Raw genomic sequence first — 71,535 nt, forward strand, 5'->3', positions numbered from 1 at the left:
CATAGCCTATTTGTCCTCATGACTGTGTTTTTTTCTTCTCAGAGGATGCGCCCGGGACCCTGGAGACTGTTTCGTGCAGGAGGTTTGAGCAGGGAGAGATCACTCACTGTCCTGACCCCTGGGTCATTAACCCGGGTCTGCAGGGTTCCTGGGAGCAGCCACCCTCCAGCACGCCACCTGGAAGCCTACGAAAAACTGCTTACCTAGGACTGACGAAGTCCAGACCCAGTTTGAGGCTCCTATTGGCAGAGTCCCAGAGCAGCTAATCGGCCCCCGGGACCTCCTTAAACCAGCAGCAGGAAGAAGAAGCTGTCTGAACAGCCGAGATCCTCCCCGGCTCTGGACCGTGTGTTGGCTGTTCCTGCTCCCACTCCCCAGGCTTGATTTTCTGGCATCTGGACTCAGGGTGACTCACCTGACTTGAGATTCTGAACACAATTTGGTCTTTTGCTTCTGCTCTTCCAGTGTCCTGACCCAGCTGACTCTCGACTCCTGTCTTGTGAGTGTGGACTCTGCCCCTGACCACTAGGTCTGGCTGCCCATGACCCGGCCATGACAATGACTTTTCTACAATTCCTCCAATGCCCTTTTCTGCTCTCCAGCTCTGCTCTCCCAGCAAGACACACCGATGCCTTGGCTCCCAGAGTCCTGCTTACCTGCTAGTCAAGGGCTCATGGGGAGTGCTTGTCTTGCCCCCTCCCCCATCACAGCTGCTTGTCCTCGGGGACTCTCCCTAGCGCAGAGGAGAATCCGTCCTGGCAGCAATTCAGGAAGTCACAGAAGGGACGGTCTGCTCAGCTCCCTCTGCAATGCCACTGCCCGAGAGCATTACGAGTGGGTGCCCAGTGACTGTGCCGGCAGCTCCTTGAGAGACTCCTGGGGGCCGGGTAGTCGTGTTTCACGATGACCGCAGGAAGCCATGCAAAGAGTGCAGCATTGAGAAGACTCTCCTGCTGTCCCAAAGGGTTTCTGTTCTCCTGCACGGTCAGACCATGGGGCCAGGCTGCAGAATGGGGAAGAGCTGTTTGGTGACGAGTCCAAGGATTCACCATACAGGTGGCAGCAGCTGCAGATCCTGGAGTCCCTGTGGTCGGGTTACCATGTGTCCGGAGTTTCCCGGACATGTCCGGCTTTTTGTGTTTTAAATTGCCCTCAGGGAGGAATTGGTAAAACTCTCCAAAGGGCCGGGATTTCCCTCCCAATGCAGCACTCTGGGGGCGGAGGGGGAGCTGCGCACTCTGTGGGGGAGCACGGCACTGTGTCTGGCTCCGCACCCCAGACACACTGCTCTGAGCAGCAGGGTACGGGGGCCGGGGGGGCTGGAGAAGGGGCATGGGGTCCCAAGGGACAGTCAGTGGACAGGGAGCAGGAGGGGTTGGATGGATGAGGGGTTCTGGAGGGAGCCTGTCAGGGGGTGGGCATATGAAGAGGGGTCGGGGGAGTCAAGGGACAGGGAGCGGGGGGGTTGGACAGGGCGGAGGTATGCGGGGGAGTCAGGGTCAGGGAGCAGGGGGATTGGATGGGTTGGGGGTTCTGCGGGGGCAGTAAGGGGACAGGGAGTGGTTGGATGGGTGTGGGAGAGCCAGGGGTCTGTCAGGGGGTGGGAGTGCGGATAGGGGGAAGGGCACTCAGGGGACAGGTAGGGGCTGGAGTTCTAGGGGGGCAGTTAGGGTGGAGGGGTCTAAGGAGGGGGCAGTTGGAGACAGGGAGAAGGAAGGCTTAGATAGAGGGCAGGGTCCTGGGAGGGGGCGATCAGGGGACAAGGAGCAGGGGGGGTTGGATGGGTTGGCGGTTCTGTGGGGGGCAGTCAGGGGGCAGGAAGTGGGAGGGAGTAGATAGGTGGCAGGGCTACCACTCCCCCCCCACCCTCAGAGTGTCCTCTTTTTTGAAAGTTCAAATATGGTAACCCTACCCTATGGGCCCAGCCTCCACTCCTGAGAGTTCAGGCGAACATCCCCCTGTTCTCAGGGAGTCTTTGGCTTTGGCGGCTGGGCCTGCCTGCCGAGACAGAGGACTCAGTGTTTCCATTAGGCTGCTCAGTTGCCAATGCAGCCACCCAAAGACGTGAAGAATGGAAGCGAAAGAGCAAAGCTGGACCCTCCGCTGATCTCCTGCAATCAAGTGAGCCCAGCCTGGGAGAGATAGAGAAAGCTCCAAGGTGGCTGGTGGCTGCAGGGAGCCAGGGGAGGAGAAATAAATAGTTCATGATGAATCCTACGGGCTTTGTCTTGTGTGGTGAAGGGTTTCAAATGGGTCTAGTTACTATCACATTCAACTTTACAATCACTGTGTCTGATTGAAGGGCAGGTCTAGAAAGGGCAGAGGTCACTCAAGGAGCTTCAAGTCTCAGATTCTGTCCCTACTGCCTGCTTTGACCAGCTGATCTCAACCCAACAGCTCCCTCAGGTGGTCGCAGTGGTGAGCTCTTTCCCTCTTTTTCTGGTTTTACCGCCGGCATGGGGACAGGATACATGTGGCCAAGGCAATGGAGAGGCATGGGGGTCACTTGCAGAGGCATGCAGAGAACTTGCAGAGTTGCCTGTTCATGCAGTTCCTATGGGGGAAGCACGGTAGGGTACCGTGCACTCCGGGGCACCATTTCCAATTTTGGTGGTGGCAGGGAGGATAATTTCACCCTGATTCCAGGGGCTACTTAGGCACGTGAAAACTCTACTGTTTTGACAGATAACTTAGCAATGAGCTGACAGGAACTCTTGCCAGACTGCTTTCCGGGGAAGACAGCTATAAGAATGGATCCAGGAAATGGTTCTGTAGCTCTAAACTGTTTGGACACTTTCAGGGAACATTCCCGATGCAAGACTGAGATCCCCAAAGTTATCCTGGGTAACCCTGAGAGACTTATGGAAAACTAGCAGATCCCACATCTCTGCTGTCACTTTGCACTGACAAACTCGGACTGTCCGAACCTGTTCATGTATTTTACCTGCTTTAACCTCTCAAGAACTTTCACATATAAAAGAAAGAAAATTAAATAAACGACATAGTTACACCGATATAGGGCTGTAGCGTAAACCCGACCTCAGAGTTGTCCCATTGAAATGGAATTATTCACAGCAGTAATTAAAGTTAAACATGAACGTAAGTGTTTCCAGGCCCAAGATTAAGGCCACAGGTTATGAGAGGTGCAGATGCAAGAAGAGAAGAGCTGTGCAAAAACTGAAATGCCACTTGGAACCTGGCCCAAACAATGCATCATGAAAAATAAACTCATCTTGTTATACAGTAACAGAGCTGGTTCAAAAAGGTTTTACACTGACAATGCAACCTTTGAACTAAAAATGCCACTTTGGATTACATTGATCATTTGAAAAAAGTTACCTCTTTAAAAAAAACATTTTGGATTTCTCTGCCCACTTGAGAGAGAATGTGAAGTTTTTCCCACCAAAATGAAACAAAAATTTGATCATTAAAAACATTTCCAAATAAGTTTGAAGAATATGGGGGGGGAGAGTGGTTTCTTCTTCAACTTTCATGAACCTCTCCACCCTCGCTATGTCTGTCTGTATGTACATGAATGATAAATATGTCCGCTACTGAAACTTTTACAAACAACGGCTCTCATCAGGAGCACTGAGGTCACATTACGCAGAGAAACACCCAGGCCTGCAGGGTTCACATTCTCCAAGACAAAAACCGCCCCAAGACGGGAATGTCACACACAACACAGTGTGACTGGCCCGGGTTGGTTCCGTGCATGTTTTGCTGTTGCTGGCAAATTGTGCTGTTTTAAGGTGGGGGGGGAGTTATATTTGAAATGAGTTCTTCATCCTCTCCCACTCTCATCTAGGGGTCCCGGAACAGGGGAGACCAGGGCCCACCACTTTTTACTGGCCATAAGTGTGAGTGACTGGATGATGGGGGAGAGAAGGGAGTGAGCGGGGGCAGTGTTTTGGGGGCAAAGGGGCGGCATGAAGTGGGAGCTCAGGGAAAAAGGCGGTGTGAGGGGGGGCCTCAGGGAAAGGAGCGGTTTGAGGGGGCAGGACCTCGAGGAGAAGGGGTGGCACAGGGGCTGGGCCACAGTTTGGGTGCCAGCAGCCCCCCCCACACACACTTTTAGGAAGCTTTTGCCCATCCTGCCCTCATCCCAAATTAATTTGTTGCAGTAAGAAAACTTTGAGCAACAAGGAGACTTAGAGACGCACAATATAACTGCCAAAATCCTCACCTGCCCCTCGAGCTGGGCAAACAGAATTTTTTGGTAGCTGGCAATTCCAAAAAAGAGTTGGAAAAAAACCGGTTTCAGGTTGAACAAAACTAACATTTTTCCAAATTTTTGATGAACCAAAAAGCTTTAAAAAAAAACAAAACAAAACAAAAAGACCCAGGAACATTTCAAGGGTTGTAACTTTTTGAATCTTTAAAATAAAATTGAAGGACATTTTTAAACAAAAAAATGTTTCAAACTGAAAAATCTAAATGGTTTGTTTGGAAAGCGTCTAAACGAAATGCTTCGACTTTTTAAGAACTGTGGGGAGGGTCTGGACGTGAACAATTCAGCAGACCGGATACGAATTCGCAAACAGGTCTCCTTCCCCATTATCCAGGACTGAGTTTCGATTCCTGTTTCTGGTTCCCTGGGCCTGGTCCCCGTCCCTGTCACACACTGCGGGGAGCTCAGATTCCTGGGAATCCTGCCGACTTCCAGGCTGCGGGGAGGGATGAGTCAGCAGCTTCCTGAAGACGAGTCGCGAGTAGGCAAACACTTTCCCTCTACCTTTCCAAAACCCACATCGGTACAGTAAGACTAGCACCCCCACCGCTGCCACCACTCCATGCACCAGGAGACGATTCCAGGACACTGGCTCTGAAACAAAAGAGAGAGAAAGGCCCCATGACTAAGGGACTTCGTTAAATCATCCCACTGCTGCCATGAGGATCCCAGAAGATGAAGACATTCCTGGGATACAGGAAGAGCTGAGTTGGGTCGTGTGCACATGGGCACCACTCAGAACAGCGGGAATGAGATCTCCAGGCTCATTATCCCCATCGGCCAACCTGACGGAGGGAGAAAGGTGAGCCCGGCAAAGCAGCCCCGTTACAGAGTCTGGGAACCGTGATTTTTAAGATGCTCCAGGATGGGGTCCCTCAGCTCTTAAGGTTAGAGGGAACGGTTAGGATCATCTCCTCCAGCGTCTTCTGAAGCCTGGGGAAAGGCTAGCCGTGGTGGGAAGGGTGGGGTTTGAAGATGTATCCATGAAAATGGGGGGTGGGGTCGCTAGCACATTGCTGACAGGTGAGGGGCACGATTGGTTTCTTTGCCTTGAGGAGGGGTCTCAGCTTTTAAAAGTTTTGGGAAGAATAATTTAGTCTGAGCCCTGGCATAACCCAGGCCAGAGAACGTCGCCTACTGATTCCTGCACCCACTCCAGTGATTTATGACACTGACTTGGCATTGAGAAGGATTTTATCATAGGCTTAAATCCAGTTGCAGAAGGGAAAGGGCATTAGAAGCTGAAAGACCCCAGAAATGGCTCTGGTTTTCTACTCAAAATAACCACCCGGGGCTGATTTTCCCCAGCCCAGCGCCTTGCAGTCATGCACCCACCACCTAGTGAATTTGGTGTGCAGGCAGGCTCCCAAATCCAGACAGTGGCACTTCACATCCACTTTGCCCTGGCATCAGGGACTGCCCTGAGCGCCCATCCTGCAAACACTTACGCACCTGAGCCCTCCCACTGCGATCCAAGGCTACTCCTATGGATGGAGTTAAACACGTGGCTAAAGCATTTGCAGAGGTTCCAGAGAGCTGAGGCTCCATGTAAAAGGAACATTACTTCAGTTATTCCAATCTTGGGTTTATGAGATGCTCCTGCTCGCCCCCTCCCTTCACAGCTGAGTCTCCCACCCAGTGGAATTCTCCAAGGAACTTCCCACTCTGAGACCCTAGACACTGTGTCCAGCGCTAGCTGTCCCTCTGGCCCAATCCCATGCTTCAGGACATATCTGAATGCCACGGAGGTCAGTAATGAATTCCCCACCTGCATTTACAGCATGGTAAAACTAGCCATGTATGTTACAGCGGTTCTTGCTTTTCCTGGAAGCATCAGATATTGTCCCCTGGGCTGGACCAGACAGGACAGCAGCCTGAAATGCCCTACGGCATTGGCTTGAACTCAGACTGACCCTGTGGAAAACAGGCTACAGCTCCCTTTAAAAAAAAATAAAAATAAAAAATTAATTCATAAGGAAGACTAGAGGTAAAATTCCCAAGTCCACTTAAGTCACTTTGGTGCTTTTGAAAATTGTGCCCTCTAAACTCAGCCCCGATCCCTGTAGCGGCCACTCCTGTAAGCTGTCAAGTTCTGGCCCATTCCTGTAAGTTTGCGTTTGTGGCGTTTTTAATACAAGCCGCATTACATGCCACAAAGAACCCTGGGTGGTAAATTTTGAAATACAACAAGAACAACAGGAAGAGGAAAAATATGCTCCAGACATGCAAGTTGATCAAGTTCGTGTTGTCATAGGAAACTTAACTTGTGTGTCCGAACCGCACAACATTACTGCTGCACTCATATTGGTTTTGCATCTCATTATTTTTAAATAGCAAAGAGAAAAAAATAATGGGCTTAATAACGGTGCCATCTGGGCTTTGAGTTTTACCAACTCTTCACAGCAGAAGAAAGATTGGCGTTCTCCATTGCCTTATGCCTGGGTCTGAATTCTCAGCAGTGCCAAGTTTTCACTTGGCTCAGCAGAGAGGGATGAGAAAAGGGGGCTTGAAGTCACCCTTTTGTTCCCCCAAGATTTGGCTGGCTGGTGCCTGAAATAGCACCTGACATAAAACGTAGAGCACCGTTGAGGCTGCTCTAAGTTACACTGGCTGTCGTGGCAGCAGTTCTGAGCCAGCATTATGCACCACACTCTCTTTGCTACCACACCAAGTCCCCAGACTAAAGATTGGGAGGAGGCAGGTGACATAGGGAGACACACCAGCTTTGTGCAACCGAAGAATTTCTAAGCTGCCCCTTATGGGCAGTTGGCATGAGGCCCAGGATCAAACTCCTTGTGCCGTGATGGGTGGGTGAGGGAAGAGTTCTGGGCCCCAATTCAGCCATACCCTGATCCTGGTGTGTGTCATTTACACTAGTGTCTGCAGTTCTTTTGGTATTTCATGCTCACTTTGCATCAGTGTAAAGGTGACACAAACAAAGTGCAAGGCAACAGAGAGTCCAGCCCCCGCCCTCCCCCCACACTGATCGCTTTAACTAGAAGTTTCAATTGCAACCAAAATTGTGGAGAGATTTAAAAAAAAAACAACCCAGAATCACAGGAGCTCTGGTAATCAAGTGATCCATCCCCTGTCACCCATTCCCAGCTTCTTGAAAATATAGACTAGGGAAACCATCCCTGCCCATGCTAGCTAATAGCAGTTGAGGGACCTGTCCTCCATGAAATTATCTAGTTCTTTTTTGAACCCTGTTATAGTCTTGGCCTTCACAACATCCTCTGGCAAGGAGTTCCACAGGTTGACTCTCCATTGTGTGAAGAAATACTTCCTTTTGTTTCTTTTAAACCCGCTGCCTCTTAATTTCATTGGGTGACCCCTGGTTCTTGTGTTATGAGAAAGAGTAAACAACACTTCCTGATTTACTTTCTCCACATCAGTCATGATTTTTTACACCTCTATCTTATCCCCCATTAGTCATCTCTTTTCCAAGGTGAAAAGTCCCAGTCTTATTAATCTCTCCTCACACAGAAGCTGCTCCACGTCCCTCATCATTTTTCTCACCCTTTTCTGTAGTAATGGAGGCAGCGAGGCCTAGAGCGCTGGACTCGGAGTCCCGTTGCTGTGGGAAGTGTCTGTACTAAAGGGCTGCAGCAGCTATCTAGACAAATTGGAGGATTGGGCCAAAAGAAATCTGATGAGGTTCAATAAGGATAAGTGCAGGGTCCTGCACTTAGGACGGAAGAACCCAATGCACAGCTACAGACTAGGGACCGAATGGCTAGGCAGCAGTTCTGCGGAAAAGGACCTAGGGGTGACAGTGGACGAGAAGCTGGATATGAGTCAGCAGTGTGCCCTTGTTGCCAAGAAGGCCAATGGCATTTTGGGATGTATAAGTAGGGGCATAGCCAGCAGATCGAGGGACGTGATCGTTCCCCTCTATTCGACATTGGTGAGGCCTCATCTGGAGTACTGTGTCCAGTTTTGGGCCCCACACTTCAAGAAGGATATGGATAAATTGGAGAGAGTCCAGCGAAGGGCAACAAAAATGATTAGGGGACTGGAACACATGAGTTATGAGGAGAGGCTGAGGGAGCTGGGATTGTTTAGCCTGCAGAAGAGAAGAATGAGGGGGGATTTGATAGCTGCTTTCAACTACCTGAAAGGGGGTTCCAAAGAGGATGGCTCTAGACTGTTCTCAATGGTAGCAGATGACAGAACGAGGAGTAATGGTCTCAAGTTGCAGTGGGGGAGGTTTAGATTGGATATTAGGAAAAACTTTTTCACTAAGAGGGTGGTGAAACACTGGAATGCGTTACCTAGGGAGGTGGTAGAATCTCCTTCCTTAGAGGTTTTTAAGGTCAGGCTTGACAAAGCCCTGGCTGGGATGATTTAACTGGAAATTGGTCCTGCTTTGAGCAGGGGGTTGGACTAGATGACCTTCGGGGTCCCTTCCAACCCTGATATTCTATGATTCTATGATTCTATCGTGTTTTAAGTGCAGACAGAGCCTGAGCCGTAAAGCAGGTTCCTTCCCACCTCCTCCCTTTGCAGAAAACACCCCTCGGCTTCAACATCGACAGAATCCTCATGCAAAGCGATTTCTTCTCCAGGCCGTCTACAAGCCTCTCTCCTTGCAACTTGAAGAAAACTGAATGGTTGACAAACAGGGCCTCAGAGACCTGATCTGCTACATGCCCCGCCTACCCGTGACAGGCACCCATAACTAGCTTTCAAGCTCCTTCCCCTCTCTCCCTGCACGGGCACAGTGTGATCTGCTTGGCGTCTGAGTCTCACACCGGCTGAGCAGCAGGCAAACCTAGAATCAAAGTGGTTCATAACGTGGTCATTTGATCTCCCCCAAAGGGCTGGGGGTCGCCCTGCACTCTGCTGGAGAACTCTCAGCCATCTAAAAAAAGAACAGGAGGACTTGTGGCACCTCAGAGACTAATAAATTTATCTGAGCATAAGCTTTCCTGAGCTACAGCTCACTTCATCGGATGCATTTAAAACCCTGCTGCAGTGATCTGAGCAGCCTTGGCTGTATGGAAAGCAGATCAACTTTAGCTGGTTGGGGGTTTTGTTAGGGGGAGGAGGGGATCTCAGAAATCCCTTGTCCAAATGGCCCTGTGCCCCCCCCCCCCCCCCGAGGCACACAAACTGTCAAGGCTCCAAGTCAGCGGGTGGATTTCAGAGCAGGCAGGAGATCGGTGCTTTAGGCAGAGAGCTGGCGCTTTGCTAGAATAAAATCTCTTCAGCTGCCCTCCAGTAAGATCCCGTCCTTCAGCGCCTCGTCCCCAGTGCTTGCTTGGGACCCCAAGTGAGGGTCAGCCCCAGACCCCCCCCCACACGGCGGGCTGAGACACACGGCGCTGCTGGGACGGCAGTTCAGAGGGGGCGTTAGGACACTTTGGCCCATCAGTTAAAAGACAAAGAAACGAAGTCTGCCCTGGGGACCAACGGAGACGTCTTCTCTCACTGCAGAGAAAAATCACTTCCCCTTCCACCCCAAAACGATCCGCGCTCGTGATTTGCTGCCCAGCAGCAGAGCTCTTGTCTCGGGAGGCAACTTCAGCTCCTGCAGGTTACCCGCCTATTTTGCCCCCCTTAACCCTCCTTCCATCTGGTCCGCGCACAGCCCCCTCCCCAATAGACCCCGCGCGACTCCCTCCCCCATCTGGTCAGCAGACAGCCCCCACCCCAATAGACCCCGCCCCATCCCCTCCCCAATACCCCCACCTGATCAGCGCACAGCGCCCTCCCCAATAGACCCCACCTGCCCCCGCTCCCATCTGGTCAGTGCACAGCCCACTCCCCAATAACCCCACCCAAACCTCCTCCCCCATCTGGTCAGCACACAGCCCCCTCCCCAATAGACCCCGCGTTCCCCAGTGTGATCGATGCACCCACCCAACTCTTCTCCCCCCCGAACCCGGCACCTCCCTGCTCGCCCTCTCCCCGATCCGTGCACAACACCAGCCCCTCCTCACCTGCTGGAGGAGACCCCCAGCCCCCAATCGCTCCGTGGGCAGCCGGCGCCTGGAGCCCGGCTCGCAGCTCGCCCAGGCCAATGTCCCCTGGAGCCAGAGCCCCCCCCCCCCGCCCGGGGAGCGGGCTCAGAGTGACCCCGGTGGGCAGGCAGAGGGAGCAGCGAGGGGACGGGCTGCCCCGCTGGGAGCCGCCAGGCTCGGGGAGAGGGTCCCGCGGCTGCAGCCCCGCTCAGCTGGGCAGGTCAGCAACACGGAAGGGAAACACACCCAGCTGTCTGCCACCAGGGAGCTTCTTTTCCATGGGTCCAGATGATGAAGATGTCAACAATATAGCGTAAGTAGAGTAGGGGCATTAGGGGATGAGAGCTGAGGAAGCGTTGTTCTAAGTCAGCCATAAAAATGTTGGCATACTGTGGGGCCATGCGGGTACCCATAGCAGTGCTGCTGATTTGAAGGTATACATTGTCCCAAATGTGAAAGAGTTATGGGTGAGGACAAAGTCACAAAGTTCAGCCAGCATGTTTGCCGTGATATTATCGGGGATACTGTTCCTGATGGCTTGTAGTCCATCTTTGTGTGGAATGTTGGTGTTGAGAGCTTCTACATCCATAGTGGCCAGGATGGTGTTTTCAGGAAGATCACCGATGGATTGTAGTTTCCTCAGGAAGTCAGTGGTGTCTGGAAGATAGCTGGGAGTGCTGGTAGCATAGGGCCTGAGGAGGGAGTCTACATAGCCAGACAATCTCGCTGTCAGGGTGCCAATGCTTGAGATGATGGGGCGCCCAGGATTTCCAGGTTTAAGGATCTTGGGTAGCAGATAGAATACCCCAGGTCGGGGTTCCAGGGGTGTGTCTGTGCTGATTTGTTCTTGTGCTTTTTCAGGGAGCTTCTTGAGCAAATGCTGTAGTTTCTTTTGGTAACCCTCAGTGGGATCAGAGGGTAATGGCTTGTAGAAAGTGGTGTTGGAGAGCTGCCAAGCAGCCTCTTGTTCATATTCCGACCTATTCATGATGACAACAGCACCTCCTTTGTCAGCCTTTTTGATTATGATGTCTGAGCTGTTTCTGAGGCTGTGGATGGCGTTGTGTTCTGCACGGCTGAGGTTATGGGGCAAGGGATGCTGCTTTTCCACTATTTCAGCCCATGCACGTCTGTAGAAGTCCAGTCTGTTGTTTCAACCTTCAGGAGGAGTTCACCTAGAATCCTTCTTTTTGTAGTGTTGGTAGCAAGGTCTCTGTGGGTTAGTATGTTGTTCAGAGGTGTTTTGGAAATATTCCTTGAGTGGGAGACGTTGAAAATAGGATTCTAGGTCACCACAGAATTGTATCGTGGGGGTGGAGGGGCAGAAGGAGAGGCCCCGAGATAGGACAGATTCTTCTGCTGGGCTAAGACTATAGTTGGATAGATTAACAATATTGCCGGGTGGATTAAGGGAACCACTGTTGTGGCCCCTTGTGGCATGTAGTAGTTTAGAGAGTTTAGTGTCCTTTTTCTTTTGTAGAGAAGCAAAGTGTGTGTTGTAAATGGCTTGTCTAGTTTTTGTAAAGTCCAGCCATGAGGAAGTTTGTGTGGAAGGTTGGTTTTTTATGAGAGTATCCAGCTTTGAGAGCTCATTCTTAATCTTTCCCTGTTTGCTGTAGAGGATGTTGATCAGGTGGTTCCGCAGTTTCTTTGAGAGCGTGTGGCACAGGCTGTCAGCATAGTCTGTGTGGTATGTAGGTTGTAATGGAGTTTTTACCTTCAGTCCTTTTGGTATGATGTCCATCTGTTTGCATTTGGAAAGGAAGATGATGTCTGTCTGTATCTGTATGAGTTTTTTCATGAAGTTGATAGATTTCCACTCCATACGGCTAAATTCAGTGCCTTGCACCATGACAGGTTTCAGAGTAGCAGCCGTGTTAGTCTGTATTTGCAAAAAGAAAAGGAGTACTTGTGCACCTTGTTTGATGCAATAGAGAAGGGGGAGCCGGGTTAAATGGAGGCGGGGCTGAGGGCAGGGGGCATGTGCATCGGCCGCTGTCGTGAGGAAATCGGGCACTGGCGTTTCAGCTGTGGCTGAGGTCGTGCTGTGGCTGTGAACTCACCCGGCGGGATGCGGCTGCAAGCCGGCCTGGCTGGTGCGCGGGACCTCACCTCCTTCCCCACGGCTGCGCCGCTGGGCGCTATTCCTGTGGGTGAGACGCTCCCGGTCCCAGGGGTCCCTGAAAGAGCCACCCAGGGCTTGGGAGGGAGGGTGGGTGCTGCTGGCTGCTCCGCGGTGGCTCGCTCTCTGCGCGGCGGGGTTTGCGGGCTGGTTACAGTCACAGCCGGGCTGGGGCGAGGGGGCACAGTGGGCCCGAATGGGGCGGTGGCCGGGAGGGGAAGGGCTCGGGGCTGGGGACTGAATGGGGGTCGGGGCTCCAAATAGGGAGAGTGGGGCTGGAATGGGGGCGGAGCTCGGGCGGGTGTCTAGGAACCGCATGGGGGTGGGGCTCCAAATGGGGGGCTCGGGCGGTGGCTGGGGACCGCATGGGGAGGGCAGCGCTGTGGCAGGGGCCGGTTCTTGGCCGAAGGGAGGTGGATTCTGGGCCAAAAGGGGGCGATTCGGGGGGCGGGCCCCGGGCCGAAGGGCGGGGGGGGGTTGAGAGCCCCCCCGGGAAGGGAAAGGAAGGGTCGGGCAGAGGAGCGCAGGACACTGGTTCAAGTCCCGCCCTGCCAGGAGGGGGCTGGGCCAGGGACAGGGCTGTTTCGAGCCCCAGCCCCGTCCCCTTATGATATCCCTACTCACACTTACTTCTAGGAGGATTGTGTGTGTGAGGAGGGTCTTCTCCCCCACCCCCCAGCTGGGTGCCTGTCACTGGTGGGCGGGGCCTGTAGGAGATCAAGTCTCTGCGGCCCTGGGGGCGGAGGGGCCGATAGGAGTTAAGGGGTTTTAATCATCATGGCACCACCTCTGGCATACTGCATACTGGGCAGGCAACGAGAAACCACAAATGGCCTCCCCCACCCCTGACCTCTCCTGCTTGGTCTGTCTCGGGTTCAGATCGTCTGGAGCAGGGACGGGGAGCCAGGGCCAGGACCTCTGCCTCGGCTTTGCTGCTGCCAAATCGGACCCACTCAGACCGAGAGGAGCCGACCCCAGCCCAGCACCTGCAGCAGCGTCTGTGGCCTGAGTGTCGCTGAGAGGGACAATGGGGCCAGCAGCTGGGTTGCTGAGAGCGAAGAGCCGCTGTAGGAGTTGTGTGTTAATGGCAATGGACACCTGGAGCCTGGAGGGAACCCAGGTAATGGGGCATCTCTGCCTGGGGGCAGGCTGGAGAGAGACACTGAGACTGCCTGGAGTGCTGGAAGGGGGCGTGGCCCTCCCACTTTTTGTCACTGGCCCCGCCCCTCCCCCTCCTCTTCCCCCTGAGGTCCCCCCACCCCACCTCTGGCTGGCAGCTGCAGTGCAGACAGTTGCAGGGAGCTGTGGATGACCCTCCACTTGCCTGGGGTGGGGGGCCGAGAGCAGCCCTGGTCCGTATCCCTCCCCGCAGGCTCCCTGCCCAGAGCAGGGGGAGGGTCTGTACTTCCCCACAGCTGCTGCTCTTACCTTGGCCCTGCTGCTGCTCTGAGGCCCTGCTACCCAGCCAGAGCCGGATCTTGGTAACAGCCCCAGGGTAGCTCTAGGGAGCCATGGACCCTCCATATGCCCTTGGTGGGGGGGTCTGCCTGACCCTCTTGGCTCCCCTCCCAGAGTGTCTGACGGAAGGAGCAATCAACAGAACGGTGCATGTTCCAGGGCAGCTCCAGCCCCGGTGCTGTCAGTGAGATGTGTCCTCCCAGCCCTGCCTGACGGGTCTGTCTGTTTCAGACCCTCCTTGGAACTGCAAGAAAAGTCCAACCCCTAGAGTTGTGGTTGCACTGACAGTTGTATCGTCTCCTTTGATCGCTGCCATCATTGCTCTGGCAGGTGAGTTCCCGGCTTCCGCCCCGCTCCCTTCCCCTCCATCTACGATCTCCGTGCATCCCATTCCCCCGTGACCTACCACGGTCCCTCTCTCCTCCCGGCCTGTCCGGCTTCTGCCCCTTGGACAGAGGATTCCTGGGGGATGTTCCTCCCCGACCCTCCTCCTGCTCCCTCCCAGACTCCTGCACCTGGGCACTCTCTGTGTCGGGACGATTTGACTGACATTAGCCCCCCCAGCCCATCTCTGAGCACTTTGGACCCAAGTCGCCTTTGCCATGCGCCATGAAACAGTCCCTGACCGGGGTGTCCAATGGGACAGGGTGCAGCGCATCCCTGAGCCCTTTGCCTTCCCTGTGTTGCTCTGAGGTTACCAGCTTGGCCTTCCTGGATCTTCAGGTCACGCCTGTGGCCGGGCGGCAGGTGCTGCCGTGTTATTGAAATGAGCCGTAGAAGTCAGTCGAGACCCCTCCACCAGCGCAGTGTGGAAACCCCCCAATCGCTGAGCTTGGCCATGAAGGGTCCCTTAGCACCATTCACTCCCCCGGGCTGCACAGACAGCGTGTGCTTGTGCAGAGGGCGTCTGTTTGCGGTGAACATGAACCCTGCTGTATCCCCCCGTCGTCTGGCGCAGGGCGTGCTGGAGACTGTCGGGGATGGGATTTCTCTACTGCCCTGGGATCTGATCACTGGGCCCCAGGAGGGTTTAGCAGCTGGCAGAGGGGATTGAATCCAGGTCCGTCTGCATTAGGAATCCTCTGTGCCGATGTCATGACATCCGTGCAGTTGAATTGGTGCAAACCGCTAAAGCAGACGCACTGCACTGGTGCACAAAGGAGCTTGCCTTGGTGCAGTTTGCTGCAGGAAGTTACCAGAGCGAGCCGCACTGCTCCAGCGCATCTCCAGGAGGTGCTTGCCCGGATGTCACTGCAACACTGTGATTATACTGGTGCAGATTGCTCTGATATAGATGGGCCCTGAATCCCAGCTCCCTGCTGTAATGGCAGGCTGTTGAAATGGGCAGCATTGGCTCTCACTGTGTAAGGTGGGAATCTGTGAGCTTAGGGTTGGTTACACACCTGCAGGTGCAGGGAGCTCTGCAGAACATGTGGCATCTGAGCTGTAGATGGATGGTGGAGACAGCCTGTGCCATCAACTGTTAGTCACTGACTTCTCTGCTCAGTTCAGTAGGGCAGGGGTGTGGGCTACCGTGCACTGGACAGTTAAATCTACAGGGTCAGACATGCCTTGTGTGTGAGTGAACACATGCTCATTTTCTGATCACCGCTGCCACGTTTCCTAAGTCTTCCCGACTTAGAGTGCCTGTTCCTTTTAAATAGTACCATGCCGGCAGAGCTGAGCTACATCGGTGTGGTTTTCTTTGAAGTCGCAAAGTGTATTCTTTCGCTAAGAACATAAGAACGGCCTTACTGGGTCAGAGCAAAGGTCCATCCAGCCCAGTATCCTGTCTGCCGACAGTGGCCAATGCCAGGCGCCCCAGAGGGAGTGAACCTAACAGGCAATGATCAAGTGATCTCTCTCCCGCCATCCATCTCCACCCTCTGACAAACAGAGGCTAGGCACACCATTCCTTACCCATTCTGGCTAATAGCCATTAATGGACTTAACTTCCATGAATTTATCCAGTTCCCTTTTAAACCCTAGCCTTCACAACCTCGCCTTCACAACCTCCCCAGGCAAGGAGTTCCAGAGGTTGACTGTGCGCTGTGTGAAGGAGAACTTCCTTTTATTTGTTTTAAACCTGGTGCCCATTAATTTCATTTGGTGGCCCCTAGTTCTTGTGTTATGGGAACAAGTAAATAGCTTTTCCTTAGTCACTTTCTCCGCACCACTCATGATTTTATAGACCTCTAACCACTGTGTTTACATCTCATGTTATTGTAGCTCTGTAAGTGGCTATGGGCCATCTCACTGCGTGGTGTTTGGGTAGGTTGCGATTGTTCATGGGGGTGGGGGGGAGAGGTGAAAGAGTTATAAATGTGACTGGGTATCAGAAAGTATTTCAAATAATCTAGTGCCAGAAAATGACCTTGAATGTGACAGCAGGTGGCTCCTCTGGGACCTTCTGCTAAGAAAAGCAAAACAGAAAGAAAAATGAACACTTCAGCACCAGGGGGAAAGGCAGTTTACTGTGTTTCTGAAGCCATCTGATTCCATTTCTGAGCAAGTTGCAGTGTGAGAGAGAAATTCATCAAATTGAAATGTATGTCGTGCAACATCCATACTGCACTTGTGCAAGGGAAGTTGAACAAAATTATCACGGTGAGTTTCAGAGGCGCAAGCTGTTAAATGATGCAAAAACCAAGCTGAAAAGACAACAGTAACGGCTCAGATTTTGTTGTTACTGTTATCATTATTATTACTGGGCTAGGTTGATTGGGTTTTTTTGTCTGTGAAAGAAATTTTGGACATATTGGCAGATACCTTCTTTCATTATTATTTGGACTTCTATTATGTAAAGGATTTTTAAATTTAGTTCAGAATTGTTGTAATGCAGTCCACCTTTGACCAAAAAGGCAAAAGAACAACAAAAAAGACAAGACTGCGCAAAGCACTGGTTTGTTCTGTGTTTAGGTCCAGTAAAGATAAGACACAACTGTACCTTATATTTATTATTGAGTCTGCAAAAAATCCCTATGTAAATATGCACATGTAATTTATTTGTTTGTTTTTCCTACAGTTAGTTAAGTATTGTCAGAGCCGCATGCTGAGGCTGCCAAAAATTTGTGAGAACCCCGGCTCTAGAAAGTGTGAGGATTTTGTTTTCTATGTAACCATTACTTTCCAGTATTTATTCACTCTCGCTTGCATCTCTGTTCTTTGATAATAAACTCATTCCTGTTTTCTGTATATCTAAGTGCTGTGTTCTCAATAGAGTGGTTGGCCTGAATTGAATCTTACAAGCTGCTGTGGACCGCGCCTCTGGGGTTAGAGTCACAGTTCTGCATGTGCTCCGTGGAACGGGCTGAACACTCCAGAGGGACGCTCAGAGGCTTTGGGGGTGTCTATCGCTAACCTGTACACAGAGAGCGAGGCCTGCAGGGGGCTGGAAGGTCGGGCTTGCGCTGCCAGGAGTGGTGAATTAGCCTCTTAAGTCCCCTTGTGAATCCAGCCCTACCGTTCATTGGGACAAGTCCTCAGCTCCCTGAAGCTGTCCCGTTACCCAGGTCGCACGGTGCAGGTTTCCTCTCACCCATCAGACTTCGTTTTTAAAGGAAAGCTGAGATGCAGGAGATCAAGGTGGCACTTCCAATGAACAAGTACCAGGTCACCCACCCCATGGGATTCAGCCTCGTATGGTCCTTGCTCCAGACCCCCAACTCTGTGGGTCTCAAGCAGGGTTACACGTATCCCTGGGGTACACAGAGCTCTTCCGAGGAGTAGGTCAACTCATCTAGATATTGGCCTAGTTTTACAACGGGCTACATAAAAAGCACTAGCGAAGTCAGTGCAAACTAAAATTTCAGACAGACACTGACTTGTTTACACTGTTCTATATGCAATACACTGACATGTAAGTACAATACTTATTTCCAATGGATTTATTTTATAATTGAATGGTACAAATGAGAGTCAGCCATTTTTCAGCAATAGTGGCTGTGGCAACATTTGTATTTTCATGTCGGATTTTCAAAGCAAGTCATTTTTAAGCCACGTAAAACTTGGGGTACGCAAGAGAAATCAGACTCCTGAAAGGGGTGCAGTGGTCTGGAAAGGTTGAGAGCCACTGCCCTAACTCATCTCACAGCCTGGGACGTCTTCTCGACTGACGCTCCGCAGGAAAGCTAGAGATGAAAGACAACACCAGAGCCCAGCTTCCCAGTACAGGGAGGGGGAGGAAAGACTCACCCCGGCCTTTCCTTGTTACAGGGACCCACAGTGACACGGACTCTCTCTCACTCTGCAGCTTCTCAGGCTCTGCAGATGGGAACAGCTACGGGTGGATAAAAGGCAGCCAGGTTCTGTCTGAGACGTGTGCCGCGGAGCTCAAATGGATCTACCAGAAAGAAGCGGCCATGATATAAACAGCGCAACTGAGGATCCACATTTGTGTATCTGTAATGTGAATTACCTCCCTGTGAAGACTCCTGGGTAGGGCCCTACCAAATTCACCCATCCAGTTTGGTAAATTTCACGATCATGAGATTTTTAAAAGTCTTTTAAATTTTACAGTTTTAGCTATTTCAATCTGAAATGTCACCCTGTTGTAATTGTGTGGATCCCATCCCAGAAGAGAGTCATGGGGGGTCTCAAGGCTATTGGGGGAGGGGTGTCACGGTATTGTGACCCTGACTTCGGCACTGCTCCTGGCAGTGGTGCTACCTTCAGAGCTGGGCTCCCGGCCGGCGGCCACGGAGCTTTCTGCTGCTGGGGGAGGTTCCTGGAGGTGGCTCTGATCTGGCCCTGGGAGCAGCCCATGCAGGGGACGAGGTCCTGTTCCTCCCCAGCCCAGCCCGAACTTGCAGCTAGTTCCTGGCACTCGATAGGAGCCCCTGCCCGGGACGCTCCCAGCCCTGCCCCTCCCCCGTTCCAGGGTCCAGCCCTGCCACTAGGATAGTCCACTAGGATGCTGGCAGGGGGGTAAGCCTTGGGCAACAGGGTCAAAAGTGGCAGAGAAATAAGCCACTGGGCGTTTCTTTTCTCCGTGCATCTGAGTGAGAACTCCAAGTGCACACCTAGATTGTACGAGGCAGAAAAGGGTAAAAGGCTTAGAATAGTCAGGCAGCCCTAAGGCAGGGGCAGAAGCCAAACCCTGTTTGAGGGAAACAAAGACTATCCTAGCTCTGTATCTAGTTAATGTTCACCTGAATTTCCCCCAAATCGAGCATTTGATTCTTGACAATGTTTCATACAGAGAAACTCCAGGCAGGGAGTGAGAGTCCTATGATGAGCACATTTCCAATGCCCACCCTGGTAGCTTACTAGCTCTCTCCATTGCTTTCTATGCCATTGTGTAATGTCCTACAAGGCTTCCTCAGGGCTTCAAGGTTTCCTTCTTGAAACTTGAAACTTGATCAGGTAACAGGCCCCTGATCTGATTACCCAAAACCCCCAACCAGAACCTACCTACCTGCCTACTTACTTATTTTTTAATGAATTAACCCTGAAATTCTCACCATGCTGTATCTTTGGTCTGGGTTTGTTGCTAGAAGGAGCTTCTCAGTAATATGAAGATGGAATAAAAACATACCAGATTGATGACAAAGTTCAAACATGTTGGCCTTGTCTTGACACAGAATGTAATATGGGGTGATTATTTCTTCCCTGCATGGGGAGCAATGTTTAAATGTTTATGGCAATGCCATAAAATTATGAAAAAGGTACCAAGTGGTAATATTGCACAAAATTACCCCCTCCACACAAAAAATTAATAGTAAATTATAAAAATACTGTAAAGGCACATCTGTCTCCAACATGTGTCTTAACCACAAAATACAGGTTGTGTGTCAATGCTCATAAAAATTAAAAAAAACTTACACATATAAAAAAATTGGGATCCCTTTAGTTTCCAGGAAACGCAAACCCATAAAAAAAGGTTAACACTTTCATAAACATGCACAAAATGTAGGTATCAACAAAATCACATTATTTAAAAAAAATGCCCAACATGTAAAAATTGAGCTCCCTATGGAAGACTCCAGCAGAAACCATCCCTCTACTAATAATCAAGCCATAAAAGACCCATTCAATCCCTAACACTCTTAAGAAAGTATAACTATATTTGTAACTTGTGCAGAGGTCTGTATAAAGTTTCTGTATGCTTGGGTAATTATAACTTTAATAAAACTTATAAAATAAAATAAACCTTGCATTGGTAAATGTATGTGTGGTCACTACCTTTGGTCTTTGTGTTCCTAAAAACTCTAAATCTAAAGCAAGTAGCAAAGGTAACTTTCACTGTGTTAAGCTTAAAACTGTAGCTGCCAGAGCCGAACCCACGGTGGTGTAATACCACATTGCAAAATTCACTTTAAATAAAATTAAAGGCTACCCCCTGATAGCTGCAGCCCTCAATACCAGCTCCAGCACCACCTTCAGCACCATCCCCACTGCCTGCAGACCGACTTCCATGCTACCACGTCCAGCAGCCACTGGAAAACTCTGGGGTTGGGTGGGCTCTGAGCAATGCATGGAGTGAAATGGGCAGATGTACCATGTGCATTCCACCCCCATAAAACAGCATTCAATAAGATCAACATTTTGACTAGGGGGAAGGAGAACTGGAGGTGCCCTTCTGACTTCCAGTTCCACTATTAGTGAGCCCATGGAGCTTGGACTTTAGCTATTGGTCCCCTTTTGCACAGGAAGAAAAGGAGGACTTGTGGCACCTTAGAGACTAACCAAATTTACTTGAGCATAAGCTTTCGTGAGCTACAGCTCACTTCATCAGATGCTCATGCTCCAATAAATTGGTTAGTCTCTAAGGTGCCACAAGGACTCCTTTTCTTTTTGCAAATACAGACTAACATGGCTGCTACTCTGAAACCTGTCCTTTTGCACAGGGTTGCACTTTATTTCACACTGCACACTTCTGAAGAATTATTTGTGGACAGGAAGTCATGGTGCCTGCAATGGTCTTTGGGTTATTTCAGCATTTTGTTTTGTTAATGAATTGGCTGGCTTGGACAATACATTGGCATATGAGTGTCAGGAAATAAAGGAAGAGTCAGGAAGTTGTATCCAAAGATTTTAAATAAAATATCAGATTCTTTTAAAAGCAACAGCAAATAACCAAGAGCAAATCAGCACATAGGAAATAGACACAATGCCAATGTACAGCATTACAGTCCCTCATCACATCTCCACATCACCCAGTGCTGCAAGGATGTAGGTGTGTAAGCCATCCCTTGTTTCCCTTGTTCACCTGGACCCAACCTCTGTGATGACAGCAGGAGCGATGGAAGCTCCATAAAAGTGTGGGGAGCCACCGGCACCTAAACTCTGGCCCTGCCCTCCCCCACTACCCCTTTTCCCAATGCCCTGCTCCCACATCACCCCTTCCTCCTGAGCCCCCACCCTCACACCACCTCTGCCCCGTAAGGCCCTACCCCTGCTCACTCCTCTCTGCCCCCGCATCGCTTGCTCTTACGGCTTGTTAAAAGTTGGAGGGCATAGTCCCCCATTTTTAAAAGTGATGGGGCCATGGACCCCTGACTCCCCATTCCAGCACCCCTGGATGACAGGTGCACATTCTGGATGTCTGTATGGGACTGCAACCAGCAGTGTCTTTCTCCTTGCAGATGCTAGGCAGAGCACAGCAGACCACAGCCATATGGATGGCACTGGCTATGTTGGTGTCCAAATGGTCTGTAGGTGGCACCATATTGCCTTCAGCCTGCCAAATGTGCACTCCATGTCCCTAGAAATCCTAGTGCCAAACACGAAACTACAGCATTCATGTCAACACACGTGTATGGAGTACGGATCATGTGCAGCTCGGCAGTGTGGACTTTTACAAGTGGACTTGACTAATGTGTGCACATGCCTGCAAGGCAGGATGGAGCACACGCTGCAGTGTAGACACACCCTTAGCTACTAACCTGACCAGTGGCTAGAGTTCTCTTGGATTGCAGAGGCTAGTGACAGACAGGCTGCACAATCTTAGGACCAAGGAAATTGGCTTGTCTTCCTCCATCTCTGCTCTCAATGGCTCTTAAATCCAGGGACACCACCCCTCTCCCAGGTTTATAGAAACTGTGCATTACAGGCTCTGCAGAAACATTGGAGACCTCCAGCATCTTAGGATGAGGATGTGTGAGGCTAGACTGGCTGATGACAAGTGTCCCAGAGGGGTATTTCTTCCTGTGTCTCAGGGACACAGTCTGAGCTGTGATTGCAAATCCCAGACCCAGAGCCAAGGGTGGATTTTCTCCCCAGCAAAGGAAGCCGGTGGGAAAGTGAATATCAGTACCCCTTTATCAGCATCAAAAAATGCCACCTTCCCCACTTCATAGTCCAGAGAAACCCGGATCCTCTTGGGCACCTGCTTCAGGGCCAATGGGGAGCGAGGAGAAGTGACAGCGAGGTACTGATTCCCCCAATGGCCCACAGCCCAGATCCCCTCCTCAGTGCTAAATATGATCACTCCTTTCCTCCTCACAGACTCTCTAGCGATCCCCACAGCCCAGTATCCCCCATGTCCCACCTCCACCTCCCAGTAATGTCTCCCTGAGTTGAACCCCTCGTAGCCCAGCACACAACGTTCATATTCAAATCTCTTAGGATTGTCGAGGCAATCCAGCCATGTGAATAGCCGTTTAACACTTTTGCAATCCACAGACAGGAGAAGATGGGGATGAACTGTGTCTGGATCCAAGTCACATTCTCTGGGAAAGAAAAAATCAGAGCATTAAGGGCAGAGCTCAGCCCTGCGGGAGAGTTTGATCATGTCAGTGACAGAATCTGCCCCAGATGGAGTGTGACTTAGGGAATCGCCTTCCTCCAGAATTTACCAGGTTGGAATGGGGAGCAGCTCTGAGATCTCAGCACAGTGCAGGGGAGAGTCACTCCCCTGACAGAGATGTGTCAGTAACAGAGTGAAGGGATCAGCTGGGCCAGGCCTCAGAATCAGGGTCTATCCCCTCCTGGCCCCACCTCTCCCCATGGAGGGGACTAGTATCCCTGGGGGGACACAGCAGATTATATGAAGTCAAGAATATTGACACAGCTCCCCCCGCCCACCCGAAGTGCTTTATTTCCAGCATGAGTCCTTTTGTTTCCCAGCTGCTTCCTCCTTTCAATGTGATATGGGCCTCCTCACTCTCCTCCCCTCTCCAAATGCTGGATCTCTGACATGCTCCTTCCTCAGACAGCAACAGGCCACATGGGGCAAGGACTTGACATGCCTCAGATTTCACTGCTCAGCAGCAGGTCCCGTTTCTCCCAAGGGCGGCTGCTCTGGGGAACTGCACTCACCCTCCTGTTAATTGCTATCATCTTCAAAACTGCTCATCATCCCACCCTTCCCTTCCCTTCCCTTCCCTTCCTCTCCTTCCCACCACCACCTTCACTCCCCCACCCATCTCTCCTCCACTGCTCGCTCTGGCTCATGTGCAGGAAGCAGGATCTTCCTCCCCTACATTTTATTTCCTCACTTACCCCAGCCCCTCTAGCTGTAATTCTAGTCAACACTTTTCCCATCTCCATCATCATGGTATCTAAACACCAGACACAGAATTCAGTTGCTCCTTGTCTGCAGAGCATAGCTCTGTCCCTCTCCCAGGCAGTGAGGGCTGAAGAAGAGTGAGGAGGAGACATGAGCAGGAGCAGGAAGGCAATTGATGGGAAGACAGGGCAGGCCTTGGCCCTGGGGTAGCAGCTGGGCAGGGTCATGTTCCATTGTACAATGACTGGGAGGTGCTCTCAGAAAGCCCTTCAGGGGGCAGGGCACATGCAGACAGAGGAGTGGGAGGAGCTGTGTATGATCTGGATGCATTGTGCTGTGGCAGGACATAGGCATAAAACCTGCCTCACATCCTGATGCGCACCAACATACAGGATGCTTGTGAGGTCTGCCCTGAACTACTCACTGCTGCAATCAAGGAGAAGGTGCAACATTTTCTTATGAAAGGTGATGGACATTGATACAGTATGATCTTCAATTACCTTTTTCCAGAGGGGCAGCAAGCTTTCTCCAGCCTGAAACCAACCACATAATCAGAGATGAGAATTCCCCAGAACAAATTCTCTAGGATTCAATAGGGTACAGAATGGTACACTGAGGGAAAAAATAGATTTATAATGTCTATCAGATGTTTATGATAAAATAAAGAATCAGAAACACACCTAGATTGTGTAAGTGCTTCTCTCACAGAGGCTACACCTTTAACACACTCTTTTGTATTATGTCAGGTTCCATTAACTATGCAACTGTCAAAAAACTTACGATCTGATTTTTCAACGGACACATTAGAATTAGGATGCAAAATACCTGGTCAGAAAAGCCTGAACCTGGTCCCACCGAGGTCAGTGAAAAATCTCCCATCTATTTCAGAGGGAGCAGAATAGAACATATATGTGCAGCAATCGTGAAAAGATGGCTGCACGTGCTTAACTTTACAGATCGGAGTCACTCCACTGAGTCCCATGAGTTCTACTCAGATACAGCAAGTCAAATCTGAAAGCTAATCCTAATTTTTGAATTAAAAGTGTTTTTCTTGACAAATTGCCTTTTTCAGAAACAAACATTTTTCTTCAAAACATTGCCAATTTAATTTCAATTTTATGACAAAGATCCACTTTCCACTTCTTTTCTGCACTATTTCTCAGTACTGTCAGGATCAAAGTTAAATCGGACAGCTCCTTTCTTTTCAAATCCCTTATATTATTTTGTTTATTCTGTGTGACATTGATCAGCCTTACCTCTATTCCACATTTTTTAAAATCGAAATTGAAAAAAGAAAAACAACCTCCCCCAAGAAATAAATAATCAGAAAAACAACCCTGCCCCCCCAAAATCAATCAACCTAACAAAAAAGCTAAATAAACGTCAACACCACAATGACGACAAAACACTCTGATCAGTATACAAGTGTGTGCAAAAAATAGAAGCAAAAGAAGACTTACCAAGCTCTGCAGTAAGTTTCCCTAAAAATGTAGAGAAATAAATATTCATTATTATATCCAGTTTTATCATCCAGAGCTTCTATCCCCCTGGATACACAGTTGAAAGGCTGTATTCTCTATGTATGAAATTCACACTATCGGTAAAGAGGGCAGTCTCTGAGTTATGGGAGTGTTGGGCAGAGAGATGTTACAATTGACAATACTTAGCTGTGATGATTCAAAAAGGGCTTGGTTTTAAACCTGAAAGTTGCTAGGAACTTTTTCCTCCCTGGAATAGATGCATTTATTTACTTCCCTAGCATGGGGTGTTTCTGTAGGGCCCAGCACTATAGAGCTCAGGTGCACTGCACTTTGTTAGCAAAAAGAGATTTCAGTAAAGATACCACACGCAGGACACAGAGCAACTCTGAAGCCTCGCAATGGCCAGTGTACTCACTTTGATCTCAGCTGCAGCTCCTGCACATCCCCTATCTGGAATCTACAAAATCCTGGCCTGGCAGCTTCACTCCCATTTCTCTGCCGACCTGATACTTGTCATGTGACAATGGTAAAGCTCAACAGAGTCATTTTCTATATCACTGACCAGATCATGTTGTTATAAAAAGGAAACAGAGCTATCCCTAAAACTCCTCAGTCTCTATCTCCATTTCTCCCTGTACTTCACTGTCCAGCCCCAGCTTCTGGCTTCCTGCCCAGATTTATAGTACATATAGCCACACACACACACACCTCTTTCTCAGCAGTTGTTGACGTTATTTTGGCAGGTGTTAATGGGATTTTGATCCAAAGAGGATCACAGACTTTGTTAAAGCCAAGCATCTGCCTTCAGGTTCAGTAGAAAGAATCATTATGGCCTTTTGTGTTGTGATCCAGCTAGAAATAATGAAAACTACTGCCCAGTGCACTGGGCACAAAGCCAACCCAGGTAGATTAACAGGGCTATCACTGATAGTGAACTCAGGGGCTAAAAGACCGTGTGTGTGTGTGTGTGTGTGTGCGCGCACGTGCGTGCGTGTGTGTTTGTTGGAGGTAGAAAACCAAAAGAAACCTGGCAAAGGAGTTATGGGTGTGAACGGAAGCAGATAGGGCTCCTTGGGCACAGACCTCACTACAGTGGAAGATTGGGGATTTTCTGAGCAAGGAAACTGTCTGCTGTTGTTGGTTTCTTCTGTGTTCTAGGATAAAAGACTTTCCTCTACATATTCTGTAAATAACAAGATGACACCAAGAATAGACCTAACTTGTATCTATCAGAAACAACTCTGCACAAAGGGGAAAAACTGATACCAAGCTGGCATGAAGCCCTTCCCCGCTGTGCAGGAGGGCACAGAGTCCCCCTTGTCTCCCACTTAATGTCACCTCCTGCAGGAGGGGAATTTCACCCTCAGTGAAGATACATCTTAAATCATGTTCTCTATGTTCTCATCTCCTACCTATTGAATTATCATCAATACATTATTGTGATATTTCATGTGAGTTTCAAGTTGGTGTTCCTTTATTACCAATAATCACAACAACAAAAATTAACAGCAAACAACTTCATAGAACAGTTTCTATTAGGAGAAAACATTTGAAAAGCAAGTTGTTTAAGAATATTTACAGTTAATGTAGATTGAAAGAAATGTTTTCATTATATGAATCCTTAGCACCTCGATAAACATTAAATTTTTGTTTTACTAATCATGTGACTACATTGGAGTTCAATATCAAAGAGTGAGTATTTCCAAGTTGTGAAAGTTCTGAATTCCCAGCAGAATTAGAGCCCAGTCCTGCTTCCTGGCATATCCTACATATCCAGCAACTTTGTTGGGAGCTTTAGGGGTGCAAGGAGTGTAATTTCAGGCCCTAATATTATCAACTGTATTGTTCTAGGACTTGTGCATTTAGTGCTTGATCCTTCACTCCCTGAAGTCAATGACAAAGCTCTTATTGATGATAGTGGTGTTTCTGGTTCTAAAATCTCTCCCATAATAAATAATAAATAATAAATAATAATAATAATGAGGAGACAAATTTGTGGAAAATTTTACTTGTTGGAGGAAAGATAATGACACCAATGTCGGTATCACATTTCCCAAACAAATAAATAAATAAATAAATAAATAAAATAAACAGCGATAAATAAAAATTATTACTAGAAAATATGAATGGCCATACTGGGTCAGACCAAAGGTCCATCTAGCCCAGTATCCTGTCTTCCGACAGTGGCCAATGCCAGGTGCCCCCAGAGGGAATGAACAAAACAGGTAATCATCAAGTGATCATCCCATAGCCCATTCCCATCTTCTGGCAAACAGAGGCTAGGGACACCATCCCTGCCCATCCTGGCTAATAGCCATTGATGGACCTATCATCCATGAACTTATCTAGTTCTTTTTTGAACCTTGTTATAGGCTTGGCCTTCACAACATCCTCTGGCAAAGAATTCCACAGGTTGACTCTGCGTTGTGTGAAGAAATACTTCCTTTTGTTTCTTTTAAACCTGCTGCCTATTAATTTCATTTTATGAGCCCCTAGTTCTTGTGTTATGAGAAGGAGTAAATAACACTTCCTTATTTATTTTCTCCACACCAGTGATGATTTTATAGACCGCAATCATACCTCCCCTCAGTTGTTTCTTTTCCAAGCTGAAAAGTCCCAGTTTTATTAATGTCTCCTCATACGGAAGCTGTTCCATATCCCTAATAAATTTCGTTGCCCTTTTCTGAACCTTTTCCAATCCCAACATATATTTTTTGAGATGGGGTGACTACATCTGCATGCAGTATTCAAGATGTGGGTGTACCATGGATTTACACAGAGGTATCTATCCCTTTCTTAATGATTCACAACATTCTGTTTGCTTTTTTGACTGATGCTTCACATTAAGTGGATGTTTTCAGAAAACTATCCATAATGACTCCAAGCCCTGGTCTACACTAGGACTTTAGGTCGAATTTAGCAGCATTAAATCGATGTAAACCTGCACCCGTCCACACGATGAAGCCCTTTCTTTCGACTTAAAGGGCTCTTAAAATCGATTTCCTTACTCCATCCCTGACAAGTGGATTAGCGCTTAAATAGACCTTGCCGGCTCGAATTTGGGGTACTGTGGACACAATTCGACGGTATTGGCCTCCAGGAGCTATCCCAGAGTGCTCCATTGTGACTGCTCTGGACAGCACTCTCAACTCAGATGCACTGGCCAGGTAGACAGGAAAAGAATCACAAACTTTTGAATCTCATTTCCTGTTTGGCCAGCGTGGCAAGCTGCAGGTGACCATGCAGAGCTCATCAGCAGAGGTGACCATGATGGAGTCCCAGAATCGCAAAAGAGCTCCAGCATGGACTGAACGGGAGGTACGGGATCTGATCGCTGTATGGGGAGAGGAATCCGTGCTATCAGAACTCCGTTCCAGTTTTCGAAATGCCAAAACCTTTGTCAAAATCTCCCAGGGCATGAAGGACAGAGGCCATAACAGGGACCCAAAGCAGTGCCGCGTGAAACTTAAGGAGCTGAGGCAAGCCTACCAGAAAACCAGAGAGGCGAATGGCCGCTCCGGATCAGAGCCCCAAACATGCCGCTTCTATGATGAGCTGCATGCCATTTTAGGGGGTTCAGCCACCACTACCCCAGCCGTGTTGTTTGACTCCTTCAATGGAGATGGAGGCAATACGGAAGCAGGTTTTGGGGACGAAGAAGATGATGATGAGGAGGAGGTTGTGGATAGCTCACAGCAAGCAAGCGGAGAAACCGGTTTTCCCGACAGCCAGGAACGGTTTCTCACCCTGGACCTGGAGCCAGTACCCCCCGAACCCACCCAAGGCTGCCTCCTGGACCCGGCAGGAGGAGAAGGGACCTCCAGTGAGTGTACCTTTTAAAATACTATACATGGTTTAAAAGCAAGCATGTGAAAGGATTAATTTGCCCAGGCATTCGCGGCTCTCCTGGATGTACTCCCAAAACCTTTGCAAAAGGTTTCTGGGGAGGGCAGCCTTATTGCGTCCTCCATGGTAGGACACTTTACCACTCCAGGCCAGTAGCACGTACTCGGGAATCATTGTACAACAAAGCATTGCAGTGTATGTTTGCTGGCGTTCAAACAACATCCGTTCTTTATGTCTCTGTGTTATCCTCAGGAGAGTGATATCATTCATGGTCACCTGGTTGAAATAGGGTGCTTTTCTTCAGGGGACACTCGGAGGTGCCCGTTCCTGCTGGGTTGTTTGCCTGTGGCTGAACAGAAATGTTCCCCACTGTGAGCCACGGGGAGGAGGGAGGGTTGAGGGGGTAGCCACGCGGTGGGGGGAGGCAAAATGCGACCTTGTAACGAAAGCACATGTGCTATGTATGTAATGTTAACAGCAAGGTTTACCCTGAAAGACTGTAGCCACTGTTTTATAAAATGTGTCTTTTTAAATACTGCTGTCCCTTTTTTTTCTCTGCCAGCTGCATGTGTTTCAATGATCACAGGATCTTCTCCTTCCCAGAGGCTAGTGAAGATTAGAAAGAAAAAAAACGCACTTATGATGAAATGTTCTCTGAGCTCACGTTGTCTCCCACACTGACAGAGCACAGAGGAATGCGTGGAGGCAAATAATGTCAGAGTGCAGGAAAGCACAAAATGACCAGGAGGAGAGGTGGCGGGCTGAAGAGAGTAAGTGGCGGGCTGAAGAGAGTAAGTGGCGGGCTGAAGAGAGGGCTGAAGCTGAAAGGTGGTGGCAGCGTGATGAGAGGAGGCAGGATTCAATGCTGAGGCTGCTGGAGGATCAAACTAATATGCTCCAGAGTATGGTTGAGCTGCAGCAAAGGCAGCTGGAGCACAGACTGCCACTACAGCCCCTGTGTAACTAACCACCCTCCTCCCCAAGTTCCATAGCCTCCACACCCAGACGCCCAAGAACGCGGTGGGGGGGGGTCTCCGGCCAACCAGCCACTCCACCACAGAGGATTGCCCAAAAAACAGAAGGCTGGCATTCAATAAATTTTAAAGTTGTAAACTTTTAAAGTGCTGGGTGGCATTTTCATTCCCTCCTCCACCACCCCTCCTGGGCTACCTTGGTAGTCATCCCCCTATTTGTGTGATGAATGAATAAAGAATGCATGAATGTGAAGCAACAATGACTTTATTGACTCTGCAAGCAGTGATCGAAGGGAGGAGGGGAGGGTGGTTAGCTTACAGGGAAGTAGAGTGAACCAAGGGGCGAGGGGTTTCATTGAGGAGAAACAAACAGAACTTTCACACCGTAGCCTGGCCAGTCATGAAACTGGTTTTCAAAGCTTCTCTGATGCGCACCGCGCCCTCCTGTGCTCTTCTAACCACCCTGGTGTCTGGCTGCACGTAACCAGCAGCCAGACGATTTGCCTCAACCTCCCACCCCTCCATAAATGTCTCCCTCTTACTCTCACAGATATTATGGAGTGCACAGCAAGCAGTAATAACAGTGGGGATATTGGTTTCGCTGAGGTCTAAGCGAGTCAGTAAACTGCGCCAGCGCGCCTTTAAACGTCCAAATGCACATTCTACCACCATTCTGCACTTGCTCAGCCTGTAGTTGAACAGCTCTTGACTACTGTCCAGGCTGCCTGTGTATGGCTTCATGAGCCATGGCATTAAGGGGTAGGCTGGGTCCCCAAGGATACATATAGGCATTTCAACATCCCCAACAGTTATTTTCTGGTCTGGGAATAAAGTCCCTTCCTGCAGCTTTTGAAACAGACCAGAGTTCCTGAAGATGCGAGCGTCATGTACCTTTCCCGGCCATCCCACACTGATGTTGGTGAAACGTCCCTTGTGATCCACCAGAGCTTGCAGCACTATTTAAAAGTACCCCTTGCAGTTTATGTAGTCGCTGGCTTGGTGCTCCGGTGCCAAGATAGGGATATGGGTTCCATCTATGGCCCACCACAGTTAGGGAATCCCATTGCAGCAAAGCCATCCACTATGACCTGCACATTTCCCAGGGTCACTGCCCTTGATATCAGCAGATCTTTGATTGCGTGGGCTACTTGCATCACAGCAGCCCCCACAGTAGATTTGCCCAATCCAAATTGATTCCCAACTGACTGGTAGCTGTCTGGCGTTGCAAGCTTCCACAGGGCTATCGCCACTCGCTTCTCAACTGTGAGGGCTGCTCTCATCTTGGTATTCATGCGCTTCAGGGCAGGGGAAAGCAAGTCACAAAGTTCCATGAAAGTGCCCTTACGCATGCGAAAGTTTCACAGCCACTGGGAATCGTCCCAGACCTGCAACACGATGCGGTCCCACCAGTCTGTGCTTGTTTCCCAAGCCCAGAATCGGCGTTCCACCACATGAACCTGCCCCATTAGCACCATGATGCATGCATTGGCAGGGCCTATGCTTTCAGAGAAATTTGTGTCCATGTCCTGATCACTCACGTGACCACGCTGACATCGCCTCCTCACCCAGTATCGCTCTGCCAGGTTCTGGTGCTGCATATACTGCTGGATAATGCATGTGGTGTTTAATGTGCTCCTAATTGCCAAAGTGAGCTGAGCGGCCTTCATGCTTGCCTTGGTATGGCATCCACACAGAAAAAAGTCACGGAACGATTGTCTGCCGTTGCTCTGACGGAGGGAGGGGCGACTGACGACATGGCTTACAGGGTTGGCTTACAGGGAATTAAAATCAACAAAGGGGGTGGCTTTACATCAAGGAGTATTTCAGGCAGGACTTCACGGAGGGTTCCAATAAGAAATGGTGCACCTAAGTAATTGTTCTTATTGGAACAAGCAGGTTGGTCTGGCCTCTGATTGATACATGGCTAGATTTACGTTGCTGCACCTTCTCTGTGAGTGACTGCAGTGTGACCTAGAGGAATGAGTCCCCTAGACGGGGCGGGAGGGGGGAAGCGAATGAGTACAAAACAAATCTAGTCTTTTTCTTGTTTTGATCCACTCCATCTATCTTTTACATCTTTGGCTGGCAGCAGACGGTGCAGAAGGACTGCAAGCCATCCACATCTCATGGCTGCTCGGCAGGAGATGGTACAATAGGACTGCTAGCTATCCTCATCTCTTGCCTGCCCGGCAGAAGATGGTACAACAGGACTGCTAGCAATCCATATCGCCTCCTGCTCACCATAAGATGGTTCAATAGGACTGACTGCAGGACTAAAGAGAATGACCTGGTCAAGTCACTTCTAATGTAGTCCCTGCACCCATGTCTGCCCAGGTGCTCCTGGCCGACATGGCCAGGAGCACCTCGGACATGACGATGACGGCTACCAGTCCTATTGTACAGTCTGCTGCCACAAGGCAAGGGGTTGCTGCTGCTGAGTAGCAATGCAGTACCACGTCTGCCAGCACCCAGTAGACATACGGTGACGGTTACCTGAGCGGGCTCCATGCTTGCCGTGGTATGGCGTCTGCACAGGTAACTCAAGAAAAAAGGCGCGAAACGATTGTCTGCCCTTGCTTTCATGGAGGGAGGGAGGGAACGGAGGCCTGATGATATGTACCCAGAACCACCTGCAACAATGTTTTAGCCCCATCAGGCATTGGGATCTCAACCCAGAATTCCAATGGGCAGCAGAGACTGCGGGAACTGTGGGATAGCTACCCACAGTGCAACACTCCGGAAGTCGACGTTTGCCTTGGTACTGTGGAAGCACTCCACCGAGTTAATGCACTTAATGCACTTAGAGCATTTTCTGTGGGGACACACACACTCGAATATATAAAAACGATTTCTAAAAAAACGACTTCTATAAATTCGACCTAATTTTGTAGTGTAGACATACCCTAAGCAAGTGATTTTTAAGTCAGGAGAAACTTGTGGTATGCAAGACAAATCAGACTCCTGAAAGGGGTGCAGTGGTCTGGAAAGGTTGAGAGCCACTGCCCTATCTCATCTCACAGCCTGGGACGTCTTCTCTTTTCACTTTTCTCTAATTTTATGTGTCCCGTTATATATAAATGTGAAGGCTCAGCTGGTGTAACTCAGTGAAGTTCCTTTGCAAGGACATTTCCATACAAAACCATTATTTTTTGTTGCTTCTACATTTTTCATGTTACTTTTTAGTTTTTCAGATGTAGCCTTACTGCTTTTATTAGAAGAAAATCTTGCATTATATTTTCCTTTATAATGTTTACCTTTTATTTTAAATAAATAAATAGTGATACCAATGAAACATGCGAAAATCATCAGGATCACCGACAGAGCCACCATCCATGGATTCGCCTTTGGGAAAAAGGCAGCTGTAAAAGAAAACCCCAGAGGGACTCACATCACTCTGTAAGTAAGGGCAAAAATCAAAGGATTCCACATCATATAAAGCTACCTCCAGCAGGAGTAGTCTAAAACAAAGGTGGAAATACAGCCCTGTCTGCAGTGCACAGAGCACCAGAAACCTATATTACAAGGACTCCAACCAACACAGGCATCAATTCACAGATCAGCGTATGAATCAGCCTGGTTTAATTCACTGCTGTTGTTGCACAAAGAGACAACCTTGTCCAATGCCTAAAGCACTGGCTTCAGACTCAGGAGACTGAATTATGTTCCCCACACTTCTGGTGCCCTGCTGTATGAGCTTTACTATGTCATTTCCCCTCTGTTGCTCTATTTCCTGTCCAGTCTTTTGCTTGTCTTGTTCATTTAGTTTAGAACTATCATAGTTTATTTGTACAGTGCTCAGCACACTGGGGCTGCAATCATGGGCGGTGCGTAATGGAGGCTTGGGGAGAGGCCAGAAGCGGGAGTGCAGTGGCGGATTACCGCACAGACCCACAGGGCCTATGCCCAGGGGTCCTGGCCAATTTGGGGCCCCCGGAAAAATCCCCACTGCTACAGCCTTGGGGGTGGAGGAGCTCTTACTCCAGGGCCACAGTGGGGACACAGAGCCTTTCTGGACTCGGGGTGGCAGCAGACAGGGTGGAAAGGAACAAGCGGGGTGTGGGCCTCGGGAGAAGAGGTGGAGTGGGGGTGGAATGGGGGCAGGTTCGTGGTTGGAACAGGGGCAGGCTCACAGGGGAAGGGGTGGAATGGGGTGGGGCCACGGGTAGGGCCTTGGGCGGAATGGTGGAACGGGGGATGGGCTCTGGGCTTGGCGCTCTGGCCAGGGCCAATTGCTCTGCTGCAGTCCCGGCCGTGGGTGAGAGCTCAGCCCCAGCTGGGGCTATGCTCTGAGCCCCTCCTCTCCATGGTCCCAAAAGAGCTCTCAGGCAGAAGCAAAAGCAGAAGCTCCCCCTGCAGTTCCCAGCTGCCTCTCCTCATAGTCACAGCTCCCAGCTTGCCGGCTCCGGCAGCTGTCACACAGGGCGACACCATGTGACCAAGCAGGGCCAGCAAATCCTGGCAAAAGTCTGGGGGAGCATGTGACCCCATGTGTCCCGCCGTGTCACCACTGCAGGGAGGAAGGTCTCGGGTTTCAGCCCCACTCCTGAAGCCCCAAGCCCCAGCAGGTGCTTCCCATGGGGCTGAAGCCCTGAGACCCCCCTCCCCACAGATTTGAAGCCCCAAACTCCTGCAGTCATGCCCCAGCTCTCAAACTTCTGAAGATTGTCATATGTGGCTTGGAGAGTCAGTAAATTTGGCCACCTCTGCTATACAGTATAGGTGGGATCTTCAAAAGTGTCTGAATTATTTAGGAGCATGAGTCTTGTTGACTTTCAGGATACTTTTTGAAAATTCCACCATTGGTTTGTTTCTTTTGTAGGGTTTTTTGTCTAAATATCATACTCTAGCCTTCATTGCTATTGATACATTTTAATGTAGTTAACCAATCTGCTGTTGTATTTTTTCTGTTGCTGATCACAGTGTGTTGCTTTGGTGGTAACTGACCTGATATATAAAATAATGTTGATTCCTTTTTTCGGTTGGTGTGGGTGCTCTTGACTACGCAAGACAAGTTCTGGTGTGAATTCTCTGTAATAACGATGGAATTTTCAATGTCAAACAGCTCATTGGCTTCTTTGGAATTTGTTTCAGAGAGCGATGGTAAATGCTGTCCACTGGCATCTCTCCACAGCACCTCAGGCTGTGGGTACCAGCCAACCGATCGACACACCACCCGGATCCCTCCATCCTGATAATCCTCAACAGAGATGTGAGGAGCAGTGCCTGAAGCTAGAGAAAATTAATAAATCAGTATTAATTTATGCACATGTTCAGCCTGGAGGATAAACATTTAAACTTTCCTTTTATTCCCTATTCTCATGGACTCAGGAAACAATATGAGCAAGAAATTATAATTATTTCATGGAGCGGGAAGGGAAAACTTTTTCCTTCACTAGTTTTCCATTCCAGGATCTACACATGGCAAAACATTGTATTTCATGATTTCATGAATCCGTTAGCTGGTAAATGATCTTAACACTAACGGATAAAGAAAAAGATTGAGAAAAATAAAAGTTATATTTCAAATGTACCTTCAGGTGAAATATCTCTTCTTTGATCATATACAGTCTGCTTTAGCTAGCCCTATGGGTACATGTCAAAGACAGAGGAGAAAAGTCTGTCCATGTCTGGTCAAGTTTAACCCAGAGCTCAGTATGTGTGGCTGCTCCTAAGCCCCTCTTCACTGGTGAAAAGCAGTGGAGGAGGAATGGGCTTTCACAGGAGGAATTGTTCTCCCTCCTTAAAGTTTTAGCAGCCTTCACCAGAATGAAACGAGATAGCACCAGAGTGACAAGGAGCCAGCAGAACACTAGCCACTCATTTTCAGACGTGGAGTAGCTAGTGTACCCCTTATCCAATGTACTTCATGTTTGGATGAAGAATCATTCCTCGCAACGGACTTGGGGAAATTTTTCAAAACCACCCAAATGACATAGGAACTTAAATCCGATTTACAAAAGTGACACACTGGAGTTACTGCTAGGAAATAAATTGAAGGTAACAGGAAATTTTGAATAGTAAAATGCAAATAAGAATCACTGAGAACGCTCTCCAAAGGAAATACAGGCACATAGAACTATAGGATTGGAAAGGAACTCAAAAGGTCATCTAGTCCAGCGGTTCTCAGCCAGGGGTCTGTGGCCCCACAGGGGGCTATGAGCAGGTTTCAAGGGGTCCACCAAACAGGGTCAGCATTAGACTTGCTGGGGCCCAGGGCAGAAAGCCAAAGCCCCCACCCTGCTGTGCATGGCTGAAACCTGAGACCCGTCACACGAGGTTGAAGCCGAAGCCTGAGCAAGGTAGCTTTGCAGGGCCCCCTGTGGTGTGGGGCCCTGGGCAATTGACCTGCTTGCTATCCCCTAATCCTGGCCCTGGCTTTTAAATGCAGAAAAACAGTGATTGTGGCACAATTGGACTGTAGAGTTTTTACAGCAAGTTGTGGGGGAGGGGGCTCAGAAAGAAAAATGTTGAGAACCCTTGATCTTGTCCACTCACCCACACTGAGACAAGATTAAATACTCCTAGGCCATCCCAAACTCGTGTCTGTGAAACCTCCTTCTTAAAAAACCTACAATTGCAAGAATTCCATGACCTGCCTAGGTTACCTGTTCCAGTGCTTAACTATCTTCATAGTTAGAAAGATTTTCCTGCTATGTAGCCTAAATCTCCTTTTTTTTCACTGCAGCATCATACTGTTGGCTCCATATTCACTTTGTGGTCCACTAAAATCTCCACATCCTTTTCTGCAGCATTGCTGCACAGACAGTTATTCCCATATTGTATTTGTGCATTTATTTTTTCCTTCCTACGTGTATTTCTCTTTGCATGTTTTTACTCAATTTCATGTTGTTGATTTCAGACCAATACTCCAGTTTATCAAGATCATTTTGAATTCTAATCCTGCCCTCCAAAGGGACTGCATCTTTCCCAGCTTGGTGACATCTGCACATTTTATAAGTGTACTCTCTACTGCATCATCTAAGTAATTAATGAAAATATTGAATAGTACCGGACCGAGGAATGACCCATGTGGGATCCCATTTGATACATCCTCCTAATTTAACAGCAAACAACTGATAACTACTCTTTGGGTTCAATTTTTTAATCAGGTTGTGCACCCACCTTCTAGCAATTTCAGCCAAACCACATTTCCCTGGTTTGCTTATGAGATTGTCATGTGGGATTGTGCCAACAGCCTTACTAAAAATTAAGATATATCACATCTATTGCTTCCCCACACGCTACTGACCTGACACCTTTAGTTCCAATTGGGCTTCTTCATAATCCATACCCTCTTGAACAAAACAGCTATACTGTCCTTCATCAGAAGGTCTGATATTGAAAATTCTCAAGGCAACATTTCCATCGGTGAGACCATCTTTAAAGAGCTCTGTCCTCCGCTGATATTCTGACATCTGCTGCCCATACTGGTCCTTTCCATCACTATAGCGATGAACAAATGGAGAGAGTTGGGACCGGAACCACGTCACCTCCATGTTCTCAGCGCTCATCTTGGGGGACAGGTGACAGGGTAACACAATCTCTTCTCCCACAGTGGCAATGACAGGCTGGTCAGGTCCAACCACTTTAAAACGAGCTAAGAAATGTACCAGGATACAAGGAAGATAAACTCAGAGAAAGCATGGGAAATTCATATACATTTCTTTAACAATACACACAAACAACAAGATCTATTTCATGTATTTTATATTCCATGGGGCATGAAATTATATATGGAGTTTACAAGAAATAATGCATTTCCACAACTGTAAATTATTCGCAAAAAGAAAAGGAGTACTTGTGGCACCTTAGAGACTAACTCATTTATTTGAGCATAAGCTTTCGTGAGCTACAGCTCACTTCATCGGATGCATTCAGTGGAAGTGAGCTGTAGTTCACGAAAGCTCATGCTCAAATAAATTGGTTAGTCTCTAAGGTGCCACAAGTACTCCTTTTCTTTTTGCGAATACAGACTAACACGGCTGCTACTCTGTTAAATTATTGTTATACCAGATGTAGGGTGAAACCTCATTGAATCTGGTGGGTGTAATAGCCACCCTTCATTCAGAATAAATGATAGAAGCAATGAAGCTCCTTTATGGAGTAAAGTAGCTGAAACTTTCAGAGCCACCACTCAAATTACATGCCATGTGCAAGTCTGGTCAAGAGCTGAGCTATGTGGGCATAGTGCAAATACAGAGGGATGGGTATTGCTTTGGTAGAGCTGTGTGCTTGTGTGTGAGAGCAGAAGCAGAGAAAAAACACTAAAGAAGCAGACAGAAAAGGCTGCAAAGAAGGGCCAGAGACAGCCAGAAAAGCACTTGAAGCATGTGAAAGCTAAGAGAGAACTTGTTGGGCAAAGTTTTGGTTGAAAGTGGCTTGGAATTGTGAGCAAAGAAATTGCCTCCTGCTGTTTGATTCCTACTGTGTTCAATGATGCGGGACTTTGTGTACATTCTATGTAAATAAAAAGGATTTCATCAAATAAATACCTGACTCCATCAGCAATTTCTCTTTCTAATGGAAAGAACCCATAAGACCCTGAATACTGGCTACCCACTCATGTCTAAAGGGTTAATATTATGTTTATGTAAGCAGGGTCTGAATGAATGCTTCCCTGACAGCTAGCTGGGAGTGGGAGAGACTCCCCGTGTGTTTATGTAAATACAATTTGTTCCTGCTCTGCTTACATATTCAACAGATGCAGAGGTGTCAAAGTGATCAACTTTAACTGGTGTTGGGTACAAATCACCTTAGTACTGAATGCAGGAGTAGTGAAATGCTGTTACCAATGTTGTAATTATTGTTGGAATACAGAGAAGCAGTACTGTGCTTAACCTGTCCCAAATAAGGGGGACCATCCTCAGTTGAAAGAACCTTGTTAAGCCAGGGGCTCAAATGTCAGCGCCCTGTGAAAGTAAGAGGGGTGGGGACAAGTATCCCAGTGAGAAGGCAGCACACCCTCACCAAGGGTCCTACCTAGACTGGTTCAACCTGTTCCTCCCCACAGGTCAAATAATAGCATTAAATAGGCTTCATTAGAACCCTCTTTGTTAATTTAATTGTTCGATCAGAGCTGAAATCATTTGTGGTGCGACTGTGTTTCTGCCCTGCCTGCTAAGAGCTAAAATTACTAAGAAACTGATGTGCAGAGGACACAGCAGAGAGGCAGATGGCAGCAGAAGGTGACTGACAGCTGGTGAATGAGTGGCTGTTGAGGCAGAGAGGCGCAACAAGCAGCCAGCAGGGCAGTGGCAAAGAAGCGTGATGAGTGGCTAGCAGGGCGGCTGGTGGAGAAGCAAGGTGAGCGGCCAACAGGGCGGCTGGTGGAGAGGTGTGCCAACAGCGGTGACCAAGCAGCCAGCAGGCTGACAGTGGAGAGGCGCGGTGAGCATGGTGAGCAGACATCTGGCAGGGTGGCTGGCAGAGAGGGGCAGCGAGCGAGTGCCCGAGCAGCGCTACAAGTAAGGAGCCTCTTTACCCCCTCTCCACACAAGGTGGGAGGTGAAGTCTGCAGATGCACCTCTGAACTCTGGGTCTGCACTAACCAAGGACAGCAACTGTGAGTGGGGTGCAGAGAAGGGTTGGGCATGTGAAGGGGGCTTTTGGGTTGCTGGACTTAAGAACCTGAGGGGAAAGGACACTGCCCAACCTACTTGGGGTTGGGTCGTTTACCCATGGTTTATTTTTATGGACCCTAGTTGCAGTGTTTTCCCAAATTAACACCCAGTTGCTTCCCTCCTTTTATTAAAGTTTCTTTTCTATACTCAGACTCTATGCTTGTGAGTGGGGAAGTATTGCCTCTCAGAGACACCCAGGGGTGGTGTGTAAATTTCCTAGGATACTGGGTGGAGGATTGAGCCAGTTCTGTGTTGTATCAACAGAAAGGAACCCCTAGATATTGAACATGGCCCTGACTGCTGCTGGCTCCACCAGGCAGAAAGATTATATTTTAAAAAATACTGAAATACATTCCCAGCACTTGTCATGGGGAGCAAGTGAGAGGATCACAAAATGTCCCCAACCCCAGTTACAGTGACAGGGTGATAAGGTTCAGTCACTCTACATTGTGCTCTGAAATGTGCCACAACATAAAAGAAAATTAACTCAGAGAGAAAAATTACTTTTCTTTTGCCTCCTCAGTCCTGTCAGCCTCATGCAGTAGTGTGCTATGCAAATAAAATAGGATTAGATCTGATAAACTAGGCAACGAAATTTGGAGGAAATTTTAAAGGGCTGGAAACCTGATCCCAATCCCATTGAACCAATGGAACAGTTCTCATTTACTTCAATGGGATTTGGATCAGCCCTAATGGGCTCTCCTTTTGTTGCTCAGGTTCACAGGCTGTGGAATCCATTAATCTCCAGAGGGCTAGTTTCAATTTAAGATAGTGCAAAGTGTAGCATCCTACTTGGTTAGCTGTGCTCTGCACATGGGACACTGTGTACCTGACCTCTGTGATATGCTCTTACTTCCAGTATATTTTGTGTGCACTTCAAAGCACTGGTTTTTGACATATGAAGCATTAAGTGGTTTGGGACCAGATTAGTGCCTCTTTCCTAATGTGATGTCCCAGAGACTGAGAGCAGATGGAGTGTCTGAGCTAACAACCCCATGGGTTCTAATGGGACATTTTCAATAAAGGGTCATCAGCTGTGTATCTCATTTACCCTCTTGTTCAACCTACTGACTTATAGTCCCCGCTCTCTCTAGGTGTTTGAGAAGGGAATGAGTGGAAGAGGACGTCAGTGCATTAAGATGAGTTAGACAGTTATTAGCCCTGAAGGTTTGGACAGGCAGTGAAGACACTTTTTAAAAAAACACTGTTGTTTCTATTTGGAATTTGGGTTGTTTTTTGTTTAGCCTTCTGTTTACAACTAAACATCTTACTGGGCATCGTTTCAAACCCCTGCTATTTATTTACTTAGATTTTTATCCTCCTTCAATAATAGAGTGTTATCCATTGCTGACAACTTTTAAAAACACATGCATGAATAAGCAAATCTAAAAACTATCCCAAGAACAATGCAACAACCCAGCAACAGGATAAGCAGAGCAAAATTGAATAAAGAAGTTGCCAATCTTGCTTTGTGGTTCTGTATACACACTGTAAGTAGTTCCATTGTCTTCAAGTGAAGCCCATTTGTAAGTCACTGTAAGCCTAGATAAATCATATAAGAAACTACAGAAAGAGATGGGATTCCTACCTGATTCCAACCTGTGAAGAGAACAAGTAATGAAGAAAATAATCAAATCAGGCAGAAAGCATCTGGCTGTGGTGCTATGGCAGAATGAGAGAACCTGCATCCTCATGGGAACTTGGTCTAGATAACAGGATGGACATGGAGAAAAACAAACAAACATCATAGTAAACAAAACAGTGATTATGAGATGCTGGTTATTGGATTTTGAGGGACAGAAGATCACAGAGGACACAAATAAAATGGGATATATGCATTGCCAAGTAAATTTATTGTGTTATGCAGTTAGAGCAACCATTCCATTAAAGTTGAAAACATGTTTCTATTATGAGTCCGAGTTTGTCCCATTCCCACCCAATCCACACTGCTCCCCACCTCGAGGTCGCTGCTTCCCCCACTCCTCTATATCCTGCTTCTCCCCTCTGGGTCCTCCCTGCCCAAAGGTTCCTGCTTTTCCTCAATTCCACTTTCCCCTCTCCAGATGCCTGCTTTCCCCAACTCTGGTTCCCTGATTCCTCTCTCCCTCCATTTTCCCCTCTCCAGGGGAGAGCCCTAATCACTAGGCTATTGACTAGCCTGAGATGGAAAAAAAAAAGGAGTACTTGTGGCACCTTAGTGACCAACCAATTTATCTGTAGTCTGAGATGGAGTTTTTTCAATCTTTCCTGGTGGATCTGTTCCACTTTGAGTAAATAATGAAATATTTATTAGAGCAGGAACTTGAACCTGAGTCTTCTACAGCCAAGAGGAGGGCTCTCATCACCAAGCCACCCTCTCTCCTCCACTGCAGCACTGCTGAACATATAATTTAATACAGAGTGGAACAGCTCCAGCAAGAGAGCCTGAGAAACAGAGACAGAGAAATGTACAGGCAATGAGCCAGAAAAGTCACAATACATTCAACTGCAGTGAGAGTCCTGGAGCTTCTTTTATTCCTTTGATAAATTCAGAACTTCTCTTCACATCAGCAGGAGATTTGCCATGGTTAACTCCAGCTGCTAGTTACTAGTTCTGCCTCACTAGTATACCATAACAGAAATATCCAAGAAAAAAAGCTCAGAGACATGGGATGCTTTCATGGAAGTATCTGAATGATCCTATTACATGCATTCCTCTTCCCCCCTTCTCCTTCCTCTCTACCCACTTCCTTCCTTCCCCATCTCTAGCCCTCTCCTCTGAACTTTGCTTCTATTCTTTACTTAACTTCATAATTTTTCTTTAACTAGTTGATTTTCCATAAGCAGATTTTGTTTGTAAATTGTTTAATGCAAATAACTGAGGTATATTTTGACCATTCATATTATATATATATATATATATAATTAAATGTTTCAAGTATGGCTAACATTAGGTAGCAAATGGTTAATATATCATGAGAATTTAATATAGTTTATTATGTTTGTTTTTTCTCTGTATATATTTATATTTTAAAAAATTAAAAAAACAAAACAAAGAAAATAAGACTCAACTCCAGGAGGTTTACAAGGAAAAGGTACCAGGAGGGGGATTGCCTCGGAGAGAAAATAAAATCACGCTGCTCTGTAGAACCTTGCTGATCCACAGATGCAAGGAGTCCCCAGGTCCAGCAATGCACTGGAATCATGAGGGGTTAGGGGGTAGATGTTCCCGGTACACTGGAAACATGAGGAGGGTGGGGTGAGGTAGATGTTCCCGGTGCACTGGAATCATGGGGGGCGGGGAGGGGGCTAGATGTTTCTGGTACACTGGAATCGTGAGGAGGATGGGGTGGGGTAAATGCGAGCAAAGCAGCTGTGTCCTTATCGTAATGCTCCAACCTGCCAGCAGCAGCAGCCAGAGCCCAGAGCTGCTTCCTGAGCCTGGATGGAGGGGCTGCCTCTGCTACTGAAATCAGGTTCAAAGAAATAAAAGTTCAAAGAAATAAAGCTAAGGGGAAGGGCGGGCATGAAATGGTTGATTTTCCCTGTGCAGTTTGTTGCTAGACTGAGAACTGAATTCCAGCATTGCAGTGACTGATCTGGTAAAGTTGTTTTAATTCATCGTGTCTGTATTTTCTGCAGGGTATTTTGCTGTAGTGAGATCAGACACATTTCAGCTTCTTCTGCTATCAAAAAGCTAAGCAGTTGGCTTTCCCTTTTAACTTTGAAAGAATCAGTGAAGGAAATAAAATGGTGCGAACCCACCCTTTGGCTGGGGCTCTTGATCTATTGAATTAAGCCTCCTTTTCCACAACATCCTTTCTGTAAACCCAGAGGCACAGTCTGACTTCTGTATTTGCAGGGTAGAGGGCTTAATAAGTACAGGTCTGACTTTGGATGCGCTCTGCAAGTCCCCCAGGAGTTCACCCGGCTGTGAACCAAGCAGCACTAAGGTGATAAGTAACAGTCAGCATGGATTTGTCAAGAACAAATCATGTCAAACTAACCTGATAGCTTTCTTTGACAGGATAACAAGCCTTGTGGATGGGGGGAAGCAGTAGAACATGGTATATCTTGACTTTAGTAATAAAGCTCTTGATACTGTCTCACCTGAGCTGCTCATAAATAAAGTGGGGAAATGCAACCTAGATGGAGCTATTTTAAGGTGGGTGCAAAACTGGTTGGAAAACCGTTCCCAGAGAGTAGTTATCAGTGGTTCACAGTCAAGCTGGAGGGGCATATCAAGTGGAGTCCTGCAGGAATCAGTTCTCGGTCCAGTTCTGTTCAATATCTTTATCAATGATTTATACAATGACATTGAGAGTACACTTATAAGGTTTGCAGATGATAGCAAGCAAGTGCTTTGGAGGATAGGATAAAAATTCAAAATGATCTGGACAAACTGGAGCAATGCTCTGAACTAAATAGGATGAAATTCAATAAGGGCAAATGCAGAGTACTCCATTTAGGAAGAAACAAACAGTTGCACACATACAAAATGGGAAATGACTGCCCAGGAAGGAGTACTGTGGAAAGGGATCTGGAGGTCATAGTAGACCATAAGCTAAATATGAGTCAACAGTGTAAAACTGTTGCCAAAAAAAAACAATCATTCTGGGATGTATAGCAGGAGTATTGTAAGCAAGACATGAGAAGTAATTCTCTCTCTCTACTCAGTACTGATTAGGCCTCAACTGGGTTATTGTGTCCAGTTCTGGGTGCGACATTTCAGGAAAGTTTTGGACAAATTGGAGAGAGTCCAGAGAAGAGCAGCAAAAATGATTAAACATCTAGAAAACATGACCTATGAGGGAAGACTGAAAAAACTGGGTTTGTTTAGTCTGGAAAAGAGAAGACTGAGAGGGGACATGATAACAGTTTTCATGTACGTAAAAGGTTGTTACAAGGAAGAGAGAGAAAATTGTTTTTCCTCAACCTCTGAGGATAGGATAAGAAGCAATGGGCTTAAATTGCAGCAAGGGAGGTTTAGATTGGACATTAGGAAAAACTTTCTAACTGTCAGAGTGGTTAAGCACTGGAATAGATTGCCTAGGGATGTTGTGGAATCTCCATCACTGGAGATTTTTAAGAACAGGTTAGACAAACACCTGTCAGGGATGGTCTAGATAATACTTGGTCCTGTCATGAGTGCAGGGGACTGGACTAGATGACCTCTCGAGGTCCCTTCCAGTCCTATGATTCTATGATTCTCTAATGGAGCTGCGCCATGCCCCATCCCTGATATTCCCCTTTTCAGCAATTAACCATGTTCAGCCACCAGATTATTGCTTGGACTTTCAATGGCTTAATAATAAAGCACAGAGGAGCCACATCTCACCATGTATTTCCCTGTGAGATTCTTTTAATCCTGTGGGAGGATGTGTGTTGGACCAGAGCAGAGCACATCATCAATTCTCAGGGACCACAGCCAACTGGAGTACATTAGAGCAGCCCCTAGGACAGCTTGATAATCAGGGAGCCAACACCAGTTCCCCCACTGTCCTCATCCCCCTCCCTGAGCAGATCTTGGCACCGCAGAGAATCTGGGCCTCCAGTTCAAAGAACTCTTCCTGTATAAGTGTCTCCATAATCTGGATGATGCTGGCCTGACTCCAAGGGGTGCTGAGTGCCTGCAACTCCTGCCGGCTTCAGTGGGTCAGACCCATGTGCCTGATTCTACAGCTGTGGTATGTGGAAGCCACACAGGACTCAGCAGGCCCAATCCTCCTCCAAGGAAACCAACATCTGCGGAGAGCTCACAGGGCTGGGCCCTATTTGTATAAAACAATTCTTGTTCTTGTTACACTGTCTCTCTGGTCAGTAAGTGAAGTTTGTTTTTACAAGTATTTTCAAGGGTTAATATGAAAAATAAAACTGATAATATGCATATTTCAATGCCACAGATTTTCTATTTATTATTTCTGGGTAATATCTGTATATTTGTTTCTTATCACTCCTTCCTCTGGATTTTCCCTTGTCTTGTAAATTAACTGTTACAGTAACATGCTTCAGTTTTTTACACTAACATTTCTTTTGCACACACAGCTCTGAGTGTTCACTTTCCAAGTTTGAGCTTAATCAAAACTAGTAAAAATGCACGTACCTTTCACTGCCTCATATTCCGCTGGAAGGTAAAAGACACCTTCAGTTAATGTTGAGTCACCAAAATTAATGGGCAATAGTCGAACTAAGAGTGACGTCTCCCGCACTGATGATACGAATGTTCTGAAAGATCTGTCAATAGGACGCTAAGCAGAGAAGAGCGCAGAGCAGAGCTTCTTATGGGGACAGGGACCCAAGCTGTCCTGTCCCAGCTGTTACATGTACTATCTTATACACCTCAGATACTGCACACATAAACCTGGACCAGAGAGCAGGGCTTGCTGGCTCCAAGTCACCGTTCCACGTCCCTCCCACACTGATCCCTGCAACCTCCTCCCCACCTGCCACTCTTCATCCCCCATCCTCTGCACAGACACACATGCCTTTAAGCCCCACCCCAGGCCATATCTCCACATCCCATGCTGGTCTGCTGCTCCCACTGCACATTATTATTTACATTCCAGTAGCATCTAGAGGTCGCACTCAGGGCTGGGCCCCACTGCGCTAGGTCCTGTACACACACGCTCAGGGCTGGGGCCCACCATACTAGGTCCTGTACACATACACTCAGGGCTGGGCCCCCACTGCACTTGGTTCTGTACACACACACACACTCCAGACTATAAAAAGACACAGTCCCTGCTCCAAAGAGTTTACAATCTAGGGTCCTGACCATGCAAAAGCCCAGGTATAATTTTACTCACAAACCTGCTTCTCTTCCCCACACCTCTCCAACTACTGCCCCATCTTCCCTTCCGGGTTGTTTCTGCTACCACATCCCCCACCGTCTTATTGTCCCTTCACTAAGACCCTCTGCCCCACCCAGCACCACACCAGCACAAGCTAATAGTCTTTGCCATTAGTCCCTTCACCATTCAGCCCTTCCCTGTCTGTCAAATCCACCAGCTTTACTGAGCTGTCAACACTGTCTTCCCATTGCATAGAAAACATTTTTTGCCCTCTTGGGCAAAATGGTAAGGGCTGCTCCTGGCAGGCTGGGTCACCCACCTGTCTGCTTCTCCCTCAAGCACCTCAGTGTTTTCTCCCCTTCCGTGCATGGAGAAAATGCCCCATCAATATTTGTAAAGCTGCTCCCTTATTCTCTCTTAAATCCCTCCTCCAAACACATATATGCTGTGGCCCCAGTAATCTCTCTTGTCTGGAACTGGCTGGGCAAGTGATGAGCTGAACTTTGGTTTCTTTTTATCATTACCTCGCTGCTTGCCCTCCCAACCCCTCACGTCCCTTGTGTTTTTCATCCCTCTGTTATAGCCTGTCTGTCATGCAAAGGGTGAGCTCCCTGGGGCAGGTATCTCTTTGTTATATGGAGTTTGTATGGACTGAAGGGAGACAGTGGGTGTGTCTGGGAGGCCATAGAAGAGGCTGAGCTGGGAACATCACAGAGGTCATTAGAGATTTTGGTGAGAGTGGTTTCAGGGGAGTGAATGGGGAAGAAGTCCTAGGTCTAGGACAGGAGCGGCAGAAGAATCCTAAAAGTGTGGGGCCCACCATCACCCCAACCATGGACCCTCCCCCTCACAGCTCTCATTCCCCCAAGGCCCCTCCCTCACAGCGCCCATTCTCCCATGGCCCCGCCTTCGCACCGCCCCTTCTTCCTGAGCCCCTGCGCTGCCTCTTCCTCCCAAGACCCCGCTCCCCGCTTGCTCCTTTGTGCCCCCTCACCCCATTACTTGTTCTTATGGCAGGTAAAAAGTGGAGCTCCATGGCCCCTTGGTGCCCCCTATTCCAGCACCCCTGTCTAGGATGGAACAGGAGGAGAGAAACTCCAGACTGTGATTGTAGACAGAGCGTTCATTGAGCTTAGCGGGAGAAGGGAGAAGGGACAGTAGGTAGAGAGGCAATTAGGATCAGGGATGGAAAGTTTTAGGATGGGAGAGACTAAGTGTCACAAGGTGGCTGGTCTTTTAAGGAGAGTTGGGGCCCAGTTCCACCCTGAGATTAATCAGCTGATGCTGAGGCCAGGGATCAAGTGATGGCTTGAAGATCTCCTGGTCCTAATAAAAGCCTGGCCAGCAAGTTCTTCAGCTAAGGGAGAGCTTCAGGGAGCAGGAAGACTCCAGGAGGAGACCCTGAGGCAGGGAAAAGAGCCAGTTCCTGTATGATTCTCAGGCAGACAGCTGGTGGGGTGCAATCTTGCAGGGAGGGGCTAGGCCCATGCAGAAGATCCCGGCTCAGGGGAAATGATGTCTGTTGTGCTGGGGAGCGGGGTGAGGTGGTTATAGAGTGATTCTCAATTAATATTTGATTAAAGTTGAACACCTTAAACAAAACAGACAGAGTGAGCCTCATACCAGAATATCCCATAGCCCAGTAGTTAGAGCACTGTCCTGAGAGTTGGGAGACCCCTGTTCAAATCCTTTCTCCTCATCAGCAGAGAGAGGGGACATCAACCAGAGTCTCCCACATTTCGGGTGGGTACCCTAACCCCTAGGCTAAAGGTTATAAGAGAGTTTTGCCTCCTCCCAGTCTCCCACCTCTGTTCTTTGTGTCATTGGGTGACCTCTGAGCATGTCTACAGGATCAGTCTTCATAGGTGAGACAGGTGCTCCTTCCTCCAGTTTGTGGGTCACTTTGGGGCTCAGGTGGGAGATAGGTGCCTAAACGTCTAGAGCAAGGCAGCCATGTATATGCCCAGAGGCAGAAACTTAGACACTGAGAGAATTTTTACAGCAGAGATTTCTGTCCCGAGTGAGTTTAGGCACCCACACAGTTATGCATCAGCCAAGAGGGGTCTTGTGGATCACGGTGCCTAAAACTAGGATTGAGATGCCTGTCTCTGGGTTTAGGTGCCTAAGTCTCTTTGCAGATCTGTGCCATAATGCACAATGCAATTCCCCTTAATATGGAGTTAAAACTGAGAGGACATGTACTTGTAACTTAAGGGTAAAAGTCATTACAAGAATCTTGTAATTATCCCCAAACCAAATGTTATATACCCAGACAATACAGAATTATGGTTATATTTAAAAGAAATCCAAACATTCCATGGTCTCGAAATGCAGCTAAGGCACCTAAACAACCTTAACTCTGCCCTGTAGTAACATCATGAGGGGGGAAATTGGAAAAAAACCCTTAAAACATTGTGTTCCTATAAAATCAGTTTCATTTAATGTAGAACCACAGACACTGTTCTGCACTGATCAGACCTGTATGGTTAATGCATAGAGTCGCTGCAGAGTGGAGCTGAGGTTGTGGGTGTACATGCTCACTGCAGGTGAAATCCTGCCCTCTCCCTCATTACATGTGTATGGAAGAGCCACAACACAGGGGGATCCTGAGTGAGGGATCCTGTTAAATATTGGACAAGTCTCTCAGGGTTCATCTACATTGCAGAAAAAACCCCAAAACAAAACACAACAGTGGGGCCCAGAGACTAGGCCAACTGACTCAGGCTTGGGGAGCCCATGCTACAGGGCTAAAAATAGCAGTACAGACATTCCTGCTTGGGCTAGCACCTGTGTTCCGAAACCCAGTGAGGGGGAGGGCCTCAGAGCCTGGGTTCCAGCCCAAGCCGGAATGTCTACAATATTAATATTTAGCCATGCAGTGCAAGCCCCAGGCTCTGAGATTTGCTGCCGTGGGTGGGTTTTTTGCAGTATAGACGTACCCAGTCTCCAGCAATGACACCGGCCCAGGATGGCAAGTGTTATTCAGGGCCCTGGATTCAGAGAACCATTTCTATAATTCCCATGGGCTTTATTATTCGCCTTCAGAGCCCATTTGTGTGAGCATGAGCAGCCCCTGAGCTCACAGCTTGGGCCCTGGTGCCAATATGGAGACGTTCCCCATCACTCATTAAAACAGGCTGTAACTCCATCAGCTAAAACTGAGCTAAAGGTGGTAAACTGTGACTACTCTGCATCAAATGTGTCTTTCAATCGAGTTAAGTTGGCTTCACTGAGCTAACTCGACTATCATGACATGAAATCTTCAACCCATCCCATTGGTCCCAGACACTGACATTTCTGCCTCTCCATCGCAGATTGCAGAGTCTCTAGAGGGAGAAAAAGGCAAGAGGTGATATTTCATGCTGTTGTGTTTATAACAGCAAACCCATGGCTAATGTAACTGTTCCACACACTCAAAGGCCACCACTGGAAGGTCCCAAGGGAAAAGGACAAGACATATGATTGTTCTACCCTAGTACAAACCTAGGAGGTGCCTTCATGCCCCTTGGTACCTGGAATTCCTGCTTCTGTCAGGGGAATTCTCTGTCCATCTGTATTTCTGAAATGCCCAGCAATGCGGGATCCAGGTACTCATGAAACCTTTCTAGTTAAAGGCCCTTCACATTCTTCACTTAACATCCACTCACTCCTAAGCTGGCAGGCGGGGGGAAACCCCTGACCTGTGGCCTTGGAAACACCAGCAGATGCTGCTCAAATGCAGAAATTTTGCTGGTATGAATGGCTGGATCCTGCACCCCTGAAATCGATGGAATCTTTGCCTTTAACTCCAGGGGGTGGAGGATCAAGCCCTACTCCTGCAGTCCTTGCATGTGAGTCACATCATCTACTGAGCTCAGTGAAAATGTAGAAAGCACCAGGACTGCAAAATGGGACCCTTGAATACACTCAGACTTTGATCTTAGAGCTTGTGTCATCCCAGCCCATCTTTCCAGGGCTTACTCTTGTTTAGATAAGAGCAGGTCTATCAGCTGCTTTTCCCAGTGCAAACTGTGTGTTCAATACACTTATCACTGGTTTAACAAGGCCATTGCAGCTCTGCCTCAGATTGAATCCTCCCCCTGTAAATGCAGAGTAAATTAATAACCCTGCCCTTGCTGGGATGGATTGTTTGGAGAAACTCCTGTACCATCACTACTGCAGAGTCAGATGTTTTGAGCCCAACCCCCCAGATAGGAGAGGAATGGCTCTGGGTGATCTTAGGGGAGCAGCAGAGCTGGGGGTACAGAGGGGCTGGGCAGCTAAGGGGCTATTGGGTGGTAGGAGGAGTATGGGGTTGTTGCAGGTGCTGTGGGAGAGATGTGGGAGAGAAGGTTTATTCATAAAAGGAAAAAGATATAGATGAGAGCTAGAACTGGTTAGAACTGGTAGAATCAATTACATACAGTGATGGCAAAGTTCTTGATGGCAGGCTTGCAGCAGTGATAGAATAGACTGCAGGTTCAAATCAAGTCTCTGGAGAACAGCCACAGCTGGGATGGGTCATCAGTCCTTCATTCAATGCTTCAGTGTAGCAAAGTCCCTCCAGAGATAAGAAGCAGGATTGAAGACAAGATGGAGGAGCTGCAGCAGCTTTTTATATTCTCTTGTCATGTGGTCTTCCTTTCTTTGTTCCAAAGACAAGCTGTCCATCACATGGCATGGAAAAACCTCCATAGGCATGTCCCTGCATAACTTGCTGAGTCACAAGGCATGTCTGTCTTCTCTCAATGGGTCAAATGTAAAGCTGATGGTCCTAACAAGCAGGCTAGGCAGAGCTGACACCAACTTGTCTGGGGTGTCACCCAGAAGCATAGCATAAGTTTGAAATACAGACAGTATAGAGCCAATACTTATATCTTTAAATAAAAAAATGATACATGCAAACAGATAGCATAATCATAACCAGCAAATCATAACCTTGTCTTAGACACCTCATTTGACCCCCTTTATACAAGATTTGGTACCACTACAGGACCTTGGTTGCAGCAATGATCTATACGGTCCCAGATTATGTCAATAACGTCACGGATGGGGCGGTGGGATGGGAAAGGATTGGGGGTTCTTGGGGGTGCAGAAGGGACAGCTGAGGGACTGGGGCTGTGGGGAGCTCTGTTTGGGGCAGAAGGGCTTGGGGAAGCAGGGGCCACAGGAAAAGAATGAAGGCTCAGAATGGGAGAACCCCTGCAAGGGGCACTAAGGCAATCACACCATAAGTGACTGCTCCCTCTTTGGCCTAAGTAGTTAGCCAATATTTAGGACCTTACTGGGTTGTTTCTGTCACACATGACCCCTGTACAGTGTCCAAGTGGGCTGGGCCAAGAGGGAGAATCCCACCCAACAATGGCCTTAGAGGGGAGGCAGAGGGAGGGGGAGATTAGTGTTCACACTTCTCAGCACATGATGGGACAAGGGGAGAATCCTGATCCTCAGACTGGGTGGTTGCTTTGTAACTTTGCAGTCGAGATACTGTGGTGATGGACACCAGAGTCTGTAGCTACATAGACACAGGAGGTGTGTTCAGGGATAGCCAGGTGTGTGTGTATAAGTGAGAGTGAGAGATGTGATGCTCCCTGTACAGTGTCCTCACTGAGAGCAGATGGAGCGACTGGCTGGAGCTGAGGAGAGGCCAAGCTGCAGGAACTGGTTGACATGAGGGTAGCCCATGGCTCCATGTTGCAATGACTATTCTCAACTCACCCCGCAGCAGGAGGCAGTTGGCAGAAGGGAAATGCCCAGTTGCTGTTAGGGCAGCACTTTTAGGGGAACAAGGAAGTGAAATTAAACCTGTCACTCCTGGTTCACACAGGGGCAAGCAGGAAAATCAGGCCAAGTGAAGGTGAGGAAGCTGCCAACTGGCCTGTGTCATCTGACAAGTCTGCACAGCAGCTGCTCCGTGCAGAGCAGGGTGGGGGGAGGACACACCCCAACAGGGCCGGGCTGTTGTGGTTGTGGGCGGTTCTCTCCCCAGGCCCAATGGTAAGTGGTGTCTGTGGGTGGAGAGGGCACAGGGCTGCTCACTCCAGAGCGGCACCGAGCTTGAGGAAAGCACAGGGGGGCTGGCAGCTCCCAGGGACAGACAGAGCTGGGGCCAGAGACTGATGGTAAGGACTGACTGGCCCTACCCACACCATCTTTTCATTCGGGCCCTGGGGCATCTGTACAGAGGGACTGGATACCTCCCCCGCATTCCCCATCACATCGCCCATGGATCCAGGCAGATCTGGGAACCTCCCTCCCCACTTCAGTCCCCTGTTGCCCTTTTAAGTCTCCATCTCTCCTTCCCCCTCTCCTCTCCCATCGGGTTGGGAGACTCTGTCCCTGGCCCAGTCCCGGGGCGGTCGCTCTCCCGGAGCTGGCTCGGCTCCTGCAGGTGCTCAGGGGGGCAGAGCCTGGTCGGGTCAGGGAGGGCAGCAGCTTTGGGACTCGCAGACCCCCGCCCGGGAGCAGAGATGGGGTGAGGAGGGGCCGTTTGTGGAGGGTCACTTTCCTGGGGGCTCCGGCTCAGGAAGTCATTCAGGGATCCAGGGATCTGCCTGTGCCTGAAACACCAGGAGCAGGGACAGCAAACCCTACACCACACATGACAAATAGAGAGTGACAGACACACGTCAGGGGCAGGGACAGGAAAACACAGAGGCCTCATGCAAATCAGGAGTTACTCACTGGAGTCACTGGGCCTGATTCCCCGCATTGCAGAGGTGGCAGTGCAGATTCTCTCTCTCCTTCCCAGGAGCCAGTGATGGGGGATGCAGCCCCATGCACTCTAAGAGTAGGGCCGGGGTTAATGCCAGCCCAAGGAGAGACAGATGCTCTCACGCGGCACTGGGTTCAGTGGAACCCTGTTTGGGGTCAGGCTAGGGATAAGTGATACCCATAAGAGCTATGAATTTTTGTGGAAGTTGTTTTTCCTGGGACTGGCTCATTGTGAGTAAAGCTCAGGGGATTCAGACTGACCATAGAATCATAGAATCATAGAATATCAGGGTTGGAAGGGACCTCAGGAGGTCATCTAGTCCAACCCCCTGCTCAAAGCAGGACCAATCCCCAATTAAATCATCCCAGCCAGGGCTTTGTCAAGCCTGACCTTAAAAACTTCTAAGGAAGGAGATTCTATCTACCACCTCCCTAGGTAACGCATTCCAGTATTTCACCACCCTCCTAGTGAAAAAGTTTTTCCTAATATCCAACCTAAACCTCCCCCACTGCAACTTGAGACCATTACTCCTTGTCCTGTCCTCTTCTACCACTGAGAATAGTCTAGAACCATCCTCTCTGGAACCACCTCTCAGGTAGTTGAAAGCAGCTATCAAATCCCCCCTCATTCTTCTCTTCTGCAGACTAAACAATCCCAGTTCTCTCAGCCTCTCCTCATAAGCCATGTGTTCCAGACCCCTAATCATTTTTGTTGCCCTTCGCTGGACTCTCTCCAATTTATCCATATCCTTCTTGTAGTGTGGGGCCCAAAACTGGACACAGTACTCCAGATGAGGCCTCACCAATGTCGAATAGAGGGGGATGATCACATCCCTCGATCTGCTCGCTATGCCCCTACTTATACATCCCAAAATGCCATTGGCCTTCTTGGCAACAAGGGCACACTGCCGACTCATATCCAGCTTCTCGTCCACTGTCACCCTAGGTCCTTTTCCGCAGAACTGCTGCCGAGCCATTCGGTCCCTAGTCTTTAGCTGTGCATTGGGTTCTTCTGTCCTAAGTGCAGGACCCTGCACTTATCCTTATTGAACCTCATCAGATTTCTTTTGGCCCAATCCTCCAATTTGTCTAGGTCCCTCTGTATCCTATCCCTGCCCTCCAGCGTACCTACCACTCCTCCCAGTTTAGTATCATCCGCAAATTTGCTGAGACCAGTCTGAGTCTTCAGATGTGGGGCAGGAGTTCACAACCCCCTTTTCTGTCCCAGCACCTGAGATGTGCTGAGTGGCTCCAGTTCCCACTGAAACCAATGTGAACTGCAGGTTCATGTCCCGGGGAGATGGAAGCTCCCTAAAAGTGGGGGGACCCTCAGTACCCAAATGTGGCCCCACCCCACACTGCCCATTTCCCCCAAGGCCCTGCCCCTGCCTCATCTCTTCTCCGCGAGCCCCCATCCTCATGCTGCCCATTCCCCCCAAGGCCCTGTGCTTGTATGCCCCTTCTCCTGAGGCCCTGCCCCCAAGCTGCCCCTTCCCCCAAGACCCCGCCCCTGCTTGCTCCTCTCCCCCCTGTCCGGCTCCCCTGTCTCAGCCTCTCTCAAAAATCATGCAATGAACCATCCCTGTTAGGAGGTGCTGGGGGCCTCTGCTCCAAAATCTGTGCTTGGATCCATGCCCAGTGAAAGCCAGTATGGAAGGAAGCTGCCACTGGCTCCCAGAGGAGGGCAGGGACTGGGGTCAGTGGTGTGGCTTCAGTTTAAGAATCCCTCCCTTGGTGCTGACAATCTTGCTGATTCCATCCAATATCTAATCTTCTGTTTCTGGTTTCCTCCACTGGGTAACAGCACTCTACAGATAAGGTTGAGACAAGCTTATATTTAACAGCTGGTCTTTTAAGTGCTATATAATTTAAATCAGGGGTAGGCAACCTATGGCACATGTGCCAAAGGCCAGGTCCTGGCCACACATCCGGGGGGGCTCTGCATTTTAATTTAATTTTAAATGAAGCTTCTTAAACATTTTAAAAACCTTATTTACTTTACATATAACAATAGTTTAGTTATATATTATAGACTTATAGAAAAAGACCTTCTAAAAACTGTATTACTTTAGACCTTCTAAAATGTATTACTGGTACGCGAAACCTTAAATTAGAGTGAATAAATGAAGATTTTCACACCACTTCTGAAAGGTTGCCGACCCCTGATCTAAATGCTGCTGTGGGTTGTCTTGAAAACTGCTGTGCCTTTTGCAGGTCTGGGCTAGAGTTCATTGTTCAAATTTAAAGTGATCTGAGTAAGGGCTTTCCAGGAGGCAGGGCCCCACCCCCTCAAAAAAGTGACAGTAACATTTTCTGGTTTAAATATTTTTGCACAAACTTGGGGCTCAGCCTATTGCTCTGATTCTACCCAAACTGATACCAGCTGCTGAGGACTGATCTCAGCTAATGCCTGGCACCAATGCCCCTTTGGGGAAGCAATACTGTAAAAGTTAATAATTGTTAAAGTTAGCTCCAGCTAGTAACTGTCTCAAGCCTGGGTGCTGCAGAGACATGTGCTGCAGGGCTGCTGCTCTGTGTCACAGGAGAGTGTGTAGAAGCACAGCTGGTGTTGGTCACTGGGTAGCTCAAGGCAATATGCTGCAGGAATCAGAGAAGAGCAATTACCCAGAGACTTTAACTTGGAGTCCTTTCCTTAGCAAAGTACTGAGGCTGCCTGTCTGCTGTGCCTCAGGAAGTGGGCTTCTGTTGGAAACTGTCTGAAGGGCAGAGCTTTTTCTTTAAGAGCCGATATTTCGAAGTTCTCTAAAATCCACATGCATCCTTTAAATACTGCTGTGTCATATTAGGGCCAGGGGTAGAGTTAGTGGTGCAAGTTGTGATCATTTGGTGAGGGCATTGCTCAGATATAGCTCTTCCCCCAGCAATAAAGAGCTTATTGTCACAAAGTCCCCAGAAAAATCATGGAGCAGGTCCTCAAGGAATCAATCCTGAAGCACTTACATGAGAGGAAAGTGATCAGGAACAGTCAGCATGGATTCACCAAGGGAAGGTCATGCCTGACTAATCTAATCGCCTTCTATGATGAGATTACTGGTTCTGTGGATGAAGGGAAAGCAGTGGATGTATTGTTGCTTGACTTTAGCAAAGCTTTTGACACGGTCTCCCACAGTATTCTTGTCAGCAAGTTAAAGAAGTATGGGCTGGATGAATGCACTATAAGGTGGGTAGGAAGTTGGCTAGATTGTCGGGCTCAACGGGTAGTGATCAATGGCTCCATGTCTAGTTGGCAGCCGGTGTCAAGTGGAGTGCCCCAGGGGTCAGTCCTGGGGCCGGTTTTGTTCAATATCTTCATAAATGATCTGGAGGATGGGGTGGATTGCACTCTCAGCAAATTTGCAGATGATACTAAACTAGGAGGAGTGGTAGATACAGTGGCAGGTAGGGATAGGATACAGAGGGACCTAGACAAATTGGAGGATTGGGCCAAAAGAAATCTGATGAGGTTCAACAAGGATAAGTGCAGGGTCCTGCACTTAGGACGGAAGAATCCAATGCACAGCTACAGACTAGGGACCGAATGGCTAGGCAGCAGTTCTGCGGAAAAGGACCTAGGGGTGACAGTGGACGAGAAGCTGGATATGAGTCGGCAGTGTGCCCTTGTTGCCAAGAAGGCCAATGGCATTTTGGGATGTATAAGTAGGGGCATAGCCAGCAGATCGAGGGACGTGATCGTTCCCCTCTATTCGACATTGGTGAGTCCTCATCTGGAGTACTTTGTCCAGTTTTGGGCCCCACACTACAAGAAGGATGTGGAAAAATTGGAGACAGTCCAGCAAATGGCAACAAAAATGATTAGGGGTCTGGAACACATGAGGAGAGCAACCTCATCCTATCCTTGTTGAACCTCATCAGATTTCTTTTGGCCCAATCCTCCAATTTGTCTAGGTCCCTCTGTATCCTATCCCTACCTGCCACTGTATCTACCACTCCTCCTAGTTTAGTATCATCTGCAAATTTGCTGAGAGTGCAATCCACCCCATCCTCCAGATCATTTATGAAGATATTGAACAAAACCGGCCCCAGGACTGACCCCTGGGGCACTCCACTTGACACCGGCTGCCAACTAGACATGGAGCCATTGATCACTACCCGTTGAGCCCGACAATCTAGCCAACTTCCTACCCACCTTATAGTGCATTCATCCAGCCCATACTTCTTTAACTTGCTGATGAGACTTATGAGGAGAGGCTGAGGAAACTGTGATTGTTTAGTCTGCAGAAGAGAAGAATGAGGGGGGATTTGATAGCTGCTTTCAACTACCTGAGAGGTGGTTCCAGAGAGGATGGTTCTAGACTATTCTCAGTGGTAGAAGAGGACAGGACAAGGAGTAATGGTCTCAAGTTGCAGTGGGGGAGGTTTAGGTTGGATATTAGGAAAAACTTTTTCACTAGGAGGGTGGTGAAACACTGGAATGCGTTACCTAGAGAGGTGGTAGAATCTCCTTCCTTAGAAGTTTTTAAGGTCAGACTTGACAAAACCCTGGCTGGGATGATTTAATTGGGGATTGGTCCTGCTTTGAGCAGGGGGTTGGACTAGATGACCTCCTGAGGTCCCTTCCAACCCTGATATTCTATGATTCTATGATAAGTACTCTAAAATCCATATAAGGATCAATAACCTGGAGAAGGTCAATAAACTTTTCTCATCTGTTCTCTACATCTCACCCCGTTTCACTTTCCCACCTACTCTGTGACACTCCCCCCCACCCTTCCCTCACCTCATTCTGTGCATGTGAAGAGCTGATCCAAGCAGTGAGGGGACCAGACATCAACAAGACACAGACAGCCATGGCCTCAGCACCTTCCATAGAGAAAGTGTTAGAAGAAGCCACTTGCTCCATCTGCCTGGAGTACCTGACAAAGCCGGTGACCACAGACTGTGGGCACAACTTCTGCCGAGACTGCATCATCCAGTACAGTGAGCATGGGGAGCTTCAATCAGGCACGAAGATCCCCTGTCCCCAGTGCCGAGCGCCGTTCCAGGAATGGAAACTCCAGCCCAACAGGCAGCTTGCCAATATTGTAAAGAACATCAAACTATTGGGGTTAAAGTCAGGAAATGTGCAAAAGGAGAATCTTTGTGAGAGACATGAGGAGAAGCTCCTACTCTTCTGTGAGGAGGACAGAGAAGCTATCTGTGTGGTTTGCAGGCAGTCCCAGACTCATCACACTCATGCTGTGATCTCCATACAGGAGGCTGCCCAGGATTACAAGGTGAGAATCACTGCTGCTCTTGGCGAAGGAATCCCTTAAAGACCCCATTGTGTTTCTCTCCAGAACCAGCTGCTGGGGGCTGAGTGGGGACTCACATGGCTTAAGAGAGGTGGAGCCAGGCACTGCCAGGCTGGACAGTGAGGGGTCCGGCTGCCTCCCCCAACCCCCAGACAGGTAGTGAAGAGTGGAGCCAGCCATGTCCATCTCTCTGCCAGGCTGTGTCTCCAGTGCCAGGTGACCACAGCCACCTTAGAGAACCTGAGTGGGGAAAACCAGGGCTTGTGCCCTTCCCTCTTCAGTGTGTGGGTGAGGCCTGATGGGTTGGCTCAAACAGTGGGTTTAGGGCTTGTTGGCACCTTTGCAACATCAGGAAGGTGGCACCATGGATTCTGCATTACATGGATGTCTCCCAGGGAGGCTCACGCATGTCCCAGTTCAGCTTTCCCCAGCCTAAGCAGGATGTGTATGTGGCTTGTGGAGATCCATGAAGTTGTTTGATTAGAGGCTAAATGGAGCAGAAGTGGAGCCTGTGGGGAACAGACAAAGGAAGGGGAGCCAGTCAGTGTGGGAAATAGGTAACTTTGGCCCTGAGATTAGTGACTTCCCCCAAACACGGATCACCTGAGAGCTGAGGCAATGGGAGAAGGGACACAGAGAAATGTTATGTTTGAACTAGCAGAGAAGGCAATAGACAGACATAGGGAGCTGACAAATAGCTTCTGCTTTGGTGGCTTTATTGTTCAGCTGCAAATCTGAAACTAACATGAAAGCGAAGCTTTGCACTGGAAAGGGTGGGGTGCTCAAACATTGAAAGGAACGGTACATCACATTCGTCCACCCTGCTGTAAAAAACTTTCCAGACACATATACACTATCAATTACATGGCTAACATGAAACACTGTATAACCTAAGTAACAATTGCAGGTGGACTACTGCATACTTTTAAATCTCAAGGGATCATGCTTCCGTTGAATAGCAATACTCTAACTAAACAATTTATAAGTTCAAGTACACAGCTCGTTATTGTATTCTCTTGTGAGGGTGGTGTGGCCATGTCCTGAACTACTGGAACAGTCAGTGGTCAGGAATCAGCTGGATCTGGTATGCAATCACCTGGATCTGGTACCAAAGTTTCTCTTAACAAGTCATTAAGACTAGGAGTTGTAATGGAAGGAGATTCAATCGAGCAACAGAAAGTCCTATTGGGACATCCCCGGACTTCGGTACTTGTTGAGGCTGCAACTGGTCCATATGTGATCTCCATAAAATACCATTGGCTAGTTTTACCAAAAACAATACAAGTCCTGTGCATTTTACACATTTTACACATTACACATTTTACACATTCCTCTGTGCTAACCCCAGGTGCTTTTGTTTTGCTTGTAACCTTTAAACTGGACCTCAAGAGAGCTATCTTGGTGCTTAATCCTTGTAATTGATTGTTTTTTTTTTAAATCTAGCAAAAAGCCTAAGTTCCAAATGTATTTTCTTTCTTTCTTTTTGTTTTTAATAAAATTTACCTTTTTTTAAGAACAGGATTGGATTTTTGTGTCCTAAAAGGTTTGTGCATGTGTTGTTTAATTAGCTGGTGGCAACAGCTAATTTCCTTTGTTTTCTTTCTCAGCTCTTCCCCAGGGGGCGGGGGCTAAAAGGGGTTGAGGGTACCCTACAGGAAGGAATTCCCAAGTGCGCCTTCCTGGGTTCTCAAAGGGGTTTTTTGCACTTGGGTGGTGGCAGCATCGACCCATCCAAGGTCAGAGAAAAGCAGTGAACTTGAGAGCGTAATACAAGCCTGGAGCGGCCAGTATTAATTTTTATAATCCTTGTCGGCCTCCACCTTCTGCACTTGAACTGCTAGAGTGGGAATTTTAAACCCTCCCAGGAAAAGAGTCTCTGAAGCAAATGCTAGAAAAGAGTAGGATCAAAAGAGCCACTTTGGGGAATTCCCCTGACACTGTCCTTGAGGGCAGCGCATCCCTCCCGCAGTGACTCAGCAGAGACACGAACTGGCTTCTGCTCTCTGGTCCTCACGTTGTTCCCAGGACAGTCAATCTTCCCAGGGTGGGGCAGCAAATGGATCTAGGTAGGGTTGGGACCTGGGAATCTCTTTTTCCACTTATTGTTCCTGCTGCCCCTTTCAGTCTCCTTCCCTTTTCTCCCAGTGCTTTATCTGTAATGAAAGAGGTGCTGGGGCTCAAGCAATTTTTTTACTTTCATAACTGACATGGCAAGCCCAGAGGTGCTGGGGCTCAGCTCTGGCAAGCCCTGGCACACATTAAGCACTGCTTTCTCCCCTCTTGTACAAACTCACCAGCGGGTCCCTTAAAGGGGGCTTTTGTGCAGTCACTTTCCTGCTAGTCCCCAGCACTTTCCCCCAGGTCTGTCCCATCATCTGGAGTCTCAGCTCAGGAGTTGGAGTCAGCAGAGCCCAGGGCTGCCTCAGGGGTCTCATTCTAGCCACCAGAGAAAGTCCCCAGCTGGGCTGGGCACGGAGGAAGCTATAATGAAGGTCTTTCCCCAGCACAGACCGCACTGGGGGAGCAGCAGCTGCTCAGGTTCCCAGATCACAGTGCAGGGAGCTGCATCTACCCCAGGGAAACCAACTCCAGAGCTCTAATACCATGAGCAGAGAGAGACAAGGTGGGTGAGGTAAGAGCTTTTATTGGACCAACTTCTGCTGGTGAAAGAGATACGTGTATGAGCTACACAGAGATCTTCTTCAGGCCAGAGAGAGGCAGACACCAGCCTCTTCTCCCTAAGTAATACTGAGATCCTGCTGGTGGCAGCAGCTAATGACTGTGCCCCACTGGGCTCCCTGGGCAGCCGCAGGGACAGCCAGGCAGATACTGATCCCATTTGCCCATCTGGACCCACCCCCTGCTATTCTGGGGGTGACTCTGAGCCCTGAATCCTGCACAGAAATCCAAGAGGGACCCTGGTCCATCCTGTCACCCCAAACAGTCCCAGTCAGAAGCCAGAGCCCAGAAATCATGATTTTGGCCTAAGAAAATAATGCAATAGTGTGTCTGTTGGGGGGTGAGTTCTGTGGGGATATTCACCTTGTAGCTTTGGAGCCCTTAGGGGTTAGTCCTTTGCCGCCCCCTCACCCCCAACACTTTGACCGTTTCCAGTAAAAACAAAATCTCCCGTGGCTGCTGGGTGGGGAAGACCCCTCCCCCTCTTACTGCCCCTGGCCTGTACCATGGACTGGGAGAGCTGCCATTGTGTCTCTCACCATCCCTCTACTTTATCACAAGCCTCTCTCCCCCTCCCCCAGCCAGTCTCTTCTGTCACTCTCTCTCCAGCCCCCTAGTGTCACCCCCCACTTTCTCCCCCTCTTCCCTTCTCACTGTCCCCCATTCCCATTTTCTTTCTCTCCCAGCCCTGTTCCCACCCACCCCATGATTCTCCCCCTGCATCTTGATTCCCAGGAATTGCCTCATCCTCCCTCCAGCGCACCCACAGCCCCCCAGTCCCAACCCATGCCCCACATCCCTGTTCCCTCCCTCCTGCCCCCTCACACATCCCATTTCATGCCTCAATCCCCTCTGGCCCACACTCCCCCTGCACCTTTTCAGCCCCCTTCCGGCTCCCACTCCCCAGGTGTCCTTGACCCAGCTGTCCCCACAGCGCAGTCTGGAAAAGGCTGCCAAGTCTCACAAGATAAAAAATCTGCACTGCCCTTTCCCAGCAAGCCCAAAGCAAGCCAATCCCATTTCGGAGGCACCGCCCAGTCCCACTCACCAAGCCCCAAACAAGCCACACACTTCAATGGCAAAACAAGCAACAGGCTTCTTAAAGAAAAGCAACCGGCTACTGAGAGAAATGAATGGGCAAGTACAAAGAAGCCATTATAGGCTTCCTAATAGAAGCCTCCCCACCCCACCCAAAGCCCCCAAACAAGCAGTTACATAACAAAGAAGCCAAAGGGAGCCCTTTGGCTCCCAGCAAATGAGATCAGCATCGACCTGACTGTCCCTGGGGGCTGCAGTGATCGCTGGGGTCACCCAGTCCAGCAGCAGGAAGTGAATCGCTCTCGCTGCAGTGACTCTGGGGCGCTGTGGGGGGGCCACGCTCCTTGCAAGATCCCCGAGCCCCGGCGGCTGCTGCTGGGGACCCCGGGGCCCTGGCTGCAGCTGGGAGAGGGGAATTTCCAGCAGTAAGATTCCCGCTGCTCCCAGGAGCCTCTCCCGGTGCAGAGACCCCAGCCTGGCCAGGACCCCCCATCCCGGGCTCCAGCCCCTGATCCCGGGGAGGGCACCGCTTGGAGGGAAGGTAAGAGAGACCTGCCCATCCCCACAGGGAGAGGTGCCCCCCCGGTGCCATCCTGGCTGCAGGGGGAGGGTTTGGCCCCAGGCTGCTCCCAGCGGAGCTGGCTGCGATTCCCTGCCCTGGGCCCAGGGAAGCTGCCGCCAACTCCCTTTGGCTCCGATGCTGATCTCATTTGCCCATCTGGTCTCACACTGGAACCGGAGAACTAGTTCAAACCGGGATTTCGTACTGGAACTGGACCTGAACCTGAAGCATAATTTTGTTTTACTGATTGAACCTGCACTGAACTGAAAGAAAAAGTGTGTGTGTGTGTCCAGTTAAAATTAAGATTTCACATTTTTTAAGCTCATCATTTAAAAAAAATTACGGTCATCTTATTTTCATTTTGAGAGATGAAAACAAAATACACAATGGGCTGGTGATTTTCCCACAATGGGAGCAATCAACTGTTTCAGAGTAACAGCCGTGTTAGTCTGTATTCGCAAAAAGAAAAGGAGGACTTGTGGCACCTTAGAGACTAACCAATTTATTTGAGCATGAGCTTTCGTGAGCTACAGCTCACTTCATCGGATGCATACCGTGGAAACTGCAGCAGACTTTATATACACACAGAGAATATGAAACAACACCTCCTCCCACCCCACTGTCCTGCTGGTAATAGCTTATCTAAAGTGATCATCAAGTTGGGCCATTTCCAGCACAAATCCAGGTTTTCTCACCCTCCACCCCCCCACACACAAATTCACTCTCCTGCTGGTAATAGCCCATCCAAAGTGACAACTCTCTACACAATGTGCATGATAATCAAGTTGGGCCATTTCCTGCACAAATCCAGGTTCTCTCACCCCCCTCCCAAAAACCACACACACAAACTCACTCTCCTGCTGGTAATAGCTCATCCAAAGTGACCACTCTCCCTACAATGTGCATGGTAATCAAGGTGGGCCATGTCTAGCACAAATCCAGGCTGTCTCACACCCCCCCCCATTTTTTTTCCCAGGGACACACACACACAAACTCACTCTCCTGCTGGCAATAGCTCATCCAAACTGAACCTGAACAGTAACAGATCTGTGGGCGGGCAGGGGGAAAGATGAGAAGGGGTGGCAAGCATGGAGTTGGGCAAAATTTTGTTTCACCAAAATGTGGGTGCAGATAGGCTTGAGTCAGAAGTCAGAAATAATTATGTCTTAGCATCAATGTCAGACATATTTGAATTTGAAAGATGAATTGGAACTTCTTATGAAGCTTGTGAAATCTCCAAAAGGGAAGCAACATCTGGACCAAGGAAAGCCCCAAAAGGCTGGGGCTAATTCTTTATTCGTTTGCAGATGAGCCACTTATCACTTCCCCCCCTGCTTGTTTGACCATTTCTAGGGGAAAAGATTCCCCCCTGCCCCTCTCCTACCCCATGGGCTGAGGGAGCTGCTATTTTATCTCTCACCATCCCCCTCCCTTCTCCTACCCTCTGGCTCTCCCTTCTCCAGCCAGTCTCAGCTTGCTCTCATATTCTCCCTCGAGCCTCCCCACAGCCCCTCTCCACACATCCCACCCTTTCCTTCTCTTTATCCCGCCACTGAGAGTTTCCCTCTATTCCAGCTCTGTTCCCCTGAGCCCCAGAATTCTCCCCCGCCCCCTGATTTCTGAGTAGTCCCTCAGCATCTCTTCAGCAGCCCCACATCTCCATGGCCCCATCCTGCCTGTGCTTCCCTGTTCACCACCCTCCTGCCCCCTCACACATCGCTGTTAACCCCTCAGTGCCCTCTGGCTCTCAGAGCCCCCTGCCCCTCTTCACCCCCCTTCCGGCCAGCCCCACTCCCCTTCCCCTAGGACCCACCCCCTTCCCCTGCCGAAGCCCCCCTTTCCATGTCTGCCAGCCCCCCCAACCCAGAGCACAGGGAGGGCGGGCAGCATGTGCTCCCCCACCCCACAGCACAGGGTGGGCAGGTAGTGCGTGCCCCCCCCAGGTCCCCAGCACAGGGTGGGTGGCATGCAACCACCACCACCACCACCCCCGGCCACCCCACGCACAGGACAGGCCACCTCAGCACCTCCGTTCCCCTCCCTCCCCCAAGCAGCAGGTGGCATGGCCTCAGTGCCTGAGGCCCCCCAGCACTGGGCAGCCACAGCTACGCCAAGTCCTGGCCGCCCTAGCCCCCTCCCCAGCATGCTGCTTCCCTGAAGAGGAGTAGCCTGCCTGGGCTGGGGCCAAGAAGGAAGGGCAAGCAGGGCTTTGAGGAGGAGCATGGGCAGGGCCACACAAGGCTATTTGGGTAGGCACAGCCTTCCCCAGCCTATGCAATGCAACACCCATGCGGGTGTTGTCAAGGTTCCTTCCCCACTCTGAATTCTAGGGTACAGTTGTGGGGACCTGCATGAAAGACTCCCTAAGGTTATTCTTACCAGCTTAGGTTAAAAACTTCCCCAAGGTACAATCTTTGCCTTGTCCTTGAACACTATGCTGCCACCACCAAGCATGTTAAACAAAGAACAGAGAAAGAGCCCACTTGCAGATGTCTTCCCCCCCAGATATCCCCCCAGGCCCTACACCCCCTTTCCTGGGGAAGGCTTGATAAAAGTCCTCACCAATTTGTACAGGTGAACACAGACCCAAACCCTTGGATCTTAAGAACAATGAAAAAGCAATCAGGTTCTTAAAAGAAGAATTTTTTAATTAAAGAAAAGGTAAAAGAATCACCTCTGTAAAATCAGAATGGTAAATACCTTACAGGTAATCAGATTCAAAACATAGAGAATCCCGCTGGGCAAAACCTTAAGTTACAAAAAGACACAAAAACAGGAATATACATTCCATTCAGCACAGCCTATTTTACCGGCCATTGAACAAAAGGAAATCTAATCCATTTCTAGCTAGATTACTTACTAACTTTTTACAGGAGTTCTGAGCTGCATTCCTGATCTGTTCCCCCCAAAAGCATCACACACACAGACAGACCCTTTGTCCTCCCCCCCCCCCAGCTTTGAAAGTATCTTGTCTCCTCATTGGTCATGTGCTAGCAAGGTTATCTTAGCTTCTTAACCCTTTACAGGTGAAAGGGATTTGCCTCTGGCCAGGAGGGATTTTATAGTTCTGTATACAGAAGGATGGGTACCCTTGCCTTTATATTTATGACAGGTGTGATCTGACCTCATTGGTTTTATTGAGATCGTTACCATTTAAAACACTATTTCAGTTTATCAATTCATTCTGGCTATAAATGATGAGCAGCAGCGTGTTCTCATCGCTTTTCCTTACGCTTCTTTAAGGAAATCGGTTTTTGTACCAAACTGATAAACACACTCTCCTCTTGCAGCATGTGCAGAGGTAGATAGAAGCTGGAAAGTGGCAGCAATTTCTACTCCTGTCATGTGGGGAGATTCGAGTCCTCTCTTAAAGAAACAGCCACAGTCCCACTGAGTTGGAAGTGTCTGTACCAGCAGTCTCCAGCTTTCAGGGTCCCAAGTTATCTGACTCCAGCAAAGATTTTGAAGTGCCCCTTCTTCCTGCTCTTCTTGTGGGCTATAATAAATTGAGTGATGAAAACACTAACCACCCAGCCAACAAACCTTTGTTAACAGAGTTAAGGTTTCCCAGTGACAGCTCAGGCCCTGCCACAATCTCAAGTTCATCAAAACGCTTTCTACTGAAAACCAGGAAATAGAGAGTTAAGGTCCATGCCAGTGCAACCTTCACCCTGCCCCCTGGAGTTGGGAATAGTCACCGAGAATTATCTGCATGCACCCCAGCTGCATTCAATGTGTTAGGTGTAGCTGTACTGAATGGTGAAGAAATCAGTTGGAGTAACTTAAGTGAGCTGTGTCAGGGATCCTTCCCCACTCTGAACTCTAGGGTACAGATGTGGGGACCCACACGAAAGACCCCCTAAGCTTATTTCTACCAGCTTAGGTTAAAACCTAGTACGCTGCCACCTCCCAGCGATTTAACAAAGAATCAGGGAAGAGACCACTTGGAGACGTCTTCCCCCAAAATATCCCCCCAAGCCCTACACACACCCTTTCCTGGGGAGGCTTGAGAATAACATCCTAACCAATTGGTTACAAAATGATCAAAGACCCAAACCCCTGGGTCTTGGAACAATGGAAACATCAGTCAGGTTCTTAAAAGAAGGATTTTTTTTTTTTAAAAAAAAAGAAAGGTAAAAATCATCTCTGTAAAATCAGGATGGAAAGTACTTTACAGGGTATTCAGATTCAAAACACAGAGGATCCCCCTCTGGGCAAAACCTTAAAGTTACGGAAAACAGGAATAAACCTCCCTCTTAACGCAGGGAAAATTCACATAAAACAAAAGATAAACTAATCCGCCTTGCATGGCTTATCTATACTGGTTGCAATATTGGAGACTTGGATTAGGATGGGTTGGAGAAGATGGATTTCTGTCTGGCCTCTCTCAGTCCCAAGAGAGAACAACACATAAACTAAAAGCGCAAACAAAAGCCTTCCCCCAAGATTTGAAAGTATCTTGTCCCCTTATTGGTCCTTTGGGTCAGGTGCCAGCCAGGTTAGCTGAGCTTCTTAACCCTTTACAGGTAACAGGATGTTGCCTCTGGCCAGGAGGGATTTTACAGTATTGGAAACAGAAAGGTGGTTACCCTTCCCTTTATATTTATGACAAGCTGTGATTGTGATATGCGGAGAGCTGGGGATTAGTTTGAGGAGCGTCTCAGAGCTGTGACTGTGATGTGAGATCTGGGTTTGAAGCCCCTGTCATAAATATAAAGGGGGTAAACCCCTTTGAAATTCCTCCTGGCCAGGGGAAAGCTCCTCTCACCTGTAAAGGGTTAAGAAGCTAAAGGTAACCTCGCTGGCACCTGACCAAAATGACCAATGAGGAGACAAGATACTTTCAAAAGCTGGGAGTGTTAGCCGACGGCCAAGGATGTTTGGTGAGGTGCCAGCTATGCCCGTTTATACCATCCGTGACTTTAACCGCTAGGACGCACTGTCCCTTCGCGGCGGGCAGCCCGGGCTAGGCTGACGGATGCCCCAAGGTCCTAACCACCCGTGACTTTAACTGCTAGAGCTCAGAGCTCCTTCGCAGCGGGCAGTCAATACTGACTGACAGGTGCCCCAATGGCAGCACTAAGAGCCTCTCCACACCCGTGACTTTAACTGCTAGAGCTCAGAGCTCCTTCGCAGCGGGCAGCCAGGATTGACTGACAGGTGCCCCAAGAGTTTGCCCCGTGGAGGCGGCACAACTCAACGCTAGGCTCTTAGTACTCTCACCTAATGGCCAGGCTTTAGAGCCAAAACGGCTGAGGTTCTTTAATTGTGTTGACTGCTTTACAGTAAACCAGAGAAAACAAGTCAGGCTTATGCATAAATGGTTACCAAAATTTATTAAGCTAGATTCTAATCATGTGGTTACAAAATTGCTAGTGCCTACTTATTTAAATGTAGAGATGTTACACACACAAACAAGTTACAAAACTGAAGCCACAATCCCAAAGAAAGAAAACAAAGTATAGAGCTCTATTTCAAAATATGTGTACACTAAAGATAGGAGATCAGGTGTGGGTGCTTCTTACCCTCCTTGCATCTCTCGATTCCAGCGGTGCCAAGCCAGGATCGGTCACTCAATTCCACGGAAAGACGAATAAGGGACAAGGCGTAGGGACCCTCTTAGCTGCAGAAGCCTTGGGAGGCTGTCACTTATCTGACCAGCAGATAGATAGTGAAAAGCACTCAAAAATCATGGTGCTGTAGGTCCCCTACTTATACCTCTGTACTCCTTTATTCTCTTTCTCCTTTCTTATGCCAAATTGAGGCTGGTCTGTCGGGGTGACGCCAGCTTTCGCAAGAGTAGTTTACACTTGCAAAGGAGAGAAACAATAAGTGTCGACTACTGGACATTTCTTTTATCAGGGTAAATATTTTCCCAACTAGGATGTTGGTGTGTGTGCATCACGCTATTTAGTTGGGGCTAAGAGCCATGTCTGTCACAGGGCCTCTGCCTGCTGTGAGCTTAATCCTTGTATCTGTTCCCAGAGGCACATTGTAGCAGCACACCTGTGCTTTCACAGCTTCAAAGGCTGTGCTGGAATATATGTTAAGTGCCTTGTTCCTGCTTCCTCCTGTGTTTCCAGCAATGCTGGTCTGGGGGGGGGGGGGGGCTGTCTGGCTACATTCCACCCCCTGATGCACCACACTACATCCCAGATTGCAAGGTGGCGGTGATGCCAGCACCTCTTGCCCTCCTTGGGGAAATCTAGAAATACCCAACAACCAAATTAGAGGATGAGGGTTCGCGGAATTGGTTAGGATCCCTTTTTAGCTCTAGGTATCTGATTTGCGTGGAGGAAAGAGCAGTTTGAATCAAACGCTTCATAATACATGAAGTTACACAAAAAAACAATTACAATAATTAAAATCGTTAAAACAGTATTCACAACCGAATGTAAAAACGGGGAGAGGGAAAATCCCAAGTGTTGAGCTAACCATTGCATCCATGAGGTTTGTCCATTCTCAGCCACTGCATGTAGTGGTACAAATTCAATTCCCAGTCCATTGGTTGAATCTAGCAAGGTGCACATCCAGCAATTTGTAGCACCAGCAGCTGAGGCGATGGTTTGGATTGCTCCCCGAAGAGGATGTTCTGGTATTGCCAAGGTGACTGGAGCCAACAGAAGGATCATGAGGGCTTGCAGGAACATATCTCTGGTGGGTCGTGTTCTAGCTAAAAAACTTATTTTAAAACCAAAAGCAAAAATTACACCTGCTATTATAAGTAATGGCAAATATATCAACAGTCCATAGTAGTCTCTAGTGATCAAACAGGTCTGCTGCATGATCCATTTTGCTGACAGGTTAGCTGGCAGGTTGCTCGGAACCATGGGACCATTCCTGCAATAAATCACATGGTCAGCCGGTCTTGGATGCGATCCAAGCCTCTGTAATGGTTATTAGCCTTTTATCAGCATTTAAGGCACTCCATACACCTTTCTCTTTATAGGCGTGCAAAACGCAGGTAAAGGTTCCCAGGGCTGGGTGTTTAATCACAACAGTGTCTCCGGGAGCATACTTGGAACTGTGCAGTGGTGTTCTGGCAGGGGAGATAGCTTTCCCTGTAGGGAAGAATCCCCTGCTGATTGGACTTCCTGTAGGAGTCTGTCTGTTGTTTAATCTCTGCACCACTTCGTCCAGTCTGTCTCCCCATGTGCCATCAGTAGGCTTCAAGTGATTCTTTAGAAACCCATTCCAGCGCTCGACCATGCCATTAGATTGAGGTCGATATGGAAGGTGGAAGGTCCATTGGACTCCATGGTTAAGGGTCCATTCCCTTACAAGTTTATTCTTAAAATGCGAACCATTATCTGATTGGATTTCTTGAGGCATTGGGACAATTGCTGTTAAGCGGTTTAGTCCCATAACTGTGGACAACCCTGTTGCCAATCGGGTTGGATATGCAAAACCAATCCCTGAAACAATTTCTACTCCAGTCAAGATGTATTTCCACCTCTGCCTTGTAGTGGGCAGTGGTCCGACATAGTCGACCTGCCAGGTTGCCCATAGTGTTTTTCCATCTCTTAGCCTGGCAAACCTTTGTCCTTCTGCTATATGTTTTCTAGTCTCAGCACAAATAGTGCAGGCTTGTACCAGGTCTCTAGCCTGTCTGTGGGTGATAGGCCACCCCCTGATATGTGCTTGCCGCACTAACTCATCACTTCCTGTGTGTCCTAAATTATCATGTAACCATGAATATAAGCGTTCCCATTCTACTTGTGTGGTAAAGAGCTGGGCAGCTGCATCGGCTAAATTGTTTAACTGTGCAGCTGGGGTATTATTCCTCTGATGAGCTGAGACATGTCCTATAGACAGGGGTTGTTGCAGGCCATGCTGATATAACCACTGCCAGTATTCCAGTCCCCAGACTGGTTTACCTCCTATTTCCCAGTGGTTATTTTTCCAGTTAGTGATCCACTGAGTGGCACCTGCCCATACCGCATAGGAGTCCGTATATACTGCGGTGGCTCCTGCTTCACAGGCCAGTTTAATTGCAGCTAATTCTGCAAGTTGTGCTGACCCATCAATTTCAGCAGTTAGGGGTGCTGCAGAGGTGTCTGCAGGCACTGCTGCAGCTTTTCCCTTCCATTTTCCTTTTACCAGCCTGGCACTGCCATCAGTGAACCATACTCCCTCAGGCTTAGAAGGATCAAATGGGGCAGCATCCTTAATGGGAGACTGCTGTGGAGGCAGGCGGTATTCATCAGGCATTCCTACTTTCCATAGGGATTCCTGAATCATAGTGGGGTTTTGTGCAGTGTCTGCACTCCCTACCCTGTGGTGTATGTAAAGTGCCCATCTTTGGATAGTCATCTTTTGTGCTACACCAGGTGGTAACTCTTTCCCTTCCAATATAGGTTTAATGATTGGAAGAGGAGTGTGAATTGTGATGTCCTTATCCTGAGTTAATTCCTCAGTTTCTCTCAAGGCTGTGTAAGCTGCCAGAAGCACCTTCTCATAAGGCGTGTAGTTAGCCTGTAACCCTTGCCATGACTTGGAACCAAACTGAATTGGTCGTCTGGGAGCAGTGTCACTTTCTTGCCAGAGAGCATAAGACATTCCAGTGGCTCCCACAGTTAGGTACAAATGGAATGGGGCTTCAGGATGTATGGGACCCAGAGCCTGATAGGTGTGTATCTCCCCTATCAGTTGTCTGAGGGCTTCCTCATGGGCAGGAGCCCATTCCCAGGCAGCACTTTTCTTTAACAAATTGTACAATGGTCTGGCGATAATGGCAAAGCCAGGTACATGTTTTCTCCAAAACCCCAGGGTTCCCAAAATCTGTCTCAATTGATCTTTACTTTCAGGGGAGGGTGCCTGATTTAGCTCTTGCACAGTGTCATTAGGCACAGACCTCCTACCTCCCATCCATACAGTACCTAAGAATTTTATCTCTTGGGAGGGACCTTGGCATTTCTCAGCTGGTAACTCTAAATTAAGGGCTTCTAGTGCTCCTTTGATTTGATTCATAGCCTCCTGTACCTCTTCTGAGGTTTTCCCACCTATTAAGATGTCATCAATGTATTGCACAGTTTGTACATTGTGTGGCAGTATAAGGTCATCTAGGACCTTTGCCAGTGCCCCATGGCAAATAGTGGGTGAGTGTTTAAACCCTTGTGGCATTCGGGTAAAAGTGTATTGCACACCTTTCCAAGTAAAAGCAAATCTTTCCTGGTCAGCTGGTTGCAAAGGGACCATGAAGAACATGTCCTTTACATCTAATACTGCTAGCCAGGGTTTATCCCAGGTTTGTATGGTGTTTACAATATCTGTTATGCTAGGGACTGCTGCAGTTAATGGTCCAGTGTTACTGTTTAGCTTCCTATAGTCTATAGTGAGTCTCCATTTGCCATTTGGTTTCTTGATGGGCCACACAGGAGAATTAAAGCGAG

General features: G+C 48.6%; 1 protein-coding gene across 1 annotated transcript; it reads right to left on the bottom strand.

The window, feature by feature from the left end:
- Positions 1 to 20,797: 20,797 nt before the first annotated feature.
- Positions 20,798 to 46,451, bottom strand: LOC311531227 (butyrophilin subfamily 1 member A1-like). The gene is given in 10 exon segments (XM_084648443.1): positions 20,798 to 22,438; positions 22,441 to 22,449; positions 23,729 to 23,761; positions 24,689 to 24,709; positions 32,784 to 32,888; positions 34,474 to 34,758; positions 36,779 to 37,126; positions 40,738 to 40,854; positions 45,232 to 45,362; positions 46,239 to 46,451. Coding segments are annotated over 10 exon segments (1,605 nt in total). The 5' UTR covers positions 46,289 to 46,451; the 3' UTR covers positions 20,798 to 21,932.
- Positions 46,452 to 71,535: the final 25,084 nt, after the last annotated feature.

The sequence above is a fragment of the Lepidochelys olivacea genome (assembly GCF_965140295.1).
Source record: "Lepidochelys olivacea isolate rLepOli2 genome assembly, chromosome: 14".
Lineage (NCBI taxonomy): Eukaryota > Metazoa > Chordata > Testudines > Cheloniidae > Lepidochelys > Lepidochelys olivacea.